The following is a 72,089-nucleotide window of genomic DNA, read 5'->3' as shown; positions in this document are numbered from 1 at the left end:
GACCTCTCGGATAACACCGCCCCTTAGTAGCTTTTGGACCTCCTCTTTTGCGGCTTCTGCCCGCTCTGGGACTGCTTGCGAATCCCCTAGCGTACGAGCCTAACCTTCGGGTATACCTGAAGAGAGTGTTCGATAATGGAGCGGTTGACTCCCAGGACATCCTGCAGGGATCATGCAAAGGTGTCGAGGTTACCCAGTAGGACGGTTAAAAGCTGGGATTTCTGCCTGAAGTTGAGATCCGCCCTTATTTGGAAGGGTCGGTTGGGTTGGTCTGAATGCACGGGGACACACTTTTATGTCCCCCTCTGTTGTGGCCTTGGAAGGCAGCGGTGCCCAGGATTCGCCGATGGGGGGTCCTCGGAGCCCTCCTGGGTCACGACATGGATGTGGTGGCTGGGGAGCGGAGCAGGGTGCTCGTACTTGGCGCCTAGCTAAGTCTTGGTCGCCATGGATGGTTATTAGCCCCTAGGGTCCGGGCATCTTCAAGAAGAGGTAATTGTGATGGGGTACAACTCCGAATCTGTTCAGAGTTCCTCGTCCTAGAATGGCGTTGTAGGTGTAAGGTATGTCCACAACGTCGAAGGTGATTAGGGGCCCCCATCGATCAGTATTCTTCAGACCTCGACTTTGGTGATGTTGGCTGAGATAACTAGGGCATCGTGGTGGGGAAATTATAAGCCTTTGGAATCATCGATGGTGAATGTCACGGGGGCGTTGACCCATTCGGGGGCCTACCGATTGACGCCGGTTGCTGTTGTGCACCCCGCGTGCGTAGTCTCACAGCTGCCGTTTCGAAGTGCAGCCGGAGCTCCCTCCACCAGTTATAGCAAGGTGATCTGTCTGCTTTGCGTCCCTTCGCCGTTGTATCGCTCTGTGGAAGATTGGGGCAGAGAAGGTAGGGCCAGCTGCGTAGGGTTCTGCAAGGCCAGACGATTGACCCACCGGCTGGCCGGTGGACTATGATTCTTAGATCATTCCTTGTTGGCCCCCTCAGTTGAGGCGAAGGCTACCTGTCTCCTGAGGTACTCTTCTCAGAATTTGGTGAGTGTCCGGCAGTCGTTGGTGTTATGTCCTCGTCCTGCACCGTGTACAGTGTACCAGGATTCCTCCTCGAAACACCGATTCAGAGCACGGCTTCGCTCCGGGAGGCCTCTGGGGCGTCCCCGGCCGTGTCCCTGGGGTGGTTTTGGTTTGGAGCCCTGCGGCTTGAGTTGATGTTGTTGATATTTTGGTGTTGTCGCTGCCGCCCCCTTTGGGACCCGTAGGTATGAGCCTCCTCAAAGCCCCTTTTTGCTGGTAGGGAGGGTGCGTATGATGATCCCTTTTGTGAGTGTGACTTCTCGTGATTGACACAGGAAGTCTCAGTAGCTCGCGAGCACCTTAGGTGGAGTTTTTCCTACTTTGCCCATGCATATTCCTCGAACTTACTCATGAGGACTTCCACCTTGCGTATGAGACGCCGGTTCAGCGATCGTATAGGGGGCCTTTGGCCAGGCCCTAGGTTGCGGTGTCGATTACTGAAGAGTCCGATATGCCCCTAAATTGGGCCTTGGTCTGGGAGAACCTTTAGAAGTAATCCCGGAGAGTTTCATCCGGCTCCTACTGATAATGAGCAAGCTTCCGAAGGTTACTAGCTCGACGAAGGTGCCCTGGAATTTGCTGCGGAAGAGATCCCGGAGTTGGGACCAGCCGTGAATGGCACCAGGGTCTAGTGCCCAGAACCAACGTATGGCCACCCCTTCTAAGGCGAGAGGGAAGCATTTAGCCAGGGTGGCCGGTTCACCCCTGCTAGACTCTATGGTGAGGGCGTAGGAATGTATGAACTCATCGGGATCTGAATCGCCCTTGAACTTAGTTAGATTTGGGGTCCGAAAGCCCTCCGGGAAGGGCGTAGCTTGCAGATCAACCAGCAGGGGAGAGTCATAGTCTTGCAGGGGATCCTCGCGATGGCAGCACTGAACGGGCAGGGTCCTGGTGTCGGAGAGTTCAAAATAATGCCGGTCGCCTCAGGGGCGATGGTGGTCATGCGGGTAGCTTGCTGCTCGACCCGTAGGGCCATTTGCAGTTCCTCCATATGGGTAAGAAGCACCACCAAGTGTGAGTGATGCTCAGTTGGAATGGTGTTTATGGTGGTGGTGCTGGCCGAAGCCCCTAGGGGGCAGTGCGGGCCTCGCCTTGCTGCTGGGTCTCTAGGGTAGAGGTCCCGTCAGTGCCGGCCACAGCTATGGTCATGGCTTGGTCGGCGGTGGCCGTAAGGCCCTCGTTTCCCCCCGGTTGGGGGGCCATCATCGGCATGGCTTGTGTTTAGTCGCCGTGACTGTCTCACGGGCGTGGCGGGGGGGGGGGGGGTCAGCCGCCATTGTTGCGGCCTTGGTGGTCTTCTTCTTGGGTGGCATCATACCTCTATTAGCACTTCTATGTTTGAGTCCCCACGGACGGTGCCACTGTTAGAGCAAGAGATCGTCTGGCCCCAGTAGGTATGACGAAAGTTTCTTCTAAAGAGGAGACTCAAGCTTGGAGACAAAGTTTGAGAGGAAGGAACACCACAAATGTATTGATAGTAGAAAAATAGATCAGTCTGGGGGAGTATCACAGTTTTGTTTAGTGCTTGGGCACCTCTGTGTCCTGTGTGTTACCTTGAGCGTTCTCCTTGTGGCCTCCTCTTCCCACATGACCATGACCCGCAATTTATAGGGTAGTACATAGCTTAGTGTACAAATTATCACGAATTACTGGGCCTTATCCTGGATAACTACTTTTTACCCTACATATAGGATAAGTATCTACCATAGTAACTATTGTGGTGCCTGCAACCTGAGGGGTGAGCTAGTCGCCAATTGCGTCCCGATGCCGCACTGTCAGAGGTGTCAGGATAACCTCCATTGTACTGGGGTTTCAGAACAGCGTCCACCAACCTAGGTTTTAATGCTAGTCACTTCCTTCCAGGCAAAGGATGATTGGCGTTCTCCTTCTAGCCGATCTTTCTTGAGGCTTTATGACTCACCCTATAGCCTTTGGGAAGCTTGCCCGAGCCCCAGAGATGGGGGCTTTGGGGGAGGCATGGCTCCGGGAGATGCAGGCTTCACTATGATGGGCGAAAGTTGCAAGGTGCTTTTGGGAAGGCTTAGGGGCTCTTCTATTTAAAGGTTGGGGCATTGGGGTGTTTAGATTCAAGTCGTCTAGGGTTCAACAGTCTAGCAGTAGTACAATGCTTATCTCATTTGAATCGCACATGGAAAAATATTTAATGGGCAAAAGAATTATGAGAGGCAGGTATTCATGAGGACCAGATGCACTCGTTTGAGGGCTTCCAAAGGATCTCCTGGTAAGTGTGGTCAGATTGCATAGGGCGGCCATCTCCGTTTCAGACAAGGAACAACAAGCGGGAGAATCCGACCAGAGGAGGAAGAAGGTGTCGACTGCGTGCTTCACATAGGAGTTGGGCTAGAGTGGCTAGTTTCGGCCCAAGATAGAAAGAGAAAGGGAGAGGGGAAATAAAGGAGATGGCTGGGCTGTCTCGGCTGGGCAGGCCGAAAGGGAAGAAGAGGAAGAGCTGGGCTAGGATTTGGATTTAGGCCCAAGCGATTTCATTCTTTTGCAAAACTTTTCCTTTTCCCTCCTATTTTCCTGCACTCCTAAACATGTACATGGGTACACATATAGTGTATATATTATGTAATATACTTATAACAAACACATATTTATATACAAACATTTTCAAACATAAAAATACTATTAGAGCAAGGGTTTGTATTGCCCTAGCAAGTACGGCGAGAGGTTCTTCTAAGGAGGAGACTCAAGCTTGGAGACGAAGTTCAAGAGAAAGCAACACCACGAAAGTATTGATGGTAGAAAAATGGATCACTCTGGGAGGAGTATCACAGCGTGGCTTAGTGTGTTTTCACCTTTGTATCTTTTCTTGCTGGTTTGCTCGTCCTCTCCCCACATGACCATGGCCTCCTATTTATAGGGCCGTGTGTAACTTGGCGTACAAGTTATCATAATGTACAAATATCTGGGATCTGATCGAATTACTGGGCCTTATCGTGGATAACTATCTTCTACCCTATCGCGGAGATAAATATCCAGCGTGGTAATTATCTTGGTGCCTGCTCCCTGAAGGGAGCGAGCTGGTTGCTGGTTGCGGCCTGACGCCGTGCTGTCTACCGAGACTACGCAATTTCTTCCAGGAAATCTAGACAGTCTTGCCTTCCAGGTGACCTAGGCATGCTACGTTCGCGGCACATGGGCTTGTCACGCCACCCGAAGATGTCCTACGAGGGGCGCCGCAACACAGTTTATCAAGGAAATCCCTTGATACGAGGAAGCTACACTTCCGAGGCCGCACAATGCCTTCCAGGAAACCTAGGCAGACCCACCACCCAGGCGACCTAGGCACGATGCGTCTGCGGGAGTGTAGGGATTTTGCATGGTTATACTAGCTAAGTTTTGCAGTCTACTGTTGGCAATAGGAAGCTAGTTGTAGCATAAAACATAGCTAGGTTATATAACTGTCCGCGACCCCCTCGGCCCTAAGCTGATGCCCGGCTCCAGAGGTACTCCGTCCGGAGCCTGGCGAAGGCGTGTCCACAACTCAGTTCTCGTTGCTAGTTGTGGGACCGTTAGTAGGTTTGGTAGCGACGGTGCAGGGTTGAGGGGCCAAGGATTTGCCCGGGAGTTGGCCCCAGGCCTCCGGACCTTGCATCGTCCTTCGCCCACTCTTTCTGCAGTCATGTATTCTGCTTGCCTTCCGAGGTATTCCTCTCGGAAGGTCATGAGGGTGCGGCAGTCGTTGGTGTTGTGGCCGAGCCTTGGTCCGTGCAGGACGCACCCGTGTTCCTATGGGGGCGCTGGAGCTTGGAGTTGTCGTTGGGGCCCAAATGCGGTGTGTCCCGGAGCCTATGGTTTCCCCCGGGTCACTTCCCCCTTGGGAGACCATCACTGGCTTTTGGGGTCGAAGTGGTTTTGACTATGCCGCCCTTGACGAGGTTGGCTAGGGGTTCCCTGTGCACGGTTGGCATTGCGAGGGCGGCGTCGGAGGCACTGGCGGGGTCCACACACCCTGGAACCCTCCGTCTCCTTGGAACCCTCTTTCGCCTGAGGGGCCCAAGGAGGGCGCTGGGTGGATAGACTTTTCAAAGATGTTGGCTCGCTCGGGGTATCTCAGGTGTGGTCGAAGGGGATACCTGGGGACCAAGTCCAAGTGGGAGCACTCCTGGGTTGGACTGCCTAGAACCATTGGAAGGCGGCCTGCTTGGTCGTGGCTTCAGCTGCATCCTTTCCTAAGGTGGTGAGGTCTTCGTCGTGCAGAGGCTGGAAGACCTTCGTGCCGTCTGAATTCCTGTACCGACCCAGGGTTCTGAGTTGGCCAAGGTCGGAGGAACGCCATCCCACATGGTAGCAGGACTGGAGCATGCATATGATGCATATGACTGAGGCAGCCATGCATATGGTTGCATGCTTGCAATGGTGGGTATGGTGGTTTTAGCTAACCCTTTGGTGGTTTTTCTGGTGGATTCCTACCTCTCTTAGCACTTCTATGTTTGAGTCCCCATGGACAGCGCGTTGTTGGAGCAAGAGTTAATCTTGCCCCAACAAGTACGGTGAGAGTTTCTTCTAAGGAGGAGACTCAAGCTTGATGACAAAGTTTAAGAGGAAGGAACACCACGAATATATTGATAGTAGAAAAATGGATCACTATGGGAGAAGTATCACAGCGTGACTTGGTGTGTTTTCACCTTTGTATCTTTACTTGCTGCTTTGTTTGTCCTCTCCCTAGAGGATCATGGCCTCCTATTTATAGAGCCGTGCATAGTTTGGCGTACAAGTTATCATAATATACAAATAACCGGGATCTGACTGAATTACTGGGCCTTGTCTCGGATAACTACCTTCTACCCTATCGGGGAGATAAATATCCACCGTGGTAATTATCGTGGTGCCTGCCCCCTGAATGGGGCAAGCCGGTCACAGATTGCGGCCCAACGCCGCACTGTCATGGGTGTCAGGATAGCCTCCATCACACCAGGGTGTCAGAGCGGCATCCATTAGCCTAGGCCTTTAATGCCGGTCACTTCCTTGCAGGCAAAGCACGACCGGTGCTCCCCTTCCGGCAGATCTTTCCTTAGGCCTGCTGACTCACCCTACTTCCTTCAGGAAGGCAGCCCGAGCAGCCCAAGGCGGGGGCCTCAGGAGGCATGGAACCGGGAGGTGAAGGCTTTGGGAAGTAGGACCCCGGAAGGCCGGGGCTTCGGGAGGCCGATCGAAGGACCGAGGTTTTGGGAGGTCGGGTTTTTAGGAGGCTTCGGGAGATCGAGCCGGCGGAGCTAAAGGAATGTTTTGCAGGTACGAAGGGGTATTGTGAAGGGATCTGATGACATCGAAGATCGAGCTTTTAACAGAGGGTCTGGAGATCAAGGTTCTGAAGGGAACTGGATGGTAATCTTCAACCATTATCCTCAAGCTGGTTTATTTTCCCCCTAACACATACATACATACATACATACAAACATACATACATACGTACATGTATGTATGGATGGATAGCACACAAATTAAAAAAGAGCTAGACCCTTTGCAATTGTATATGTGAATATATATATATATGTATAAATACATATATACACTTCTTTATGTTTTTATTTAGCTGGTTATTATTTTCTTTGTATAAAAAATAAAATTGTATTTATATTCAGTAATTGGGCTGTTACTGCTAGTCATTTAACAACATCAGCCTTCTCAAGTGATGGCTAATGAGGTAATGGAGGAGAGACCAACTCCGTAGTGTATGAGCATTAGCTGGTGGTTGCCAAGTTGTCATTTAACGCTGGGAACAATGAGCACACCATTGTAAAGACAAAGATGTCTGAGGTGTGTCACAAGCTAGCCGTGCTGGAAAAAACAGAGACAAGGGAGTCGCGATCCGGACAGGGTTACACAATGATTTATGGCGCCCACAATTATTGAAGTCACGCCACTACAAGGTTGCGCATACACTACTAAAAAATATTATCCCGGTCTTACTATAACCCACATATCAGTCGGTTTTTGAACCAACTAAAAGAAAGCGATTGTGAAAATCAGTGCTTTTCTTAGTCAGTTCGTGGCTAGAATTCACCAGGAAAATCATTATCCCACACCTTATAGTTGTGCGTTGCAAGTCACAAGTCACGCGTTTTTTACACCCAGGCCACCCTTTACGATTCGGAAGGTCCTAATTGGGATTAAACCTAACCTATTGTGGTGAGATCACATTTAAGATGCATGCACAATTTAAACCTAAAAATAAAGGTGAAAAAAGTAAGTAACACACGCTTAAGATATACTAGTTAATCCCTTAGTGACCTGAATGGATGACAATCTAACTAGAATGGCGATCATGATACCTTGGTAAGCCAACTCAATATACCTCCCGCTTAGGTCACAAATAGTCAGATACCTATCGAATTAACAAAAATCTGTCAAGGAAAAACCTTGTTGGATGTGAAATATTTCTTTTGTGAGTTACACTTATGGAAGTGGAACACATTATACATGTTGACAAATTCAGTTCAAAAAGGTTCTAGATCGACATGACAAATCACAACATTACAAACTCACTTTTAACAGAGGAAAATGAATTTTAAGTGGCTAAGACTTTCACACACCTGTAAAGTTAAACTCAGCATACCTCCTTTCGTCATGTATCAAGAAATACTAACAAAAAGATACTTTTGCCAAGCACTAGTACAAATTATCTTTTTAGTACATATCCTATACTTACAAGAAAAGGGATAAGGAGATGTCGAAATCGACTAGATACCATGTCATCTCTAGCTTATCTAGCCTATAACAAGAGTTCCAGCAATGGCCAACACATTGTGGAGCTCCATGATCACTCATGTGTATAAATAGAGCCCAAATCAGTCCTTTGTCTATCACTCATAGCATTGACAACGAGTAGCCACGTAGAAAGTGCAATACACCTCCAAAATCTCAAAACCAATGGTAGCCAAGATAATTGTGTTGTTTGCTTTTCTTGCTCTTTCGATAAGTGTCACTTCCGCTGTCACATTTCCGCGATACTTCCCATCGGTGAGTGTTTTGGGAGTCACACACCCATCAGTGCAATACAACATACTACAGAATGCGCTCGCTGTAGGCATCTCTCCCTCATCAGCTGTGATCATCCAACAACAACTGGACTTCCTACGTCAGCAAAGTTTGGCACATCTGACGATATAGGACATCGCAGCGCAGCAGCAGATCTTTAACCCACTGGCCCCGGTGAACCCTGCGGTCAACTGGCGGCAGCAGCACCTCTACAACCTGCTGGACATGGCGAGCACCGCCACCTACTTGCAGCAGCAACAGCAGCAGGAGATCTTCAACCAAGTTGCTGTGGTGAGCCCTGTAGCCAACTTGCAGCAACAACAGTAGCAGCAAATCCTTAGCCAACTTGCAGTGGTGAGCCCCATCGCCTACTGGCAGCAACAACAGAAGCAGCAGCAGTAGCAGCAACTCTTCAACCAACTAGCCATGGCAAGCCTCGTCGCCTACAGCCAGCAGCAGCAGCAACAACTCTTTAACCCACTGGCCCTAGTGAGCCCCATTGCTTTCTGGCAACAAGAGCAGCAACTCTTCAACCCACAAGCCTTGGCGACCCCCGCTGCCTATAGGCAGCAAATCTTTGCTAGTGGTGCCTCCCACTAGATTATATATGAGTTGTAATCCAATAATAAGTTTCACATGTTTGGGCATGTGACTAATTAGAAATAAGAAATAAGAAAAGTATTGGATAAGATATGGCATCCTTTGATCTTTTTTATGCAAGTATATTTCGTAATTGTCTGTGCCATAAAATTAAGAATGAAAAACTATAAATCAGATATATAGACCTAAGACAGATTGGAATAAGCATATATTACACATACAAATCTTGTGAGGTGGGTGTTACTGGGTAGCTCTAAACCATCCAGCTAGGCCACACATGAATTGAGATTTGCAATCTTCTTTTTGAGCCCTTGCTCCCTTGCATGGTTAGTCTTAGAAGATGATATATTATCACAAGAAGAGGAACATGGTATAGCAAGAAGATCATCACAAGAAGTAGATGCATTGACCTTAACAACATCAATAGTGGACAATTCATTCATGCTAGGATCAATGGCATCATAAGCTAACTCAAATTCTTGATATTTGCATTTCAAGTCAATATGCTCATTCTTTAGCTTCTTGTTACCGACCTCAAGAGACTTGCTAGATGCAACTATTTCATCATGTTTCTTAAGCGCATCATTGTAATTAGAAAGCAACTCATCATGATTAGAACTAAGAATAGCATTAGCATTTTCAAGAGACTTTATTTTAACCTTTTGTTTCTTGATGATAGTATGGGCACCGGAGGGGTGGCTCGAAGGAGTCCGTAGCCTCCAGGGATATGGCCTACTGCTGAGAGTCCAGAGGCCGAAGGCTCTGGAGGGACTTCCTGTAGCTTTGAGTCTTCAGAAGGCCATGTACGTGCCGGAGAGGTGGCCTGAAGGGGTCTTCAGCCTCCAGGGATAAGGCCTCTGTTGATAGCAAAAAATGGCACGACTAGATTTTTTGTATACACTAGATAGTCCAGTGATCAATGCCGTGTCATCGCCGGACTATCCGGTGCTTGTAGTTCAATTTCGGCCAGAAGACATGCTTTCTGGAAATAATAGTCTGGTGAGGGGCTCATTGAATGCCAGACTATCTGGTGCTTATAGTTTAAATTTGGCGCTGTAAAACATTCTCTCTATATAAAATAGTCCAGTGAATGATACGGTGAAAATGCCAGACTATTAGGTGTGTAGAAGATCAATTTACGCCGAAAAATTGCTCTCTAAAAGAAATAGTCCGGTGGAGATTCCGGGCTATCACCGGACTATCCACTGTGTAGAAGGTCAATTTGCATCGAAAACTTGCTCTCTAGAAGAAATGGTCTGGTGGAGATTCCGGGGTATCACTGGACTATCCAGGGAGAAGAAGAAGGTTTTTAGACGAAAAAATGTTCTGTGGTGAAAATTGTCCGGTGAGGTCTTTGATGATTGCCGGATCATCTGGTGCGTTCAAAAGGAAAACTTTGCAAAAAATTTGCTCTCTGCAAATATTGGTTCGGTGACATGCTCCGATGAGTATAAACATGATGTCGGAATATCCAGTGAACTCACCGGATGGTCCGGTGTTTTGGAGTTTGTTCTCACTGGACCATCCAGTGTTCAGTCCAAAACTGAATCGAAGTGGATTCTTGGATTTGTTTAGATCTCATTCGCAATTTTGGCCAAGCAGAGCGTGTTTAGGGTTGGAATAGAGTCCTACTTCGATTCCATAGGGTCATTACCATACCCACCTTATAAATAGTCAAGGGGTGGAGGCCGATTCCATATCCATCAGTCAATCGTATCTACATTTCATTTTGCCTTTACTTTCCTGCAATTTAGGGTTATTTCTTCGATGCTTCTTTGAATCCCTATCATTCGGGTGATAGTTCTTTGTCAATTTGCTCGTAAATCATCCGGGAGGCGGTCTCCAAGGTTGTCGGTCGAAACCTTTACTTGTTTTCTTGTATACAAGTTGCGTGTCGCTGCAAAAAGCGACAACTATCCTTGATGGAAATCGTGTTGGTGAGGTGTTACCTAATTCCACGCTAACACAAATTGGCGACTCCGCTTGGGACCGACGGTTCTCCATCAACATCCACACCTAGGGTTTTGACGTTGACACCCCCTGCACCCAGCTGCGCCATGTCTAAGGAGGAGGGAGCTGAAATCAACATGGACAATATCATCTCACCTACGCTTGAAGAGCTTCCCGAGCAGGATCGCCAAGCTATTGAAGCTCAAAAGCATGAGGTTGAGAAGATGATGCTTGCATGCTATCAGAAAACACGTCAAGGTGTCATCAAGAAGGGCGATCCGACGTCAATCATCCACGCCAAGCATGAGGTAAAGACCGATGTAAGTGATTCTACTCATGATTTCAAAGAGCATATTGCGCATATAGTAGATCAGTCTGTTGGTGCTGCTATGTTCAATAATTCTGAAACATTGGTTAGAAATCTAGATCATGTACTGTCTAGTCGTGTTAGGGCTTTGTTTATTGAATTGCAAGATGAAAAAGTTAAAAACAGCCCCAACTACATGATGCTAGCACCTCGAATTCCAACGATGGTAAACAATTTCAGCCAATACCATTAGTTTCATCGGCACAATTTGCAACACCTTTGCCTACACAACAAAATATGTCGATGCAACAAAGTCATAGCTGACCCAATGTTGGTCCGGTTGGTATGATAATGCCTCCGTTTAATACATTGAGTACTAGCAAGCCGGAGGTGTCCTCATTTGTTTTTCTGGTTCTGACTACTTCATGTAGCATAACTAGTCTGGTTTAGTATGTGGCCAATAGCCGGGCTGCTGAAATTTGAGCAAGTATGCCATTAGTTCCTTACAACACCGTGGCATATAGCACACCTCCTTTACCCCCACGAGGTACCAGCATACCCTATGCTCCGTTGTCAGATACTTACTTCAATGTGCCTTCACAAAATAGTCCACATATGCAACACGTGACTTCACACTCTCATGATACACCACAACAACAATCTTTTGGGCCACAAACACATGCTAATGCGTCATCCAATTGGCCTATGGCCAAAACACTTTTTGGGCCTGAAAGCATCAAAGAGCAAATGACTAATATTTTGAGGGAACATTTTGGGGTAGCGCTCAAAGGTAAATCACATGTTTATCAAAAATCATACCCTGATTATCATGACACAATTCCATATCCATGTGTGTTTAAGGTCCCTGATTTTGTTAAATTCAATGGGGAAGATGGTAGAACTACAATGGAGCATATAGGTCAATTTCTTGCACAATGTAGTGAAGCCGGTAGTAGTGATGCTTTAAAATTGCGTTTATTTCCTTTGTCACTTTCCGGCAATGCATTTACTTGGTTTACTTCACTTGTGCCTAACTCTTTTCATACATGGGAACAACTTGAGCAAAAATTTCATGAGTATTTCTATACCGGAGAGACAGAGTTGAGGATAATTCATTTGACATCGGTTACACAAAAGGATAGTGAGTCTATTTCTGAATACATTAGAAGATTTAGAGATACTAAAAACTGATGTTTCAATGTTTCTGTGAGAAACCGTCCAAATAGTATTCTAATTAATCATCCGGAGGATCATTATTCATAATCACAACCTCGACAATTAACCAGAATACCATTCCGGTAGTCCCGGCACGTGTTTTGTGCCCAGGATCGGAACACATGCCTTCCAACTCAAATGTCTCCCATCGCATGGTGGATGTTCATACGCTATCGCTAGCGTATTCACTTCCCGTACGGATCACCGTACGGGACACGCTGGGCCCCTACCTCACATCCGGCTGAGCCCTCGGTGATTAACCGCCACCGAGCGTAGTACCTTACCTTCCGACGATGCAAAGCCGAAGATGCAATGCTCAACATGAATCAATGCAGGGTCGAAAGCGAAACAATGTGGTATAAGACATACAAACGCCACTCATAATACGCATTTTAACTTAGGGGCATAAACGATAGCAGTTTAATACATATTAAACATGAAGAGGCGTAAACATAAATTGTGGGTTGTTTAGGTGGAGTTGTCGACTTACTAAACAACGCACTAATTATGTTTAGGCTACTAAATTAAACCAAGCTCTGATACCAGGCTATGAGGAACCGTCCAAATAGTATTCTAATTAATCATCCGGAGGATCATTATTCATAATCACAACCTCGACGATTAACCAGAATACCATTCCGGTAGTCCCGGCACGTGTTTTGTGCCCAGGATCGGAACACATGCCTTCCAACTCAAATATCACAACACAGTTTAACAAAGAGCAAATAATTAAACTGGATTACAATTATTAAACATGCAACTGCTTCCACAATTTACAACAAAAGAGGAACAACAACAACTATGCAGCGGAAGAAAAACCTATATAACAAAAGAGTATGGAGCTGTATGCCCTTAGGCTCCATACCAAAAAGCGCCGGACTTCGGAGTAGAAGGTGCTACTCCTGCCCGCCACCCTGATCGACAGGCACAAAGTAGCCGAACACTGCCTCTTTCTCGCCAACCTGTGAACCTGAAAGCAACTTAAGGGCAGCACCCCTTAGTACGAAGGTACTAGCAAGTCTTACACAGTATGAGTATATATATTCTCAACTCCAAGGATCATGCATTTAAAGCTGTAGCAAGGATTAAGACATGTTTAAGTTCATTAAGCAGAAAGCAACCTAGACTCTAGGTGTAAGCAACTGACTTAACCAACCACCGACTCAAACTCTACCAACCAACTGACCACAACAGATATGTAAACAACAAGTGTATAAAAGTAAACCATTACCACCAAACCACCGACTACATACCGACCAAACCACCCAAACCAACCATGCCACAACCCACATCAAAACTCTACGACCAAAACATGGTCGCTTGGTGGAGATAAGCGATAGCGATGCTCATGACCGAGAGCGCGGCAGTTCGAACTGATTATACACCCTGCAGGGGGATACTCCTGGACCCACACGACACAGGGACCATACGGCTTGTGCCACCCGCTAAGATGCACACAAGGGGGTACCCGTGACAACCTTTCCCAACCAGGCCCAACCATGTGGATCAACCATAGCTCGGCACGGCGGTATTAGAACTACTCCCCGAGCAAACTAATACCGCTAAAAGCTCGGACTCAAACCGGACTCACACCGTCTATGACGAGGCCCACATGACCACGTCTGTGAAGGTAATCAGCTCGCCTACCATTATATCAGCATGTGGTGAGTAAGGTAAGTGCTAAAGCTGACTACACCGACAGTCGGTGCTTAACCGGTGCAAGCGGTCTACGGTGTTCGGGTTCCCTTCCCGAACTGCCTGAGGACTCCTCGTGAGCAGATGACACCCCTAACACCGCCCACACCTCGTCTCAACTCACCACTCACCAAACTGACTCATCATTAACACAACCACAAGTGTGAACAAGTAATAAGCCCTAGGCTCGCGACAACGGTGGACACCGTCGTCGACTTCTACCGGAAAGCCTAAGTACCACTAAGCATAGCGAACTAAAATTAGACCGCGACGACACCACTAGGCTCCAATGGAATAACACATGACACGTGACCGAAATGGAAGAATGCATAGGCATAGGTTCTACCCAACTCGGTACCCGACACATGCAATGTATACATAAGCGTAGATAACATATTAGATTTTCAAGTAGACACGGTGCAATATGATAGATGCTTGCCTTGCTGCCCTAGCTGCTGCTCACAGCTACCCGAGTCACGATCACCACTGCGGGAACCTCTGGGGACAGACTCGTTCACCTCGTTCGCCGGGTCGAAGTTCCCTAAAAGAATCACGCGTGCAATGTAATGAATATGAATGACATGCAATGAAATATGCTTCACTATAAGACAACAGTGGAGATGCAATGCACTTATGCCATGAGTTAAAAGCCTTAAGGATTTCCTTATTTGAATTATTGTTTAACATTTAACAACTTCCTAGATTGATTAAGCTTAACTCTAAGCTTAAACTTAAAAAAAAACTAACTATACTTAACATGAGGGTAACTCTTTTAAGTGAACAGGGAACCCACTAATAGGATTTACACAATTCGATTTATGGACCAACCAATTATGAAATGTTTAAAGATTGAAACCATTTTGATAACTCATTAATCCTCAGTAAGCATTTCATAAACCCTAGCATTTTTAATGTACATGGCATAATTTAACAAGATTAAAAAAATTGGATTTACCAATTTTGGACTTATCAAAAATTGTTTATGAATTATTGAAGATTAAACACATTTCATTAATTGAATAAATTTAATTATATATTTCATAACACCTAGTATTTTTCATGTGCAGAGTATGATAATACAAGGCCAACAAAATTAGTTTCATAATTTTTGGACATACATTCGATTTTCTATGTATTTTACAAATTCCAGCCGATTTAACATTGAACAAATATTCTAATTCGTATTTTCTGGAGTTTCCCGATTATAAAAAAAATGCCCGCAATACTCTTTGCACACCCAGCCGGCTAGCCACTGAGGCTGACAGTGGGCCTGGCGGGTTTGACCCGGGTCAAAATTGACCGGGGCAGGGCTGCACAGTGCCGGCGGCACGGTCTGGCTTCACCGGCGGCGATCGGCGGCGAACTTCGGCCGGCCGAGGGCATCAACAACACTAGCACGCTTAGGGGGGACTCTTCGGTGGCACAAGTGATCGCCGGAGACGATCGGAGGACAGCGAGCGGCGACGCACGGCGGAACAAGCATGACGGCGGCTCGGTTTCAACGTGCCGACGACGAACAGCGGCGCATCTGATTCGGCCGGGGACTCCTATAGCTTCTATGCAAGCATGCTGTTCTAAGGGTGCAGCTAGTTCGCGATGGGCCCGACGGAAATTAGGCCGACGGCGACCGCCATGGCAAGGCAGCGGCTGGTTCCCGCGGAGAACGACGCCGGCGACGGGCCAAATGGAATCCAGCGCGCGCACAAGACTCAAAAGGGGGACGGAAAGCTCACCGAGCGCTTCAATGGGCCGAAGACGGCATGAGCTCACCAAATCTGACCGAGAGGGGAGGGGATTCGTGCGGGAATTAGTTGGAGAGGCTTCGACGATCCTCCTTAGCGCTTCTCGCGGCTCGAGCTCAAGGGAGCTTGCCGGTGGCGCGTTGGATTTGGCCGGCGGCGTGGCGCAATGCTGCTCTGCTCTGTGGTGTGCTGGGCGACAGGGAGAGCAATGGAGGGAGAGAGAGGAGAGAAACCACGAGAGAGCGTCCAGGGGGGGTAAGGCCGACGATGCTTCCACTCGAAGGCTCGACCGGTGACTCGACGGCGTGTTGGGCTTGCCGGCCGCGGAAGTCAACAAAGCCGGCGCCGCCCTCTGGAAGCAGCGCGGCTGGGTGAGGAGGGAGGATGACGAGTGGGTCCCGCATGAACAGTAACCGGCAAAGAAATATCTTCACCACTTTGGTTATCAAAGTGGAGGTCTTACTGTGGTCTAAAATTCGTGGAACAAATTTTGTTGGCTTCTATAAATCATAAATAATTCATTTTACCTTGTTTGACCCAAAAAGCTTGCACCAATTTCAAATGAAAATTCTCCAAAGAGGCAAGCTTTTCTAACTTGTGTTGATTTTTATGCCTTTAAAATAATCCCCAAAAATTTGGGAAAATTCATTTATATTCTCCTCCTGGAATCTACTAATTTCTAAAATTGTCACCGGCCCTATGTTCCATAGAAGTTTTGGGAGATGCTTTACAACGCATCAGTTAAACCTGGTTTAACCAAATTCGGTTTAATTCACATCGCATGTCTACACTGCTCAAAACAAAACAAATGATGCTAATGATGCCTATTAGCACTTAATTACATGCTTTAGAAACTCTTGGCCATGACAGTTTCGCTCTCCGATAGAGATCTAGCTGAGTTAGCTTTTGCCGGGTTGCATGCACACATCAAAGAGAGGTTAGAGGGGCAAGAATTTTCAGATGTGAATCAAGTTTTGCAGCGGGCTCTGGCTGAAGAAAGCCGTGCCAAAGAACATAGAAAGATCCAAAGGTTTAGTGAAAAATACAAGGTGGATCATCTGGGTGTTACTGTAGTTGAATATGGGGATGATTCGTCATATGATGATAGCATAGACATGTGTGTAGCTGAATGGGCATGGAAATCCAAATCTAATCCATTCATGTGATCCGCATTGAAGCTGACTCCACGAAAGAATTGACAAGAAGAGATGAAATTCACATTCGATGTCACTAAATGTGATAGGATGTTTGGTCTCTTGTTACAAGAAAAGCAAATTAGTTAGTCTCCTAATCATGTGATTCCATCACTTGAGGAGATTAAGAAATGTGCATATTGTAAATGGCATAATTCATGTTTGCTGAAAATTCTAAGATGAAGCTAGATGATGATCCATTCCACGTCAACATGATGAATTTTGAAGGGAAGAAGGTCTTGGTTCGGCCGTCTCAAGCCGAATTGACTAAAGGCAAGAGTGTGATCATTGGTGATAATAATGTAAGGCCAAAGATGATCAAACCTAAAAGTCCGGAAATTGGCCGTTGGAAAGTGAATGAAGATAAGAACAAAGCTATTAAGAAGCATGAGAATCCAAAACTTACATTTGATACACTTTTGGCTAAGTATGAGAGTGGCAAGGCCGGCCAAAAACGTCCAAGATCACCTCTGAAGCGTGAGTTTGAAGGGAGGAGGAGGCAATGGGAGGATAATATTGCAGCAGCTCTATTCCCTCCTTTAGGGTCACCGATGCCTATGATGTGGGGGTCTCCTCTAATGGTTTGTCCTCCATGTCCGCCATGGGGTTGGTGTGCACCTTGGGCACCACCTTCTATGCCATTTGCACCATTTCACCCCGGGTGGACAGCACAATGACCTTCGGCGTTCGACAGACTATCTCATCCTAGAGAAGACCGGTTTTATCCTAAAAATTAGTCAAATGATAGGAGGGATAGGAGGCATGTTAAGAAGATCTATCGTGTCAAGAACACGAGTGTTTCTAATGAGAAATCAGATCTGGAACCAAAAGAAAAACAGCTGGTTGTTGATGAAAGGAAAGTACAAAAAGCAATTGGCTAATGACGGATCAAGTGGCAATAACAAAGGGGAAGTTGTAGGAGTGGTTGGTACTGATCTTGAGCTTAAGGAGGCGCCACCTACAGCAGTACAACAGCCCATAGCGCCAAATGTTCAAGAAGCCACTTCTAGTTCAAAGCAGATCACTAGTTCAGATGATCGGAAGGTTGAAAAGGAGAAGTCCTTGCTTCCCGGGACTAAGCCATAGCCACAGTGGTGTCCTAGGGGTCTCTCACATTCCCAAAAGAGGAGGCTACAAAGGTTACAAAAAGCAAGTGTTGGGAGAAGCACAAGCTAAAAAGGTGAGGGATCAAGTATTATTCAATGAAATCAAGCCGATGGTGCCTATTCAGCAAGAATGGAGAATAAAGAAAGTCATAGAGCCTATTGTGACATCTAGTGATGATGAAGATGATATGCTAGGAGACTCTCCAGTTCTTAGGGATGGCACTCCGCCGCATGATAATATGGATATCAATATGGTTTTTGTTTTACCTTCGAAGTTTTGAGCTGTTGATGAAGAGGTTGCTCAACTAAATTTGATCCGAAGGAAGCTATATTTGAAAAGCCCAAAGGATTGAGACAACATTTGAGACTATTGTATGTCAAGGGGCATATTGATGGAAGGCCGATTTCGAGAATGCTAGTGGATGGTGGAGCCACCGTGAATCTAATGCCATATTCAATTTTCAAGAAGCTAGGAAAAGAAGACAAAGATTCACCAGCAAGCCAACAGAGGCAAAAGGTGTAATTTCCATGGATCTCACCCTTTGGAGCAAGACGGTCCCTACAGCCTTCTTCGTCGCCAACGTGCAAGGTAACTACAACATTTTATTGGGCCGTGATTGGATTCATGCAAATTGTTGTGTACCTTCTGGTTTGCACCAATTCTTGATTCAATGGGTACACGATGAAATAGAAGTTGTACATGCAGATACATCAGCTTTTGTTGCTTTGGCCGATGCTTCGGTAGATTGGCAACATGGGAATGTACATTGTCTCTCTTGTCAAGACCTTTCGGGGTATGATTTTCTTAGTGTTACTATAGATGGTTTTGTACCCGTGTCTATACAGCCGATTTCTTCATCTCAGCTTAGCAATGTAATGTTATAAATGGATAAAAAAAAGTAATTTAGAATAGTTGCAACAGCATGTGGAGTAGTGTTAGTCTAAAAAGAACGATATTTGTGAGACTATTGATGATTTTGATGAGATAGAAAAGCTAGGACAAGGTTTTTCGTTGGTTGATCCATTAGAAGAGGTAGATATAGGAGATGGTACTGTTCCTAGGCTGACATTTGTGAATAAAAACTTGCATGATGTTCAAAGAGGCGAAATGATTGCATTACTCAAAGAATATATCGATTGTTTTGCTTGGGAGTATCATGAGATGCCGGGACTTAGCCGTGAGCTTGTAGAGCATCGACTTCCTATAAAGCTAGGTTTTAGACCTCACAAACAACCGGCTAGAAAGTTTAATCCTAACATGTATGGGTGAATCAAAGAAGAAATAAGCTGGTTGCTCGCTGCAGGGTTTATTCGTCCTTGTAGATATGCTGAATTGATATATAGTTTTGTCACGGTTGAGAAGAAAAATAGTGATAAGTTAAGAGTATGCATTGATTTTAGAGATTTAAGTAAAGTACTCCTAAAGATGAATGTCCTATGCCCATCGCCGATATGTTGATTAATGATGCTTCGGGTCATAGGGTTATTAGTTTTTTGGATGGTAATGTGGGCTATAATCAAATTTTCATGACTGAAGAAGATATTTCTAAAACGACTTTCCATTGCCCGGATTTTCTTGATTTATTTGAATGGGTTGTTTGACATTTGGTTTAAAGAATGTCAGTGCTACGTATCAAAGAGCTATGAATTTGATCTTTCATGATTTGCTTGGTGTCATCTTGGAGATTTATATCGATGATCTTGTTATCAAATCGGATGCTATAGGATAGTCATTTAGCCGATTTGCATTTATCTTTTGAAAGAATGTGTCGGTACGGTCTAAAGATGAACCCACTTAAGTGTGCTTTTGGTGTATCGGAGGGTAAATTCTTAGGTTTCATAATACATGAAAGAAGTATAGAGATAGATCCTAACAAAGTAGTAGCTACAAATAAGTTGGGAGTGCTACAATCAAAGATAGATGTCCAAAAAATTGCTGGGAAAGGTCAATTATTAGAGGCATTTCATATCTAACTTATCCAGCAAGATTAGTGCTTTTACTCCCATACTTCGGTTAAAGAAAGAAGCTGATTTTACTTGGGGGGGGGGGCAAAATAGCAACGAGCTTTTTGATGACATCAAAAAATATTTATCATCACCTCCCATGTTAATGGCGCCGACGGCCGGGATTCCATTTCGGCTATATGTTGCTGCAAAAGAGACGGTAATAGGTGTTGTTCTTACAGGATTCCATTTCGGCTATATGTTGCTGCAAAAGAGACGGTAATAGGTGTTGTTCTTACACAAGAAAGTGAAGGGAAAGAATATGCAATCACTTATTTGAGCTGGTGTGTCTTGGATGCAGGAACAAGGTATGCGTTTATTGAAAAATTATGTTTATCTTTATACTATGGTTGCACCAAGTTGAGACATTATTTGCTTTCTAGTACTTGTGTGGTTGCATGCCAAACTGATGTTATTAAGTACATGTTGCAAGAGCCGATTTTGTGTGGTAGAATTGGAAAGTGGGCCTATGCTTTGATTGAATATGATTTGGCTTATGAACCATTAAGATCTTTGAAAGGCCAAATTGTTGCTGATTTTATTGTTGATCATCGTATTGATAGTGATGCATTGGATAGTTTTATTTGTGTGTGTCCATCAAAATTATTCTTTGATGGATCGGCTTGTAGAGAAGGCCAAGGTCCAACAATCAAGCCGAGTACGAAGCTCTTTTGTTAGGTTTGCAAATTTTAAAGTCCGTGGGCATGACGCATGTAGATGTGTTTGGTGATTCATTATTAATGGTGCAGCAAATTTCTAGAGTTTATCAATGCTTTGATGGATCACTAAATAGATATTTGGATAGATGCTTAGATATCATAGCAAGTTTTGATGATTTCACCATCTTTAACATATCTAGAGAAGAGAATATGAGGGCAAATGATTTAGCACATCAAGCATCTGGATATCGAGTGAATAGAGGGGTGTTCTTTGTGTTAGAAAAACTGTTGTTGGCTAGTGCTAGTGTTCTTTTGGCCAAACATTAGGAAGAAGGTTTGGTTTTGCTCAAAAAATCAGATCTGCATATGTCTAGTGATTGGAGAGAGCCAATGATCGAATATTTAGAAAATCCTAGTTCATCGGTAGATAGAAAGACTAGACGACAATCTTTAAAATATATGATGTTGGATGGTGAATTATATCTCCGAATCATAGATGGGTTGCTTCTAAAATGTCTAGGTTCAGAGCAATGTAAAATTACTATGGGTGAAGTACATGAAGATATTTGTGGAACACATCAGTCGTCTCACAAAATAGTATTGTTGTTAAGGAGAGCTGGATTTTATTGGCTGACTATATTTGATGATTGTTCTAGATATTACAAAGGATGTGAAGGATGTCAAAAGTTTGGTGATATACAGTTAGCTCCTGCTTCTATGTTGAATCCTATCATCAAACCATGACCGTTCCGAGGATGGGCTTTGGATTTCATCGGCCAAATTCATCCTTCATCTTCCAAAGGTCATCGCTTTGTTTTTGTTGCTATGGATTACTTCACAAAGTGGACTGAGGCCATTCCCTTGAAGAACATGACACACAAAGAGGTAATCAAGTTTATTTTGGTACATATTATTCATAGATTCGGTATTCCACAAACTTTAACTACAGATCAAAGTTCTTCTTTTATTTCTCATCAAGTGCCTGAGTTTGCCGAATCACTTAGAATTAAGCTTCTCAATTCCTCACCATATTATGCTCAGGCTAATGGACAAGCTGAGTCTAGCAATAAAACTTTGATTAAGCTTATAAAGAAGAAGATAGAAGAACATCCAAAAAGGTGGCATGATGTTTTGAGTGAAGCATTGTGAGCTCATCATATATCTAGGCATAATGCTACTAAGGTTACTCCTTATGAGTTAGTGTATGGACAAGAGGCCGTTTTGCCCGTTGAGGTAAATCTTGGCGCATTGATAGATAACCTCAATGATGAAAGGCTTAAAGCTTTGAAAGAAATTGAAAAGGATAAGTTGAGAGTATCTAAAGCCTATAACAAGAAAGTAAGGGAAAAATCATTTCAAATAGGGGATTTAGTTTGGAAGACAATTTTACCTATTGGGTCTAAAGATAATAAATTCGGGAAGTGGTCCCCTAGTAGGGAAGGTCCTTCTAAAGTTGTAGGAATTGTGCCTGGGAATTCATACATGCTGTAATATATACAAGGAGATAAAATGCCTCGCACTATCAATTTGAAATACTTGAAGAAATACTATCCAAGTGTTTGGCAAGATGCTTGAGAAGGTAACTATACATGGCCAATCCAATGCTCTTTGGAAGAAATAGTCCGGTGGAGATTCTAGGGTATCATCGGACTATCCGGTGTGTAGAAGGTTAATTTACAGCGAAAACTTGCTCTCTGGAAGAAGTGGTTCGGTGGAGATTTTGGGGTATCACTAGACTATCTGGTGAGAAGAAGAAGGTTTTTCACCCGAAAAAATGTTCTCTGGTGAAAATTGTCCGGTGAGGTCTTTGATGATCGCCGGATCATCCGGTGTGCCAAAACGAAAACTTTGCAAAAAATTTGCTCTCTGCAAATATTGGTCTGGTGACATGCTCCGGTGAGTATAAACATGACATCAGAAGTCCATCTGGTTCGGCGTTGCGAGGGCCTTCTTCCAAATTTGTTCCAGATTTCCGACCCAACGAAGTCCATCTGGAACCTTTGGGTACCAGCTGGGTGGTGGTCTGCGACCCTTCGGGTTCTTAGCTGCTTGTCACACCTGGTTTTAATGGCCAAAACCAGATGCGGCTTATGTGTACCCAGGAAGTTCAACACACATAAGGACGTCACTAGTGAAGTAAAGAAAGCAATAATTTTATAGAATAAACGTTAAACTCTTACAGTAATTGACATATATTGTCTTTTATGAAGATATCTGCAGCGGAACAGAAGCACTGGTGCCCAACAACACCGCAGGCAACTGACCGGGAGACACGCGCCTAGAACGTCACCAACCTCATCTTGATAGTCTTCAACATCTTCACTCACTAAGCAGCAGCACACATGTCGCATGGTATAGGGAAAATAGCAAGTGTGAGCACATGACGCGCTCAGCAAGTGCAGGAAAGATAATGATATGCAGGCTTATATTAAGAATAGGCTAACACATGGTATATTTGCGTAAATGCGAGTAATGAAAACATATTTGGACTCAAAAAGCATTAAGCAATTATTAAGTGAATCTAACCCATACAGTCCAACACGCAGCATACAAAGCACCCCACCTTGCATACCATAACCGTCTAGTACTCCCTGTACTATAACCAAAACCACAACTATCTAGTACTCCCTGTACCAGAACCATAACCACAACCATCTAGTACTCCTTGTACCAGAACCATCTAGTACACCCTGTACCAGAACCATAACCACAACCATCTAGTTCTCCCTGTACTAGAACCATAACCACAACCAAACCCATAACCACAACTATCTAATCATGTGAGGATCCAAGTCTCCCACAACCATTAGCACGGCTGTTATAACAGTTTTACACTCTGCAGAGGTTGTCCAGCTTTCCCCACAAGTCAATAAATTTCATGTTGCCGTGTTCGCGAAACACTTAACACACGCCAGTGGTGTGCCACCAAGAATCACTGAATGATATTTCCCACTAACTAGAGACTAATCCAATATGTGCCTGCCCACTAGGTTTCACCTCCAGGCTTTACGCAAGCTAAACTCCTACCCAGAAGCCCCCTTTTGTGCTGACACGACACACGCTGGATAGACTCTAATTAGTATGTCATGCCTTACCCATATCAGTCTCGTGGTTGGTACGTTACTTCTTGGGTTGTCGCTCCACAAACCGGTCCATACTTAGGTTACTTGAGCAAACACTAAACCAACATCATAACCATGACAACCATCAAAACCACTTTGCTCAAGGCCTAAGGTTCCATGTTGCTAGACCATAAACACATTAACGACCATTGTTGCATATGTTCATTAGCCAAGATTATGACACTTCTCAACATCCCAAAAGCATGGCTAAGCAATCTACCCATAAAAGACACCTAACCATAAACCATCTAGGTTCCAAGGGATGATAAGGGAAAATCTAGGGAAAAACTGTAACATAGGTGACTACCCATCATATTGACATGCATTCAAATTTGTAAAACAAAATAGTTTAAATCATAGGTTCAAGATGATTAAGGATACTTGCCTTTTACCCAATGCTGCTCAGTGTTGTCAAAATCTGGGTCTTGAAGTCCATCGAACTTCTTCGAAACGTTATCGACTAATCCTGAGAACTATCGACAAACAACACAAAGCAAACACTAAGAACAACATACCAAACATCATCAAAACACTTTAAAAAATACTATGGTTGGATAGGGATGATTTTAGAAATGTTTAGACACAAGAATCACCTAAGTCGGAGTTAAGATGAAAAGAGAATAGCTTTCGGGAGATGGATTAGGCTGAAAAGGAAAAACTAGTTTACTAGAGTTATCTTCCTATAGGAAAAGAGTTTATTGCACAATCACTGTGTCAAGCTTGATAACATCATTGCGCAAGATTTAAGATGTGTAGGGCATACCAGACTTCACTGACTAGGCTAAGGAGAATAATGTGGCGCTGACTTGGCATGCTATGCAAGTAACATCTTGGATTAAAGAAGGGATACGCTGAGATATAGTATCGACCACCTATGATGGATCAAAAAGGCTGAAGGTTGTGCTTCTAGGTTAAGGATACTACTGGTGACTTTATGTAGCGGTGGTGGTTCGGGTTTCGTCGGAGATGGTGATCGGGCATGTGGCCACAAACATCGATGTCGGCTTCAGTGGTGTTTCAGTGAAATGAGGGAAGCATGGCGTAGAATGCGGAAAGACTAACTCAGCGGTATGGTTGGTTTTGGAAGGGGTCATCCGAGGTAGTGGCAAAATAGCGATGACTGCTGCTAGGTTTGGTGGTGATCGTGAACAGATGCAGGAACGAAGATGCTCGCGTTCCCAGAGATTGGCTATGAATTTTGAGGAACCGTTGAAACAGAGATGTTCATATATCCTGGGAACACAATGGTATGGCATAATGAGAGGAAGAACGATCAACGGAGATGAGACGGGTGATGGCTGTGACATGCTGTGGTTGGCAATAGCTGTCCCGCGGCTGTCCACGACGGCGACGACCATGGCGGTGTAGATCGGGCTTTGGCCGGGGCTAGGGCTTGGCTAGGGACTTAGTATGATGATAAAACAGTAGTAAGGGAGGAGAAGAAGGGGTCCTCACCTTGCTTTGGTCTGTACTACTCGAAAAGATCTACAACTTTGGTAGTCATTGGGACTTCTGAAAACGCCATCTTGATTTCCAAAAATGCACCACAAGATAAATTGTTTGAACTCGGACTTATCTGCGCAGCACTGATTTTGGGGGCTATAACTCCTACTCTATTATCCGAAAGAGGACTTCCATAGGTTCAAATCGAAGCTCCCGATGAGACCTACAACTTTGGTATTGTCAAGATTTGCACTTGAGGCCGTTTTGAACTGCGAATCTTCATGGGAATATGAGACTGTCCAGACCTCCGCGAAAATTTAAAGATTTCGTGGATCCTTTGTTGGGCCATCTAGAAGACTTGGCTAAGGGTTTGGACTTGAGTAAGATTGAGGCTAAAGACACTTTAAGTATATCTAGGCTTTAGAAAAAAACCTTTGCAGAGAAATTTGAATAGGGTTTGAATTTGAATTGAGCTTGGAGTGAATTTAAAAGAAATGAAAAAGATGAGGTTGAACAAGAATATGAGTAGATAAGGAATTTGATTTTGGATTTGGGTAGAATTTTGAGAAAGAGGAGAGACATTGTCTTTAAACAAGGATTTGGATAAGATTTGAATTGAACTGGAGAAGGATCAAGTATGATCAAGGATTGAATAGGTGATGAATTCAAGGATTTTGAATTCCAAGCATTAAGATCCTTAACTTATTCACTACTGAGTTTTGTAAAAACCTTTACAAAATCTTTTTCACTCAAAACTCCAAAGAGAAAAAAAAAGAACTCTAATGTATTTACCTGACTCCTAACAAAACTCAGCATGCAATGCACACAAAATAATAACCTATATTAATTGATTGATTCAGAAAATAGGTTTTAAACCTATACTACTGGTGAAGCTATTCAATAATCTTAGAAAATTTCAGACATTTGAGAAATCTGAAAATCAGGGTGTTATATTGCTGCCCAGCTTCGGAGGCAATCTGTCTAAAGCCTGATGATAGTGTGTTAGATGCAAAGCCGAAGGCTTGACAGGAGAGGTGGTCCTCGACCCCTCGGTCCTTAGCCGCTGCCCAGCTCTAGAGGTAATCCGTCTAGAGCCTGGCGATGGTGTGTCGGAGGTAAAGCCAAAGGCTAGATGGGAGAGGTGGTCCTTAACCCCCTTGGCCCTTAGCTGTTACTTGACTCTGGAGGTAATCTGTCCAATGCCTGGTGATGGTGCGTCGGTGGTGAAGCCGAAGACTAGACGGGAGAGGTAGTCCCGAACCCCCTCGACCCTTAGCCACCGGCCGGCTCCGGAGGTAATCCGTTCAAAGCCTAGCGACGACGCATCAAAGGCAAAGCCAAAGACAACATGGGAGATGCGGTCCTTGACCCCCTCGGCCCTTAGCTGCTGCCCGGCTCCAAAGGTAATCTGCCCGGAGCCAGGCGATGGCGTGTCGGAGGTGAAGTCGAAAGCTAGACAGGAGAGGTGATCCTCGAGCCCCTCAGCCCTTAGCCACTGCCCGGCTCTAGAGGTAATCCATCTAGATCCTGGCGACAGCATGTTAGGGGCGAAGTTGAAGACTTGACAGGAGAGGTGGTCCTCGACCCCTTCAGCCCTTAGCCGCTGCCCAGCTCGGGAGGTAATCCATCCGGAGCCTGGTGATGGTGCGTCGGAGGTGAAGCTGAAGAGTAGACTAGAGAGGTGGTCCTCAACCCCCTCGGCCCTTAGCCACTGCCCGGCTCCGGAGGTAATCCACCTGGAGCCTGCGATGGCGTGTCAGAAGCTGTTGCTCCTGCAATGAATAGATGGGGATTTCATATTATTTCCTATGCCACGCGGAGTAGGTTCTACTTAATATTAGCATTATCTTCATAAACGACGTATGAATCATGTCTTAGATGAGACTGTAGGGTAATGACTTTACCTTTTACCATACGTGTTTGAGTTACCTTGGCCATACCTTTTCCTGCAGGGAGGGGGATTTATACCCCTTTAATCTGTTGGATGTGCCTCTTGGAGGCTAGTGGGTTTCACACTTCTCCGACACGGAGGCGTTTGCCTTCAATATGCTGGGGGGTTTTGTTTGATAGGTCTTTTAGAACCTCTCCGTCTGGCAGAGGTTTTTTGGAAGACATCCCCATTTGCAGGGTTTTTTTGAAGACTCTCCGTCTTGTGGAGGTTTTTGCAAGGCTCTCTGTACGGCAGAGGTAACTATTGTGGTGCCTGCCCCCTGAGGGGTGACCGGTTGCCAATTGCGGCCCGACACCGCTCTGTCGGGGGTGTCAGGACGACTTTCATCGCATTGGAGTGTCAGGATAAGCACCACTTGCACTGGCATTAATCGTCCGTCACCTCGCGTTAGGTCGGCTACAGGGGGGTGTCCTTTCTTCCCTGATATTATCTCCGGAGGCCGACTGCATCTTTAGGCTTTGCAAGGCCGCATGGGCACTGGAGGGGTGTCCTGAAGGGTTCCACAGCCTTTGGGGATAAGGCATCTTGCTGAGAGTCCGGAAGCTGAAGGCTCTGGAGGGACTTGCTGTAGCTTCGAGTCTTTGGAAGGCCATGTACATGTCGGAGAGTTGGCTCGAAGGGGTCAGCAGCCTCCTGGGATAAGGCCTCCTACTGAGAGTCCGGATGCCGAAGGTTCTAGAGGGACTTGCTGTAGCTTCGAGTCTTTAGAAGGCCACGTACGTGCCGGAGAGGTGGCCCGAAGGGGTCCGTAGCCTCCGAGGGCTAGGCCTCCCGCTGAGGGTCCGGAGACCGAAGGCTGGTCTATTTTCCCCTAACATAGGCCTTGCATCCTCCACCCTTCTTGTTGAAGAGCTTCTTCTTCCTCTTTTCTTGATCCTTCTTCTTGTGTGATGGGATTGTTGGCCTAATCTTCTGCTAGGTAGCGATAAGTCGGTAGGTGGAGAGCTCGACGTTGATGATCCAAAGGTTTCGACCCGAACAGATCGTCTCCCTTGCAATCACTACACCACAGCTCTGTTGGTTATCAACCGTGTCGCACGGTTGACCTCGCCAAGAAGGCTCAATCCCTGCAAGCGTACCGAGAACACAAGCAAGAACGTAGAAGATGCAATCTGAAATATTGCGAATAGAATTCAAGCACTCAAAGTTGGGGTTCCACAAACACTTGCGGCGGCCTAGTCGGTCCGGAACAAGAGCGAAAATCTCACAATCTGTGTGTAGATCAATATCTAAGCAAAACCCCCCCTAATTGGGGTGGCGGTTACTGTATAGAAGAAACTAGGGTCAGCCAAGGACCCCTGGACGCGTCCCTAATGGACTCCAAGATGTTACACAGCCCAACGGGCCAAAAGATGGTGGCGCAGCACCCTGACAGATTCTGGACGTCCACTTGTTTCGACGATTCCTGTTGACTCAGAAAGAATTTGGACATGTGACTAGTCCCGTTGGAAAGATTATCTCCTTAGCTTTCCAACCATATGGAGAACGTCAAAAACGGAGTCCGTATGCGTCCTGGGAGACGATTTTAGTGCAGTCTGGTCCTGGACTCCAAATCGGACTCCCGTGTTTATGGAGAACTTGATTGGACCTCCACCTTGGCTTGGGCGCCCTTGCTGGTCTTCTCCCGTGTTCCTAAGTAACAATACATCACAATTATTCACTAGCATCCCATCCTTATCAAAATATAAAGGAACACTAAGGAACGAGCTCACCTCATGATTTAGTTGACGTGCACGAGCTCGTGTCAATGGACCTATTGTTGGAGGAATACTCGGTGTGTGTGTATCCGAAAGAGTGATATCCTCATCATTGTGCTTGTCCTCATTCTCAATTACATCAATCTTCTTAGACTTGTTCTTGTTTCTCTTGTCGGGATGAGAGTAATCATATGATATATGACCAAGGTTACCACAATTATAGCACTTCTTCTTGTCTCCGCTACCGTACTTACCAAATTTCTTTTGGAGAAATTTGTTCTTCTTTAGATCATAGTGATGGGAGTTCAGGTTGTGCACCATTTTGGGCAAAATTTGTTCTTCTTGGGATTAAATTTCTATGTCACCATTTTGGATCTTGTCGGCTCTTGTAATCATGTTGGGGTCGGACTCCAGGTTGTGCACACCTCTTTCTACAGCTGCACAACCCTAAGTTGACCTTCTCACTTCCCTCTATATATATACACAGTAGCCGTCATAGTTTAGGCTCGGATTTGGCTTATATTATTTTGTTTTAGATAGTTTCACCATTTATCAGTTTGTTGAACCCACCGATAGGCACCTTCCTCGAGACTCTACACCAACCGACCACCAGTGCTCTTGACGAAACGGCCACCGCCATCCTCCGCATCGAAGCCATGGACTGGAGGGCTCCCCTCCTATCCTTCCTAAAAGGAATAGAAGAACCGAACGACTCGATTGTGCTCCACCGCATCCAGCATCGCGCCAGGGGCTACCGTCTCATAAATGGCGCCCTTTACAAAACAGGTATCTGCGCTCCCCTACTTCACTGCATTACTAAACAAGAAGGAGCCAACCTCCTTCGGAAGATACACGAAGGCCTTTGTGGCAATCATCTGGCGCCTCATGCCCTAGCTAGTAAGGCACTTCGCCAGGGGCTCCATTGGCCTACGATCATGTCCGATGCAGAAGACCTCATTCGCACATGCCAAGAATGCCAATGGATGGCACGCCAAAGCCATCGACCCCCAACTCCCTTGCAACCAATCGCCCCAGTCTGGCCACTGGCTCATTGCGGTATGCACCTCATCGGTCCATTCCCCCGTGCCAAAGGCAACTTTCAGTACGCAGTGGTGGCATTGGAGTACTTCTCCAAATGGGTCGAGGCCGAATCCCTCATGGCAATCACATCAAAGAATGTCCAAAAAATCTTCTGGAAGAACATAATCTACCACATCGGTGTCCCACGACAGCTCATGGTAGACAACAGCACACAATTTGACTACGAGCCTTTCAGACAATTCTGCGATGACCTCGGCATCGAATTATGCTTCATAGCAGTTCAACACCCTCAGTCCAATGGTTCCGTCGAAAGGGCCAATGGCAACATCCTCTCTTGTCTAAATTTCTGCCTCGTCGGCTTAGCTCAAGGCCTATGGGTCGAGGAACTTTCCAAGGTTTTGGGGTCTCTACGCACCACTGTCACGTGGGCCACCGGGTTCACACCCTTCTGCCTCCTGTATGGAGACAAGGACATGACCCCCACAAAGGTCAAGGGGTGCTCACTCAGGGTACAACTTCCACAAACTAACGGAGAAAGGGAGCTCTCCATCGACCTCACCGAAGGCACGTGGCTCCATGCCATTTAGAATCTCGATCACTACATCTAGAAAACTAAGGCCTGGTACGATACGAGGGTTGCGCCACAAAACTTCAAACCCGATGAACTAGTACTTCGACATGCCCTAGCTCCGGGAAAGTTGTGCAACAAATGGGAAGGCCCATACCTGGTCCTCAAGTCTAACAGGCTCGGCTCCTACGGCCTGGCCGATACAGAAGGGACCCCCTCGAACACAGTTGGAATGAGGAGACCCTCCACAAGTACTATGTGTAGGGGGCCCTAGGCTCAGTCCTCTCCGAAGATACAAAAAAAAAACTCCACACAGAACCCATGAAGACCCTCCGGCACCTTGAAGGTGTAAGTCTCTGTGCTGGACAGGCATTCCATCTGCAATCTTTAAGGTCTCGCTAACCATCATGGTGGATAGGCAAAGACCGCTCCAGCAGCTTGAAGGCATAAGCCTCCATACTGGACAGGCATTCCGTCCACCATCTTAAAGGTCTCGCTAACCGACATGGCGGATAGGCAAAGATCGCTCTAGCATCTTGAAGCTGTAAGTCTCCAAGCTAGACAACATTCCGTCCGCCATCTTTAAGGTCTCACTAACCTATGTGGCGGATAGGCAAAGACCGCTCCAACAGCTTGAAGGCATAAGTCTCTGCGCTGGATAGGCATTCCTTTTGCCATCTTTAAGGTCTAGCTAACCTACGTAGCAGATAGGCAAAGACTGCTCTAGCATCTTGAAGACCTAAGTCTCCATGCTAGACAGGCATTCCACCATCATCTTTTGGGCCTAGCAAACCTAAAATGGCGGATAGGCAAAGACCGCTTCAGCATCTTGATGGTAGTGCCTTCATACCGGACATGCATAACACCCTCCGTCATTTCTAAGGCTTGGCTGATCTAACATGGCGGAGCGATAACCCCCCGGCACTGGCAAGACTAAAAGTCACCATGCCAAAATCATCTGACCCTTCTGATATCTTGAAAATAAAAAATTCCAAGCTCCTCACTCACACCTACTGCAACGCAATGCCCCTCAAATCTCGCACCCTGTGGCCGCTAAGCAGCTATAGGATGTGAAGGTGCTGGGATAAGGGGCACTTGCGAAGCGTCGATACGATCAATCATAAAAAAAAGAGAGAGAAAGAAGGAAAACAACAAGCTAACGCAATGCAAGTTAGACATACATAACATACAAACAGTTTTTGCATATAGCTAGCCGCTGTACATCAAATCTATTCCCAACAAACTTGCTAGCCTGTTGTGCCTCCCTGTAACACTACGGGAAGATGATGGTGCCCGACTACCACGCTTCCTGGGAACACCGCGGGACCTGGAGAGTCGTCCCCGGCAACTGTGCACAGGAGGCCGACATGAGCCCCCTCTACGAAAAGAGCTACTGCCCGAAACAGAGACTCGGCCCCTCGGGAAGACGAAGGATCTGCCGAAAAAGGATACGAGTCAAAGGCCGAGAAATCTAGCTCTTCCTCCTCCTGCCCCTCCGGCGAGGCCTTCGCGGCCCGTACCTCCTCCATCTTCATCTCATCTAGAACTGGCTCAAGAATTTTCGAAGGCACTCTTCTGTCTGAACCCTAGGGAAGGACAAAGCGTTGTAGGGAATGTGAGCCGACAACCTCCTGGGCTATTCGAGCTGCACACCAGTCATCCTTTGCAACAATATACATCCAGAGCAAACACAAGGTCACCTGTGGATCAATACACCCCTTAGAATCGCGGGGCATAACGAAGCGACTCCATTGTCGAACGGACGGAATAACCCCCAACGCTCTCCTCCAGCTCTCGCTGCACATTACCCACCGCCACCCAAAGGGTGTTGACATCACCTTCAGTGGACACACGGGTTGCATTGGCCGCATCGGCAAACTCCCTCACCTCCCGGAGGTCTTCGGCAGCTTTCCGTGCCTCAACCTTTGCACCCTCACGTAGCGCCATCTCCTCTTGAAGACGACCCTCCGCAGACTCCGCCCACTTTCGGGCCTCTTCCAAGTCCTGGCGAAGGCCCTCAACCTCGTCACAGGCCACGACAAAGGCCTGGCGCCCCCACCTCCCTGTGTTGCCATCAAAATTACTTGCTACGAGGCACAACAGAAGAAGGAAAAGGACAAAATGAGCTACTTAGAACCAAACACCGGACCCGGCAAATTGTAACCAATACTACTGAGCTAAAGGGCCACCGCTACCAACCGCGCCTCTAGTTCATCCAAAAGACGTTGGGCCAATGATCGCTCGACCTCTCCACTCTGGAGAAAAGAGGAGGCCGCAGCGAAAGCTCTTAACGCCTTCGAGCGCAGCACGAAGTCGTCCGGGGTCAAGACCCCGAGGCCAGGGCCCCCGTCAACCGCTCCAAAGCGAGCCTCAGTAGAGGGCACGGTGTCTCCAGCACTAGCCACCAAGGACAGGTCACCAACTGGCTCGGGGCTTCACAGAATGAAGCCACGTCCCCCAGGACGGCCTTTAGAGACCCCTCCGAATGAGTCCCCAATCCCTGCTGGGCCTCTGGGGCCTTGGGGGGTGGAGTCAAGGATGCATCCACCTCGAGGGTCTCTACAAAAAAAAATGAAGGAAAGACAAATCAAGATCCTGATGCACAACTTAAATAGGATATGGCTAACGAAGCAAATAACACCCCACCTAGTTCCTCCGAACCTCTTACAGGAGGGCCTGTAACATCCTTGACGTCTGAACCGATGACACCAAAATCATAGTCCACGGAGGCCATGCCTCTCCATCTGCTCTGGCCATGACCCACAATATCCGAGGAGACTCGGCCCTTCCTCCAGTCATCAGCGCCAAACTGACCCTCGCCTCCGGACTGGTCGCTCACGCTCCGAACCCTCCTCACACGATTCTTGCGAACCAGGGGTACCTACAACGACTCGGCTGTTGAACCGGTATGCGAGCCTTCGAAGACAGATGGCCGCCGGGCATGGATTGTCCTCACACGGATTGGGGGGCTGCACGCACTCATTTTCCAGCGACCTTAGGCTCTGGAGGATCCCATCATGCTGGAGCCCCCACTCCGAGATGAAAGTAGACACAGTTGTATTGCTCCTAGCTCTGTGCTAGGGCCACCCGTCGCTCGCGCTCCATCTAAGTAGGGGGGCCCAGGATCACCTCCGCGATCTTCGCTGCGCACTCCTGTGGGAGGCAGCTCTCTGAAAGAAAAAGAATGCTCACATCTACAGATCAAAAACCAAACTACAAGGAGAACTCACCAGCACTGACGGGTGGGCTGGAGTACACCTTTGGCCACTCTACCGCACCTTGCTCGAAGACGCAGTTCCAGCCCATCTGAAGGGGCTGATTGCGCAACATGGTGAACTCCTCCACGAGGTCATGCATGCTCATCTTTTCAGCCACCCTCCGGAGAAGGGCCAGCTATAAGGCAAACTGATTGTCCGTAATCCCCATATCTGGCTCCAGAACATATGCAATATCCTGGTTTTTGGAGTGAAGGGGCGATGCAAGGCTGGAATTGTAATAGAACCACTACTGCAACCAGCTGGTATACCACCGACCATTGATAGCCGTTGCTGGGAAGGCATCATGATACTGCAGCTGTATCTGGAAGTTGACACTCCTGAAGCTGAGGGGCCTCTTCGTCCCCTCAACCTTGATCAGCTTTGGCTGGCAGCTGGCAAAGTGGGTGGCCACGAAGAAATTCGCCCTCCCTTCACACCCCTCTGCTTTCATGGCCCACTTGAAGGTGGCCAGGCGGGCAATGGCGTTGGCTTGGAGCTGAGGAAGCTCCACATAGAAGTGGCGGAGCACCTCCTCGAGCAGTGACACAGAGGGAAAACCCAGGCCCACCTTGAAGAAGGCCTCAAACACCACGACCTCATGGGCCAGAGGGTCGGGACCTCCTCGTCCAACGGAGGTCGAGCGACAGCTCTGGAGGGAATCTTCCCCTCCCTAACCATCCGATCAAGCTCCTCGTCACCGATGACAGACGCCCCCAGCATGGTGGTTTGCTGTGGGTGACTTATGCTAGCACGCCGGAGCTCCACCCTTGGCAGTGGCCCCATCAACGATGGGAAAACCAGCGACACCTGAGGGTCCCCCGCCGCGGCTACTCCAGCGATCTCACTCACCGCCCGAGTTTTGGCCCCACCTGGGGTACTCGAGCCAGCCATATGAACCACAGGAGGATGGCAAAAGGCGCTGGATTACAAGAGAGGGGAAGAGCAGGGATCAAAGGACGACTCGCGGAAAACAAAAGATGTTGGATGTTGAAGACAAAAGGTAGATGGGAACGAGGAGCTAGCAAAAGGGTCACTCTGGGTAATCCCTCTCCTTCTAAAAATAAGGAGCAACTTCCCCAGGGCGCATCCCACATCCCCCTGACAGGGTGAGATCGTGCCTTTCCCCAGGGCGCATTCAATGCCCCTGTCACCCACGACATCAAGCGTATCATTCCAATCACTCAGGTCAAACCTTCCAAGATAAGCCAAGCAATACTTGGGACCACAACCGTCAACCACAAGCCAGGGACCATCGGAGGCCCTGCTCTGAAGGAACCGTGGGCCCGACTGCTCTGCTAGTCGTCCTCGCAATGGGCTACTATTGGGGGTCATTGTTAACAACCCCCGATGGCCCCTTGGATTAACCAGCCCTGATGAGGACATCACTCTTTCGGATACACACACACCGAGTATTCCTCCAACAATAGGTCCATTGACACGAGCTCGTGCACGTCAACTAAATCATGAGGTGAGCTCGTTCCTTAGTGTTCCTTTATATTTTGATAAGGATGGGATGCTACTGAATAATTGTGACGTATTATTACTTAGGAACACGGGAGAAGAACAGCAAGGGCGCCCAAGCCAAGGTGGAGGTCCAATCAAGTTCGAGTCCGTTTAGGAGTCCAGGATCAGTCTGCACTAAAATCGTCGCCCAGGACGCATACAGACTCCGTTTCGACGTTCTACACATGGTTGGAAAGCTAAGGAGATAAGCTTTCCAACGGAACTGGTCCCATGTCCAAATTATTTCTGAGTCAACAGGAATCGTCAAAACAAGGCGACGTCCAGAATCTTTCAGGGTGCTACGCCACCATCTTTTGGGCCGTTGGGCCGTGTAACGTGTTGGAGTCCATTAGGGACATGTCCAGGGGTCCTTGGCCGACCCTAGTCTTTTATATACAGTAGCCGCCACCCTAATTAGGGTTGGGTTTTGCTTAGATATTGATCTACACACAGTTGTGAGATTTTCGCTCTTGTTCCGGACCGACTAGGCCGCCGCAAGTGTTTGTGGAACCCCGACTTCGAGTGCTTGAATTCAATTCGCAATATTTCAGATTGCATCTTCTACGTTCTTGCTTGTGTTCTCGGTACGCTTGCAGGGATTGAGCCTTCTTGGCGAGGTCAACCGCGCGACACGGTTGATAACCATCGGAGCTGTGGTGTAGTGATTGCAAGGGAGACAATCTGTTCGGGTCGAAGCCTTTGGATCATCAACGTCGAGTTCTCCACCCACCGACTTATCGCTACCTATCGGAAGATCAGGCCAACATTGCTCATCAAGCCCGACCTCCCGAAGCCCAGCCCCGCAAAACCTCGGTCTCCCGAAGCCTCTGTCTCATGAAGCCTTGGCCTCCCAAAGCCCCGATCTCCCGAAGCCTCGGCCTCCCGAAGCCCCGGCCTTCCGGAGTCCTGCCTCCCGGAGACTTCACCCTCCAGAGCCATGCCTCTTGAGGCCCCTGTCTCTAGCTGCTCAGGCCAGCTTCCCAGAGGCTACAGGGTGAGTCATCAGGCCACTGGAAAGATCTGCTAGAAGGGGAGCACCGGTCATACCTTGCCTGCAAGAAGGTGACGACATTAAATGCTTGGGCTGGTGGACGCCGCTCTGACACCCCGGCGTAATGGAGGCTATCCTGACACCCATGACAGTGCGGCGCCAGGCCACAATTGGTGACCGACTCGCCCCCTTCAGAGGATAGGCACCATGATGGTTACGATGATGGATATTTATCTCCCAGGTAGGGTAAAAAGTAGTTATCCCAAATAAGGCATAGTAATTCGGTCGGATCCCTGATATTTGTACATTGTGGTAACTTGTACGCCAAGCTACGCATGGCCCTATAGATAGGAGACCTAGAGGCGAGAGGGCAGGAGGACACAGAGGTGAAAAAGCACCAAGTCACGCTGTGATACTCCCCCAGATCAACCCATTTTTTCTACCATCAATACATTCGTGGTGTTCCTTCCTCTTAAACTTCATCTCCAAGCTTGAGTCTCCTCCTTAGAAGAAACTCTCACCATACTTGCTGGGGCAAGATGAACTCTAGCTCCAACACCATCTTTTATCATAGTTGCATAGGACCATTGTCATATTCAGTTGAGCCATTATCATGATCATCATCCCAAAGCAAGGCTAAGCATCATCTACCCTTGCATAACAAAAACCATAACCATGGCGACAAGGATGACAAAGGAAAACTAGGGTAAAGCCTAACTCTTGGGATTCCTAGTAATATTATTAGCATGCATGTGTGTAAATCAAAATATTTAAAAAAGGGGATCAATATGGTCAAGAACACAACTTGCCTTCACAAAACTTAGTTCTGTCTTCAAAGTCATTGTCCTTCTAGCTCCTTCGAAAAATTGGTGTCTACTAGCAAACATAAGTGAAAAGGCAACACATAAACAACAAGATCCAAAAAGAACCAAATAGAACACAACAATCATAATCACACACAAGGTTACATTTTCTAAAAAATTTGGAGAAAGAATAGGTCAAATCGGACCTACAGTTGATAAGTTATGGCTTCTGAAAGATTAAAATATGACAAAAAGATTAACTACAGGTGAAACTATGTGATTAGGAAATTTTCTAGAATTTTTCGGAGCAATCTTTGATTTTCTGGGACTTTCTGGGATTTTTTTGGAATATATTAGTATTTATTTGAATTCTAAAACTATATAAAAACATTAATTATAATTAAATAACATTATTAAAACTAGTTTCCAAATTACTCCTATTTTTTAGAACTATTTTTGTACTAAAAAACAAATTATTGCATAATATATATGGTTTATGATGTCCGCACAGAAAATAAAACAAATAAAAGAAAACAGGTGCTGACTAAGATTGCTGACTCTACACACTAATCTGACGTGGATAGAAACGTCGGTGACTTAACCTACGTGTTGGCTGAGGTGGCTGGGTGATGTGGCCAACTAATTGTGTTAGGGCTCAATGACGGCGATGTTAAGGCTCATTAAATCTGTTCAAAATGTATGTTCTCATCTAATCTCAACCATTCTCTATTGATTCAACGGCTAAGACTTTATTGCACCCAACTCCGGTATGGTTTGCAGCAGCGGCAGCTTTGGGACAGCGGCGGATGGCCGGAAAACTCTCCGGAGTGAGTTCTCGTGGTTAGATCACAAAGATGTGCGGCAAAACAAGATCAGGAGGTCAAGGCGAACTCACCTAGGCAACAAGTCATCGTCGGTGAGGCTCTCTGCAGCTTGGTGTTGGTGGGCGGCAGGTTTGACCATTGGGACTCAGTGTAGAAGGCGTTTCGGCGGCGGATTAGCTTCGGTATGATGGGCAAAAGTTGCATGGTGCTTCGGGAAGGCTTAGGGGCTGTCGTCTAGGGTTTAATTGTCTAGCAGTAACACGATGCTTATCTCATTTGAATCGCACTTGGAAAAAGGTTTAATGGGAAATAGAATTATGAGAGGCAGGTGTATCTACCTGAGCACCTTCCAGATGTGCGCGCAAATGGACTTAGTCCAAATTAACTTGAGTTCATCTCGGCCGGTGGGTTGAGCTCGGATTCGATCCCGTAATTGAGTTGAGCTCTACAAGACTAGCCGGGCTATGTATTCATGAGGACCAGATGCACTCGTTGGAGGGCTTCAAAAAGATCTCCTGGTCAAGTGTGGTCGGATTGCGCATGGCGGCCATCTCCGTTTCAGACAAGGAACAGCGAGTGGGAGAATCCGACCAGAGGAGGAAGAAGGCATCGACCGCGTGCTTCACATAGGAGTTGGGCCAGAGCGGCTAGTTACAGCCCAAGATAGAAAGAGAAAGGGAGAGGGGAAAGAAAGGAGATGGCTAGGCTATCTCAGCTGTATGTATGTATGTACGTGTGTGTATGTATGTATGTATGTATGTATGCATGTATGTATGTCACACAAATTAAAAAAGAGCTAAACCCTTTGCAATTGTATATGTGAATATATACATATATGTATACATACATATATACACTTCTTTATGTTTTTATTTAGCTGGTTATTATTTTCTTTGTATAAAAAATAAAATTCTATTTATGTTATGTAATTGGGCTGTTACTGCTAGTCATGCAACAACATCAGCCTTCTCAAGTGTTGGCTTGTGAGGTAGTGGAGGAGAGACCAACTCCGTGGTGTATGAGCATTAGCTGGTGGTTGCCAAGTTGTCATTTAACGCTGGGAACAATGAGCACACCATTGTAAAGACAAAGATGTTTGAGGTGTGTCACAAGCTAGCCGTGCTGGAAAAAATAGAGACAAGGGAGTCGCGATCCGGACAGGGTTATACAACGATTTATGGCACTCACAATTATTGAAGTCACACCACAAGGTTGCGCATACACTACTAAAAAAATATTATCCCGGTCTTATTGTAACCCACATACCAGTCGATTTTCGAACCAACTAAAAGAAAGCAATTGTGAAAATCATTGCTTTTCTTAGTCAGTTCATGGCTAGAATTGACCGGGAAAATCATTATCCCACACCTTATAGTTGTGCGTTGTAAGTCACAAGTCACGCGTTTTTTACACCCGGGCCACCCTTCACGATTCGGAAGATCCTAGTTGGGATTAAACCTAACCTATTGTGGTGGGATCACATTTAAGATGCATGCACAATTTAATCCCTTAGTGACCTGAATGGATGACAATCTAACAAGAATGGCGATCATGAGACCTTGGTAAGCCAACTCAATCTACCTCCCGCTTAGGTAAAAATAGTTAGATACCTATCGAATTAACACAAATCTCTCAAGGAAAAAACTTGTTGGATGTGAAATATTTCTTTTGTGAGTTACACTTATGGAAGTGGAACACATTATACATGTTGACAAATTCAGTTCAAAAAGGTTCTAGATCGACATGACAAATCACAAAATTACAAACTCACTTTTAACAGAAGAAAACGAATTTTAAGTGGCTAAGACTTTCACACACGTGTAAAGTTAAACTCAGCATACCTCCTTTCCTCATGTATCAAGAAATACTAACAAAAAGATACTTTTGCCAAGCACTAGTACAAATTATCTTGTCAGTACATATCCTATACTTACAAGAAAAGGGATCAGGAGATGTCGAAATCGACTAGATACCATGTCATCTCTAGCTTATCTAGCCTATAACATGAGTTCCAGCAATGGCCAACACCTTGTGGAGCTACATGATCACTCGTGTGTATAAATAGGGCCCAAATCAGTCCTTTGTCTATCACTCATACCATTGACAACGAGTAGCAAGGTAGAAAGTGAAATACACCTCCAAAATCTCGAAACCAATGGCAGCCAAGATAATTGTGTTGTTTGCTTTCCTTGCTCTTTCGGTAAGTGTCACTTCCGCTGTTACATTTCCGCGATACTTCCCATCGGTGAGTGTTTTGGGAGCGACACACCCATCCGTGCAATACAACATACTACAGAATGAGCTCGCTGTAGGCATCTCTCCCTCATTAGCTGTGATCATCCAACAACAACTGGACTTCCTACGTCAGCAAAGTTTGGCGCATCTGACAATACAGGACAATGCAGCGCAGCAGCAGCTCTTCAACCCACAGGCCCCAGTGAACCCTGCGGCCAACTGGCGGCGGCAGCAGCTCTACAACCTGCTGGCCATGGCAAGCACCACCACCTACTTGCAGCAGCAACAGCAGGAGGAGATCTTCAACCAAGTTGCTGTGGTGAGCCCCATAGCCAACTTGCAGCAACAGCAGCAGCAGCAAATCCTTAGCCAACTTGCATTGGTGAGCCCCATCGCCTACTGGCAGCAACAACAGAAGCAGCAGCAGCAACAACAACTCTTTAACCAACTAGCCACGGCGAGCCTCGTCGCCTACAGCCAGCAGCAGCAGCAACAACAACTCTTTAACCCACTGGCCCTAGTGAGGCCCATTGCTTACTGGCAACAAGAGCAGCAACTCTTCAACCCACAAGCCTTGGCGACCCCCGCTGCCTATAGGCAGCAAATCTTTGCTAGTGGTGCCTCCCTCTAGATTATATATGAGTTGTAATCTAATAATAAGTTTCACATGTTTGGGCATGTGACTAATTAGAAATAAGAAATAAGAAAAGTATTGGATAAGATATGGCATCCTTTGATCTTTTTTATGGAAGTATGTTTCGTAATTGTCTGTGCCATAAAATTAAGAATGAAAAACTATAAATCAGATATATAGACCTAAGATAGATTGGAATAAGTATATATTACACATACAAATCTTGTGAGGTGGGTGTTACTGGGTAGCTCTAAACCATCCAGCCTTCAGTATGTCCAAATTTTCACATGGTTATATATATGGTTGCCTTAGGAAGCTCTTCGACCCATAGGCCTCGAGCTAGGCCGATGAGTCCATAATTTATGCTGGAGAGGATGTTGTTGTTGGCTCATTCTACAGCCCTGTTGGACTGAGGATGTCGAACTGCGGTGAAGCATAATTCGATGCCAAGGTCATCTTATAATTATCTGAAAGGCCCTGAGTCGAATTACATGCCGTTGTTGACTTTGAGCTGTCGTGGAATACCGAAGTGGCAAATTATGTTTTTCCAGAAGAATTTCTGGACATTCTTCGATGTGATCGTCGTGAGGCGCTCAGCCTCAACCCATTTGGAGAAGTATTCCAATGCTACCACTGCATACTGAAGGTTGCCTTTGGCACGGGGGAATGGTCCGATGAGGTCCATGACCCAACGAGCTAGTGGCTAGACGGGAGCGATTGGTTGTAAGGAAGCCGGGGGTCGGAGGCTTCGGCGTCCCATCCACTGGCATCATTGGCAGGTGTGGATGAGGTCTTCTGCATTGGACATGATTGTACGCCAATGGAGCCCCTGGCGAATTGCCTTGCCGGCTAGGGCGCGAGGCGCTAAATGGTTGCTGCAAAGGCCTTCATGTATCTCCCGGAGGAGGTTGGCCGCTTCTTGTCTGTTAATGCAGCGAAGGAGGGGAGCGTAGACACCAGTCTTGTAAAGGGCGCCTTCTATGAGACGGTGGCCCCTTGAGTAATGCTGAATGTGGTGGAGCACGATCAGGTCTTCCGGCTCTTTAGTTCCAGTGAGGATGGATAAGAGGGAAGCTCTCCAGTGAGTGGTTTGGATGGGGAGGATGGTGGCGGCCATCTTGTTAAGGATTTTAGCAGCTGACTGTTGTAGAGTTTCGAGGAATGCACCTAATTGTGGGTCTTTGCCTGTGGTGCCAGCTTTTCCTAGGGCATCTGCCTAGCTGTTGTCCATTTGCGGTATGCTCCGTATTGATATGCAGCGGAAGTGTGCTTCGGCCTTGCAAATGGATTTGAGGTACCTTGTCATGTCTGGATGTCAAACTTGGAAGCTCTTATCGACGTGGCTGGCGATGATCTGGGAGTCAGTCCGGATGATGACTCTGGCTGCCCCCAAGGCTCGGGCCTTCCGGAGGCCTAAGAGGACGGCATCGTATTCGGCTATGTTGTTGGTCATCTTGAAATCCAGGCGAGCAGCGAATTGGACTTGTTGTCCTGTGGGGGAGATGAGGACTGCACCAGCTCCGGCTCACCATGGAGTCGCATGCTCCGTCAGTGTAGAAAGTCCAAATGTCTCAAGTAAGGGTAGCGGCGGGTTCGGCCGGTGCCGGAGTCCATTCGGCGATGAAATTTGCCAAGATTTGGGATTTGATGGCGGTGCAGGCCCGAAACCTTACCATTAAGGGGGCTAGTTCTACTACCCATTTGCCGATGCGTCCTGTCACCTCCCGGTTGTGAAACATATCACCATGTGGGTAAGAGGTTGGGACAGTGACGTCATAGGAGAGGAAGTAGTGCCAGAGCTTGCATGAGGCCATCAGCAGGGTGTATGCTATCTTTTGAGCTCGGTGTAGCATGTCTTTTCTTTGGCTAAGGCCTCCGAGACATAGTATATAGCCCTTTGGGTAGAGCGACAATCACTTTTCTCCTCCCTTACCAGGGCAATGCTGACAACAGAGGCAGAGAGGGACAAGTATGGGAGCAGCGCTTCGCCTGGGAGGGGCATCGCGAGTGTTTCGAGGTGGGAAAGGTGGGCCTTGAGGGTCTCGAATGCCACCTGGCATGCCGGAGTCTAGTTGAATGGTTCAGAACCCCTCAACATTTTGAAGAAGGGGAGGCTGTGCTCGGCAGATTTGGTGAGGAAGCAGCTGAGGGCTACAAGGCGGCCGGCCAAGCGTTGTACTTCCTTTGGATTGGTGGGAGGTGAGATTTCTGTGATGGCATGAATCTTTCCCGGATTGGCCTCGATGCCTCTTTGGGAGATGAGATATCCCAGCATCTTTCCAGCCTTAGTGCCGAATACACACATCTCTGGGTTCAGCCGCACGCCTGCAGCCCAGAGGTTATCAAATGTTTCTTGTAGGTCGGAAATGTGGTTCACTTCGAGCTAGCTTTTTCATGATATCATCTACGTAGGCTTCGACGTTGTGGCCTAGTTGCTACCGTAGTTCCTTGTGCACTAGGCGAGAGAAGGTGGCTCCAGCATTCCAAGACCGAAGGGCATCCGGATGTAGCAGTATACCCTGAAGGGGGTAATGAAGCTGGTCTTGCTCTCATCCTCCATTGCCATTTGCACCTGGTGATACCCAGAGTAGGCGTCTAGGAAACTTAGCAACTCGCAGCCGCGGTGGAATCCACTAGCTGGTCAATGCAAGGAAGGGGGTATGGATCCCGAGGGGATACTTTGTTCAACGATGTGAAATCGATACACATACGCCACTTTTCGCTGTGTTTCTTGACCAGGATGGTGTTGGAGAGCCAATCGGAGTGGATAACCTCTCGGATAACACTGGCCCTTAGTAGCTTCTGGACCTCCTCTTTTGCGGCTTGTGCCCGCTCTGGGTACTGCTTGCGAATCCCCTGGCGTATGGGCCTAACCTTCAGGTATACCTGAAGAGAGTGTTAGATAATGGAGCGGTTGACTCCCGGGACATCCTGCAAGGATCATGCGAAGGTGTCGAAGTTACCCAGTAGGACAGTTAAAAGCTGGGCTTTCTGCCCGAAGGTGAGATCCGCCCTTATTTGGAAGGTTCGATCGGGTTGGTCTGGATGCACGGGGACACACTTTTCTGTCCCCCTCTGTTGTGGCCTTGGAGGGCAGCGGTGCCCAGGATGCGCCGATGGGGAGTCCTTGGAGCCCTCCTGGGTCACGGCATGGATGTGGCGGCCAGGGAGCGGAGCAGGGTGCCCGTACTTGGCGCCTAGCTAGGTCTTGGTCGCCATGGATGGTTATTAGCCCCTAGGGTCCGGGCATCTTCAAGTAGAGGTAATTATGATAGGGTACAGCTCCGAATCTGTTTAGAGTTCCTTGTCCCAGAATGGCGTTGTAGGTGTAAGGTATGTCCACAATGTCGAAGGTGATTAGGGACCCCTATCAATCAGTATTCTTCGGACCTCGACTTTGGCGATGTTGGCTGAGATAACTAGGGCATCATAGTGGGGAAATTATAAGCCTTTGGAATCATCGATGGTGAATGTCACGGGGGCGTTGACCCATTCGGGGGCCTGTCGATTGATGCCGGTTGCTGTTGTGCACCCCGCGTGCGTAGTATCGTCGCTGCCGTTTCGAAGTGCTGCTGGAGCTCCCTCCACCGGTTATAGAAAGGTGATCTATCTGCTTTGCGTCCCTTCATCGTTGTATCGCTCTGTGGAAGATTGGGGCAGAGAAGGTAGGGCCAGCTGCGTAGGGTTCTGCAAGGCCAGACAATCGACCCACCGGCTGGCCGGTGGCCTACGATTCTTAGATCGTTCCTTGGTGGCCCCCTTAGCCAAGGCGAAGGCTGCCTGTCTCCTAAGGTACTCTTCTCAGAAGGTGGTGAGGGTCCAGCAGTCGTTGGTGTTATGTCCTTGTCCTGCACCGTGTAGAGTGCACCAAGATTCCTCCTCAAAACACCAATTCGGAGCACGGCTTCGCTCCAGGAGGCCTCTGGGGTGTCCCCGGTCATGTCCCTGGGGTGGTTTTGGTTTGGAGCCCTGCGGCTTGGGCTGATGTTGTTGGTATTTTGGCGTTGTCGCTGCTGCCCCCTTTGGGACCCGGAGGTATGAGCCTCCTCAAAGTCCCTTTTCACTGGTAGGGAGGGGGTGTGTGATGATCCTGCCTGTGAGTGTGACTTCTCGTGGTTGACACAGGAAGTCTTAGTAGCACGCGAGCACCTTAGGTGGAGTTTTTCCTCCTCTGCCCATGCATATTCCTCGAACTTACTCATGAGGACTTCCACCGTGCGTATGAGACGTCGGTTCAGTGATCGTATAGGGGGCCTTCGGCCAGGCCCTAGGTTGTGGCATCGATGACTGAAGAGTACGATATGCCCCTAATCTGGGCCTTAGTCTGGGAGAACCTTCAGAAGTAATCCCAGAGGGTTTCATCCGGCTCCTACCTGATAGTGAGCAAGCTTTCGAAGGTTACTAGCTCGACGAAGGTGCCCTGGAATTTGCTGCGAAAGAGTTCTCGGAGTTGGGACCAGGCGTGAATGGCACCAGGGTCCAATACCCAGAACCAACGTATGGCCACCCCTTCTAAGACGAGAGGGAAGCATTTAGCCAGGGTGGTCGGTCCGCCCCCGCTGGACTCTATGGTGAGGGCATAGGAATGTATGAACTCATCGGGGTCTGAATTGTCCTTGAACTTAGTTAGCTTTGGGGTCTGAAAGCCCTCCGGGAAGGGCATAGCCTGTAGATCTACCAGCAGGGGAGAGTCATAGTCTTGCAGGGGATGCTCATGATGGCGGCACGGAGTCTCCGGAGGCTGAACGGGCAGGGTCCTGGTGTCGAAGAGTTTGGAATAACATCGGTCGTCTCGGGGGCGATGGTGGTCATGCGGGTAGCTTGCTGCTCGACCCGTAGGGCCATTTGCAGTTCCTCCATATGGGTAAGGAGCACCACTAAGTGTGAGTGATGCTTGGTTGGAATGGTGTTTATGGTGGTGGCGCTGGCCGTAGCCCCTAGGGGGGAAGCATGGGCCTCGCCTTGCTACTGGGTCTCTAGGGTAGAGGGCCCGTTAGTGCCAGCCATAGCTATGGTCATGGCTTGGTCGGCGGTGGCCGTAAGACCCTCGTTTCCCCCGATTGGGGGGCCATCGTCGGCACAACCAATGTTTAGTGGCCCGAACTGCCTTACGGGCGTGGCCGAGGGGTCGGCCGCCATTGTTGCAGCCTTGGTGGTCTTCTTCTTGGGTGGCATCCTACCTTTCTTAGCACTTCTATGTTTGAGTCCCCACGGACGGCGCCACTATTAGAGCAAGAGATCGTGTTGCCCCAGCAGGTACAACGAGAGTTTCTTCTAAAGAGGAGACTCAAGCTTGGAGACAAAGTTTGAGAGGAAGGAACACCACAAATGTATTGATAGTAAAAAAATAGATCAGTCTGGGGGGAGTATCACTGTTTTGTTTAGTGCTTGGGCACCTCTATGCCTGTGTGTTGCCTTGAGCGTTCTCCTTGTGACCTCCTCTTCCCAGATGACCAGGACCCGCTATTTATAGGGTGGCACGTAGCTTAGTATACAAGTTATCATGAATTACTGGGCCTTATCCTGGATAACTACTTTTTACCCTGCGTATAGGATAAGTATCTACCATAGTAACTATTGTGGTGCCTGCGACCTGAGGGGTGAGCTAGTCACCAATTACGTCCCGACGCCGCACTGTCAGGGGTGTCAGGATAACCTCCATTGTACTGGGGTTTCAGGACAGTGTCCACTAACCTAGGTTTTTAATGCTAGTCACTTCCTTCCAGGCAAAGGATGATCAGCATTCTCCTTCTAGCCGATCTTTCTTGAGGCTTTATGACTCACCCTATAGCCTTTGGGAAGCTTGCCCGAGCCCAAGAGATGGGGGCTTTGGGGAAGGCATGGCTCCGGGAGATGCAGGCTTCGATATGATGGGCGAAAGTTGCAAGGTGCTTTGGGAAGGCTTAGGGGCTCTTCTATTTAAAGGTTGGGGCATCGGTGTGTTCAGATTCAAGTCGTCTAGGGTTTAATAGTCTAGCAGTAGCATAATGCTTATCTCATTTGAGAGGCAGGTATTCATGAGGACCAGATGCACTCGTTTGAGGGCTTCCAAAGGATCTCCTGGTCAAGTGTGGTTAGATTGCGTAGGGCAGCCATCTCCATTTCAGACAAGGAACAGCGAGCGGGAGAATCCGACCAGAGGAGGAAGAAGGTGTCGACTGCGTGCTGCATAGGAGTTGGTCTAGAGCGGCTAGTTTTGGCCCAAGATAGAAAGAGAAAGGGAGAGGGGAAAGAAAGGAGATGGCTGGGCTGTCTCGGCTGAGTAGGCCGAAAGGGAAGAAGAGGAAGAGCTGGGCTAGGATTTGGATTTTGGCCCAAGCGATTTTATTCTTTTGCAAAACTTTTCCTTTTCCCTCCTATTTTCCTGCACTCCTATACATGTACATGGGTACACATATAGAGTATATATTATGTAATATACTTATAACAAACACATATTTATATACAAACATTTTCAAACATAAAAATATTGTTGGAGCAAGAGTTCGTATTGCCCCAGCAAGTACGGCGAGAGTTTCTTCTAAGGAGGAGACTCAAGCTTGGAGACGAAGTTCAAGAGAAAGCAACACCACGAAAGTATTGATGGTAGAAAAATGGATCACTCTGGGAGGAGTATCACAGCGTGACTTGGTGTGTTTTCACCTTTGTATTTTTTCTTGCTGCTTTGCTCATCCTCTCCCCAGAGGACCATGGCCTCCTATTTATAGGGTCGTGTGTAACTTGGCGTACAAGTTATCATAATGTACAAATATCTGGGATCTGATCGAATTACTGGGCCTTATCGTGGATAACTACCTTCTACCCTATCGGGGAGATAAATATCCAGCGTGGTAATTATCTTGGTGCCTGCCCCCTGAAGGGAGCGACCTGGTCGCTGGTTGCGGCCTGACGCCGCGCTGTCTACCGAGACTATACAATTTCTTCCAGGAAATCTAGACAGCCTTACCTTCCAGGTGACCTAGGCATGCTACGTTCGCGGCACATGGGCTTGTCACGCCACCCGAAGATGTCCTACGAGGGGCGCCGCAACATAGTCTATCAAGGAAATCCCTTGATACGTGGAAACTACACTTCCGAGGCCGCACAATGCCTTCCAGGAAACCTGGGCAGACCCGCCACCCAGGCGACCTAGGCACGATGAGTCTGCAGGAGTGTAGGGATTTTGCATGGTTATACTAGGTAAGTTTTGTAGTCTACTGCTGGCAATAGGAAGCTAGTTGTAGCATAAAATATAGCTAGGTTATATAACTATTCATGCAAAGTGATAATGTAACTTAAGTTCTACTGCTTCTACCTAGTAGCTATCTATTGAAAAAAGACTTATAGCAGTAAGGTTGGAAGCCTCCAACATACTCTAGCCGTATGAAAGACGGATCACTAGGTAAACTACTGGGTGGTTAACACTGGGCGTACCTTTGTAGGAATAAGGCCTCTATTGCGAGGTTTGGTGCCTCGAATCCTGTGGCTAGGCTGGGAGAGGCGGTGCTTGACCCCTCAGCCTTTAGCCGTTGCCTGGCCCCGAAGGTAATCAATCCGGGGCCTAGCAACAGCATGTTGGAGGCGTAGTCGAAGGTTAGTCGGGAGAGGTGGTCCGCAACCCCCTCGGCCCTAAGCTGATGCCCGGCTCCAGAGGTACTCTGTCCGGAGCCTGGCAAAGGCGTGTCCGCAACTCAGTTCTTGTTGCTGATTGTGGGACCGTTAGTAGGTTTGGTAGCGACGGTGCAGGGTTAAGGGGCCGGGGATTTGCCCGGGAGTTGGCCCCAGGCCTCCGGACCTTGCGTCGTCCTTCGCCCGCTCTTTCTGCTGTCATGTATTCTGCTTTCCCTCAAAGGTATTCCTCTCAGAAGGTCATGAGGGTGCGCCAGTTGTTGGTGTTGTGGCTGAGCCCTGGTTCGTGCAGGACGCACCCGTGTTCCTCTGGGGGCACTGGAGCTTGGAGTTGTCGTTGGGGTCGTTGCCAAATGCGGTTTGTCCCGGAGCCTATTGTTTCCCCTGGGTCTGCTTCGCCCTTGGGAGACCATCGAGGCTGCCCGGTGCACCGGTTTTTGGGGCCGAAGTGGTTCTGACTATGCCTCCCTGAACGAGATGGGATAGGGGTTCCCTGTGCACGGTTGGCGTTGCGAGGGCAGCATCGGAGGCACTAGCGGGGTTCGCACACCTCGGAGCCCTCCGTCTCCTTGGAACCCTCTTTCGCCTGAGGGGCCCAAGGAGGGCGCTGGGTGGATAGACTTTTCGAAGAGCTAAACCCTTTGCAATTGTATATGTGAATATATACATATATGTATACATACATATATACACTTCTTTATGTTTTTATTTAGCTGGTTATTATTTTCTTTGTATAAAAAATAAAATTGTATTTATGTTAAGTAATTGGGCTGTTACTGCTAGTCATTTAACAACATCAGCCTTCTCAAGTGATGGCTAATTAGTGGAGGAGAGACCAACTCCGTAGTGTATGAGCATTAGCTAGTGGTTGCCAAGTTGTCATTTAACGCTGGGAACAATGAGCACATCATTGTAAAGACAAAGATGTTTGAGGTGTGTCACAAGCTAGCCGTGCTGGAAAAAACAGAGACAAGGGAGTCACGATCCGGACAGGGTTACACAATGATTTATGGCGCCCACAATTATTGAAGTCACGCCACTACAAGGTTGCGCATACAGTACTGTCAAGGAAAAACCTTGTTGGATGTGAAATATTTCTTTTGTGAGTTACACTTATGGAAGTGGAACACATTATACATGTTGACAAATTCAGTTCAAAAAGGTTCTAGATCGACATGACAAATCACAACATTACAAACTCACTTTTAACAGAAGAAAACGAATTTTAAGTGGCTCAGACTTTCACACACCTGTAAAGTTAAACTCAGCGTACCACCTTTCCTCATGTATCAAGAAATACTAACAAAAAGATACTTTTGCCAAGCACTAGTACAAATTATCTTTTCAGTACATATCCTATACCTACAAGAAAAGGGATGAGGAGATGTCGAAAATGACTAGATACCATGTCATCTCTAGCTTATCTAGCCTATAACAAGAGTTCCAGCAATGGCCAACACATTGTGGAGCTACATGATCACTCGTGTGTATAAATAGAGCCCAAATCAGTCCTTTGTCTATCACTCATAGCATTGACAACGTGTAGCCACGTAGAAAGTGCAATACACCTCCAAAATCTCAAAACCAATGGCAGCCAAGATAATTGTGTTGTTTGCTTTTCTTTCTCTTTCGATAAGTGTCACTTCCGCTATCACATTTCCGCGATACTTCCCTTCGGTGAGTGTTTTGGGAGCCACACACCCATCAGTGCAATACAACATACTACAGAATGCGCTCGCTGTAGGCATCTCTCCCTCATCAACTGTGATCATCCAACAACAACTGGACTTCTTACGTCAGCAAAGTTTGGCACATCTGACGATACAGGACATCGCAGTGCAGCAGCAGATCTTTAACCCACTGGCCCCGGTGAACCCTGCGGTCAACTGGCGGCGGCAGCACCTCTACAACCTGCTGGACATGGCGAGCACCGCCACCTACTTGCAGCAGCAACAGCAGCAGGAGATCTTCAACCAAGTTGCTGTGGTGAGCCCCGTAGCCAACTTGCAGCAACAATAGCAGCAGCAAATCCTTAGCCAACTTGCAGTGGTGAGCCCCATCGCCTCTGGAAGCAACAACAGAAGCAGCAGCAGCAGCAACAACTCTTCAACCAACTAGCCATGGCAAGCCTCGTCGCCTACAGCCAGCAGCAGCAACAACAACAACTCTTTAACCAACTAGCCATGGCGAGCTTCGTCGCCTACAGCCAGCAGCAGCAGCAACAACAACTCTTTAACCCACTGGCCCTAGTGAGCCCCATTACTTACTGGCAACAAGAGCAGCAACTCTTCAACCCACAAGCCTTGGCGACCCCCGCTGCCTATAGGCAACAAATCTTTGCTAGTGGTGCCTCCCTCTAGATTAGATATGAGTTGTAATCCAATAATAAGTTTCACATGTTTGGGCATGTGACTAATTAGAAATAAGAAATAAGAAAAGTATTGGATAAGATATGGCATCCTTTGATCTTTTTTATGCAAGTATATTTCGTAATTGTCCGTGCCATAAAATTAAGAATGAAAAACTATAAATAAGATATATAGACCTAAGACAGATTGGAATAAGCATATATTACACATACAAATCTTGTGAGGTGGGTGTTACTGGGTAGCTCTAAACCATCCAGCCATCAGTATGTCTAAATTTTCACATGGTTATATATATGGTTGCCAAGCGTCCAAGCCTAGTAGTTGTAGAGAGACATGACCATTGGCAACAAGATTTACATAATCTGTCTCGCTTATATGAAAACCTTTAAAATAAGCATATATAGCTACCTTTAAAATAGAGAGATCATTGGAGATTGCCATCTTACCGAAACCTACCATATTTGCCTTAGAGTTATCACCAAAGGTGACTTTGTCATGATCTCCCACATCATCTTCTAGTGAGGTGAACATCTTTACATTGTCGATCATATGTTGTGTGCATCCAATATCAACACCCAGTGCTTGCCACCGGCTTTGTAGTTCACCTACACACATGGATCAAGCTTTTTGTTTAGGTACCCAACCAAGTTTGGTACCTTTGAAATGACTCACAAGAGCTTTAGGCACCCAAATTTGCCTAGGAAGCTGTCCCTTAGCTTGAGTTCCAATGAATATAGCCATGGATTTCCCACTTTTAAGTTTATGCAATAGGAAATGGTGATCATTGAAAGTAGACTTGTACTTGGAAGGCAAAGTAGGAAGGGATTTAGTAGGAATGGGACACTCCCTTGTGTGGTGACCGGTCACTTCACAATATTTGCAATATGAACCAACTTCCTTAATGAAGCAATTCTTGATCTTCGGTGACTTGATGATCTTATCCACTGGGTTGGGGAAGCATCCAAGGCCTCTCTTTTTGTAGTACAATGCATTCTTCATGAGAATTTTCTTGTGCTTGTACCCCCCCTAGTCAACCGGGTCACACATGAATTGAGATTTGCAATGTTCTTTTTGAGCTCTTGCTCCCTTGCATGGTTAGTCTTAGAAGATGATATACTATCACAAGAAGAGGAACATGGTATAGCAAGAAGATCATCACAAGAAGTAGATACATTGACCTTAACAACATCAATAGTGGGCAATTCATTCATGCTAGGATCAATGGCATCATAAGCTAACTCAAGTTCTTGATATTTGCATTTCAAGTCAATATGCTCATGCTTTAGCCTCTTGTTACTGACCTCAAGAGACTTGCTAGATGCAACTACTTCATCATGTTTCTTAAGCGTATCATTGTAATTAGCAAGCAACTCATCATGATTAGAACTAAGCATAGCATTAGCATTTTCAAGAGACTTATTTTAGCTTTTTGTTTCTTGATGATAGTATGGGCACCGGAGGGGTGGCTCGAAGGGGTCCACAGCCTTCGGGGATATGGCCTACTGCTGAGAGTCCAAAGGCTGAAGGCTCTGGAGGGACTTGCTGTAGCTTTGAGTCTTCAGAAGGCCATGTACGTGCCGGAGAGGTGGCCCGAAGGGGTCCGCAGCCTCCGGGGATAAGTCCTCTGTTGATAGCAAAAAATGGCACAACTAGATTTTTTGTATACACCAGATAGTCGAGTGATGAATATCGTCTCATCGCCGGACTATCCGGTGCTTGTAGTTCGATTTCGGCCAGAAGACATGCTTTCTGGAAATAATAGTCTGGTGCGGGGCTCATTGAATGCCAGACTATCTGGTGCTTATAGTTCGAATTTGGTGCTGTAAAACATTCTCTCTATATAAAATAGTCTAATGAATGATACGGTGAAAATGCCAAACTATCAGGTATGTAGAAGATCAATTTACGCCGAAATTGCTCTCTAAAAGAAATAGTCTGGTGGAGATTCTAGGCTATCACCGGACTATCCAGTGTGTAGAAGGTCAATTTGCATCGAAAACTTGCTCTCTAGAAGAAATGGTCCGGTGGAGATTCTGGGGTATCACTGGACTATCCAGTGAGAAGAAGAAGGTTTTTAGATGAAAAAATGTTCTCTGGTGAAAATTGTCCGGTGAGGTCTTTGATGATTGCCGGATCAACCGGTGCGTTCAAAAGGAAAACTTTGTAAAAATTTGCTCTCTGCAAATATTGGTCCGGTGACATGCTCCGGTGAGTATAAACATGACGTCGGAATATCCAGTGTGTGTAAGACCGAGTCTTAGTGCTTCGGTCGAGTGAACTCACCGGATGGTCCGGTGTTTTGGAGTTTGTTCTCACTGGACCATCCAGTGTTTAGTCCGAAATTGAATCGAAGTGGATTCTTCGATTTGTTTAGATCTCATTCGCAATTTTGGCCGAACAGAGCGTGTTTAGGGTTGGAATAGAGTCCTACTTCTATTACATAGGGTCATTACCATACCCCCCTTATAAATAGTCAAGGGGTGGAGGCCGATTCCATATCCATCAGTCCATCGTATCTACATTTCATTTTGCCTTTACTTTCCTGCAATTTAGGGTTAGTTCTGCACTGCTACTTCGAATCCATGTCATTCGGGTGAAAGTTCTTTGTAAATTTGCTCGTAAATCATCCGAGAGGCGATCTCCAAGGTTGTCGGTCAAAACCTTTACTTGTTTTCTTGTATACAAGTTGCGTGTCGCTGCGAAAAGCGACAACTATCCTTGATGGAAATCGTGTTGGTGAGGTGTTACCTAATTCCACGCTAACACAAATTGGCGACTCCGCTTGGGACCGACGGTTCTCCATCAACATTCACACCTAGGGTTTCGACGTTGACACCCCCTGCACCCTGCTGCGCCATGTCTAAGGAGGAGGGAGCTGAAATCAACATGGACAATATCATCTCGCCTACGCTTGAAGAGCTTCCCGAGCAGGATCGCCAAGCTATTGAAGCTCAAAAGCATGAGGTTGAGAAGATGATGCTTGCATGCTATCAGAAAACACGTCAAGGTGTCATCAAGAAGGGCAATCCAATGTCAATCGTCCACGCCAAGCATGAGGTAAAGACCGATGTAAGTGATTCTACTCATGATTTCAAAGAGCATATTGCGCATATAGTAGATCAGTCTGTTGGTGCTGCTATGTTCAATAATTCTAAAACATTGGTTAAAAATCTAGATCATGTACTGTCTAGTCGTGTTAGGGCTTTGTTTATTGAATTGCAAGATGAAAAAGTTAAAAACAGCCCCAACTACATGATGCTAGCACCTCGAATTCCAACGATGGTAAACAATTTCAGCCAATACCATTAGTTTCATCGGCACAATTTGCAACACGTTTGCCTACACAACAAAGTATGTCGATGCAACAAAATCATCGCTGACCCAATGTTGGTCCGGTTGGTATGATAATGCCTCCGTTTAATACATTGATTACTAGCAAGCCGGAGGTGTCCTCATTTGTTTTTCTGATTCCGACTACTTCATGTAGCATAACTAGTCTGGTTTCGTATGTGGCCAATAGCCGGGATGCTGAAATTTGAGCAAGTATGCCATTAGTTCCTTACAACACCGTGGCATATAGCACACCTCCTATACCCCCACAAGGTACCAGCATACCCTATGCTCCGTTGTCGGATACTTACTTCAATGTGCCTTCACAAAATAGTCCACATATGCAACACGTGACTTCACACTCTCATGATACACCACAACAACAATCTTTTGGGCCACAAACACATGCTAATGCGTCATCCAATTGGCCTATGGCCGAAACACTTTTTGGGCCTAAAAGCATCAAAGAGCAAATGACTAATATTTTGAGGGAACATTTTGGGGTAGCGCTCAAAGGTAAATCACGTGTTTATCAAAAACCATACCCTGATTATTATGACACAATTCCATATCCACGTGTGTTTAAGGTCCCTGATTTTGTTAAATTCAATGGGGAAGATGGTAGAACTACAATGGAGCATATAGGTTAATTTCTTGCACAATGTGGTGAAGCCGGTAGTAGTGATGCTTTAAAATTGCGTTTATTTCCTTTGTCACTTTCCGGCAATGCATTTACTTGGTTTACTTCACTTGTGCCTAACTCTTTTCATACATGGGAACAACTTGAGCAAAAATTTCATGAGTATTTCTATACCGGAGATACAGAGTTGAGGATAATTCATTTGACATCGGTTACACTAAAGGATAGTGAGTCTGTTTCTGAATACATTAGAAGATTTAGAGATACTAAAAACTGATGTTTCAATGTTTCGCTCTCCGATAAAGATCTAGCTGAGTTAGCTTTTGCCGGGTTTCATGCACACATCAAAGAGAGGTTAGAGGGGCAAGAATTTTCAGATGTGAATCAAGTTTTGCAGAGGGCTCTGGCTGAAGAAAACCGTGCCAAAGAACATAGAAAGATCCAAAGGTTTAGTGAAAAATACAAGGTGGATCGTCTGGGTGTTAATGTAGTTGAATATGAGGATGATTCATCAGATGATGATAGCGTAGACATGTGTGTAGCTGAATGGGCATGGAAATCCAAATCTAATCCATTCATGTGCTCCGCATTGAAGCTGACTCCACGAAAGAATTGACAAGAAGAGATGAAATTCACATTCGATGTCACTAAATGTGATAGGATGTTTGGTCTCTTGTTACAAGAAAAGCAAATTAGTTAGTCTCCTAATCATGTGATTCCATCACTTGAGGAGATTAAGAAATGTGCATATTATAAATGGCATAATTCATGTTTGCTGAAAAATCTAAGATGAAGCTAGATGATGATCCATTCCACGTCAACATGATGAATTTTGAAGGGAAGAATGTCTTGGTTCGGCCGTCTCAAGCCGAATCGACTAAAGGAAAGAGTGTGATCATTGGTGATAATAATGTAAGGCCCAAGATGATCAAACCTAAAAGTCCGGAAATTGGCCGTTGGAAAGTGAATGAAGATAAGAACAAAGCTATTAAGAAGCATGAGCATCCAAAACTTACATTTGATACACTTTTGGCTAAGTATGAGAGTGGCAAGGCCAGCCAAAAAAGGGGCAGCTGGCCCGATGCTCTTAAACGTCCAAGATCACCTCTGAAGCGTGAGGTTGATGGGAGGAGGAGGCAATGGGAGGATAATATTGCAGCACCTCTGTTCCCTCCTTTAGGGTCGCCGATGCCTATGATGTGGGGGTCTCCTCCGATGGTTTGTCCTTCATGTCCACCATAGGGTTGGTGTGCACCTTGGGCACCACCTTCTATGCCATTTGCACCATTTCACCCCAGGTGGACAACACCACGACCTTCGGCGTTCGACAGACTATCTCATCCTAGACAAGACCGGTTTTATCCTAAAAATCAGTCAAATGATAGGAGGGATAGGAGGCATGTTAAGAAGGTCTATCGTGTCAAGACCACGAGTGTTTCTAATGAGAAATCAGATCTGGAACCAAAAGAAAAACAGCCGGTTGTTGATGAAAGAAAAGTGCAAAAGCAACCGGCTAATGACGGATCAAGTGGGAACAACAAAGGGGAAGTTGTAGGAGTGGTTGGTACTGATTTTGAGCTTAAGGAGGCGCCAGCTACAGCAGTACAACAGCCTATAGCGCCAAATGTTCAAGAAGCCACTTCTAGTTCAAAGCAGATCGCTAGTTCAGACGATCGGAAGGTTGAAAAGGAGAAGTCCTTGCTTCCCGGGACTAAGCCATAGCCACAGTGGTGTCCTAGGGGTCTCTCATATTCCCAAAAGAGGAGGCTACAAAGGTTACGAAAAGCAAGTGTTGGGAGAAGCACAAGCTGAAAAGGTGAGGGATCAAGTATTCAATGAAATCAAACCGATGGTGCCTATTCGGCAAGAATGGAAAATAAAGCAAGTCATAGAGCCTATTGTGACATCTAGTGATAATGAAGATGATATGCAAGGAGACTCTCCAGTTCTATCACACCCTGTTTTAACAGCCAAAACCAGATGCGGCTTATGTGTGCCCAGGATGTTCAACACACATAAGGACGTCACAGGTGAAGTAACAAAAACAATACTTTTATTAAATAAACGTTAAACTCTTACACCAATTGACATATATTGTCTTCTATGAAGATATCTGCAGCGGAACAGAAGCACTGGTGCCCAACAACACCGCATGCAACCGACCGGGAGACACGCGCCTAGAACGTCACAACCTCGTCTTGATAGTCTTCAACATCTTCACTCACTGAGCAGCAGCATACATGTTACATAGTATAGGGAAAATAGCAAGTGTGAGCACACGACGCGCTCAGCAAGTGTGGAAAAGATAATGATATGCAGGCTTATATCAAGAATAGGCTAACACATGGTATATTTGCGTAAATGCAAGTAATGAAAAGATATTTGGACTCAAAAAGCATTAAGCAATTATTAAGTGAATGTAACTCATACAGTCTAACACCCAGCATACAAGGCTCTCCACCTTGCATACCATAACCGTCTAGTACTCCCTGTACCAGAACTAAAACCATAACCATAACCAAACTCATAACCACAACCATCTAGTACTCCTTGTACTAGAACCATAACCACAACCATCTAGCACTCCATGTACCAGAACCATAACCACAACTAAACTCATAACCACAACCCATAATCACAACCCACTAATCATGTGAGGTTCCAAATCTCTCATATCCGTGAGCACGGCTGTTATAACAGTTTTACACTCTGCAGAGGTTGTCCAGCTTTCCCCACGAGTCATGATTTCCATGTTGCCGTGTTAGCTATACACTTAACACACGCCAGTGGTGTGTCGCCCAAAAAGTCACTACAAAATCGTTACAAAGTTTCATCCAGCATGTGCATGCCCGCTAGGTTTCACCGCCGTCAAAGTGGCATCACACCACCCAGAAGCCCCCTTTTGCGCCTTGTAGCTCCAGAAAGTTTTCACCCTTCCCTTCCACTACACATCTCATACCACTAACCAAATGGTTCTGGCCTTTGCCGTCCCCACTCAACCACCCTTCCGTTTGGCATGCACAAAACTGGTATCCACTAATTAATAGGCTAGGCCTGTCCCATACCAGGTCTCGTGGTTGGTACGATATTTCTTGGGTTGTCGCTCCACGAAACGGTCCTTACTTAGGTTACTTGAGCAAATACTAAACCAACATCATAACTTCATCATCACTGACCGAACTTTGCTCAAGGCCAAAGATTCCATGTTGCTATTGCCATCATTAATGTTCCCAACTCATAAATACATTGATTAGTTAATCATGTTTAACCCTTAACCCTTCAATCCCTTTTGTGCGAAGCTAAGCATGACTACCCATCATATCCTCTACTATCCACATGGCGACAAGGAATTATATGGAACAGGGTACTACACAAACATAGGATTCAGGATTAACAGCATGCATGTTTGAAAAGAACGCATTTTAAACAAACTGGGATCAAAATGTTCAGGGGCACTTGCCTTTTACCCAATGCTACTCAGTGTTGACGAAACCTTGGTCTTGAAGTCCCTCGAACTGCTTCGGAACGTTATCGACTAATCCCGAGAACTATCGACAAACAACACAAAGCAAACACTAAGAACAACATACCAAACATCATTAAAATACTTTAAAAACACTATGGTTGGATAGGGATGATTTTAGAAACATTTAGATACAAGAATCGTCCAAATCTGAGTTAAGATGAAAAGAGAACGGGCTTTCGGAAGATGGATTAGGCTGAAAAGGAAAAACTAGTTTACTGGAGTTATCTCCCTATGAGAAAGGTTTTATCGCACAATCACTGTGTCAGGCTTGACAACATCATTGCGCAAGATTCAAGAAGTGTAGGGCAGACTAGACTTCACTGGCTAGGCTAAGGAGAATGATGTGGCACTGACTTGGCATACTATGCAAGTACCATCTTGGATTAAAGGAGGGATACTCTGTGATCTAGTATCGAGCACCTATGATGGATCAAAAAGGCTGAAGGTTGCACTTCTAGGTTTAGGATACTATTGGTCAGTCTATGTAGCGGTGGTGGTTCGGGTTTCATCGGAGATGGCAATCGAGCATGTGGCCACAAACATCAATGTCGGCTTTAGTGGTGTTTTAGTGAAACGAGGGGAGCATGGTGTAGAACGCGGAAAGACTAACTTAGCAGTATGGTTGGTTTTGGTAGGGGTCATCCGAGGTAGCGGTAAAACAGCGATGACTGCTTCTAGGTTTGGTGGTGACCGCGAACAAATGCAGGAACTAAGACGCTCGCGTTCCCAGAGATTGGCTATGAATTTTGAGGAACCGTTTGAACAAGGATGTTCATATAACCCGGGAACACAATGCTATGGCATGGGTTTTGGTAGATCATCCACTGAGAGGAAGAACAATCAGCATAGATGAAACGGGTGATGGCTGTGACATTCTATGGTTGGCAATGGCGTCTTGGTCGTGTCGCTGCACAAACGGGGATAGGCTCCTAAGGTAACGTAGAAGACTCCATAGGACACGCTGTGACGTGGTTGGTGCATCCATACAGCTTTCGGATTGATGGGGAACTCGAATGCAAATCCGGTGCGCGTGCAGAACACGTCCAGAAACCGGACAGCAGGTATGTCGACATTGATTGCGGTAGTTTGGCTGCTCTAATGGATGAACCGGTTGGTGAGGGCGTGGGGAACATCATGGGACATATCCTGGTAAAAGGGCATGGCAAACGGTGCACTAGTTGGCCGGGAACATCGGTGCCAATCAGCTACAGCGCTGCTGTCTCGAGGCTGTCCGCGACGACAAGGACCGTGGTGGCGTAGATTGGGCTTTGGCCGGGGCTAGGACTTGTCTAGGGACTTAGTATGATGCTAAAACAGTAGTAAGGGAGGAGAAGAAGGGATCCTCACATTGCTTTGCTGGTCGAGGAAGGAGGATTCGTGGAGAAGATGATGTAGCGCATCACGTGCGGCGGCGGCGGCGGCTCCGGCGAACGGCGGCGCTCCAGCGACGTACGGACGGGGCAGCAGCGACTTCTAGGGCTTAGAGGCATGAAATAGGGGTAGGAGAGGGCTTGCAACTCATATTTATAGGGCTAGGGCCGGCTGGTTGAGGTGGAGTCCAAACCAAACACGAAACGGATTCGAGTTCGAGTCGTTTACGATTTCCTTTTTCGCAGCTCTCTATTCCGAGGATAATATCTTTATCGTCTGGACTCCAAATTGGACGTTTCTTGATTCTAAATTGTAGTACCTGAAAAGATCTACAACTTTGGTAGTCATTGGAACTTCTAAAAACGTCATCTTGATTTCCAAAAATGGCCATAATATAAACTGTTTGAACTCGGACTTATCTGCGCAGCACTGATTTTGGGGGCCATAACTCCTAGTTCTATTATCGAAAAGAGGACTTCCATAGGTTCAAATCGAAGCTCTCGACGAGACCTATAAATTCGGTATTGTCAAGATTTGTATTTGAGGCCGTTTTAAAATCCGAAACGTCCTGAGAAGATGAGGCTGTCCAGGACTCTGCGAAAATTTACAGATTTCGTGGATCCTTTGTTGGGCCATCTAGAAGACTTGGCTAAGGGTTTGGACTTGAGCAAGATTGAGCCCAAAGACACTTTAGGTATATTTAGGGTTTAGAAAAGAAACCTTTGCAGAGAAATTTGAATAGGGTTTGAATTTGAATTGAGTTTGGAGTGAATTTAAGAGAAACGAAAAAAGATGAGGTTGAACAAGAATAGGAGTAGATAAGGAATTTGAATTTGGATTTGGATAGAATTTGAGAAAGAGGAGAGATTGGCTTTAAACAAGGATTTGGAGAAGATTTGAATTAACATGAAGAAGGATCAGGTATAATCAATGATTGAACAGATGATGAATTCAAAGATTTTGAATTTCAACCATTAAGATCCTTAACTTATTCACTACTGAGTTTTGTAAAAACCTTTTCAAAATCTTTTTCACTCAAAACACCAAAGAGAAAAAAGAAGAAAAGAACTCTAATGCATTTACCTGGCTCCTAGGAAAACTCAACATGCAATGCACACAAAATAATAACCTATATTGATTGATTGATTAAGAAAATAGGTTTTGAACCTATTCTACCGGTGAATCTATTCAATAATCTTGGAAAATTTTAAAAAGTTGTAAATTCTAAAAATCAGGGTGTTACAAATCTACCCCCTTAAAGGAATCTCGCCCTCGAGATTCGGGCAGATCGAAAAACGAGATAAGGGATCTTGATCTTCAAGTTTTCTTCTCGCTTTCCAAATTGCGTTTTCTTCTCAGTGTTAACCTTATTGTCCTGACATACTCTGCTCACTTTGCTTTTGACGGCTTTCCCAACTGTCTCGACAAATCTTGATTAATTACCCTAAGTATGTTGTATTTTCTTGGATATTCCATTCCTGTTATCTTCAACGGTTGTAGTTGTCTCTGATGTACTATTCTAGCTTTTTTTTTCTTTTTTTTGACATGTGTCACATAAGACCATATACTTTGCTACACCACTCTTGTTTCCATATTACCGATAAGAATCCTTGAGATCATGATACATCTTAGTGCTTTTTGATTCCTGAGAATTCCATAGCTTCGACCCTCCTGATAGGTTTCCTTTATTTTTTTTAAGGATCTTCTCATCTATTGATTGATCTTGACGGACCTTTTTATCCTTGAAGATTTAGTAAGCCATATCCAAACTCCGAGGAAAGAGTACTTGTTCTTAGCAGTCGCTTCTATGGTCAGAGTGCATTTTCTGGGTACTGTCCTTCCTTTGGCAACCTCATTACCTTTGCTGGCTAGCCGTTTCCAATATCTGTCTTGAGGTTCCAGAACCAAGAGATTAGCTAGGAAGACTACCCCCCTTAAAAAGGAGCGGACTTCTCTGACTTACATTTCCAGTTCTTGAGAAGTTGATAGACATGTAGCCTTTGACATGGAATATATCATTTTTTGTGTGCCTACTGAGCTTCTATGAGCTTGATGGGATCTCGTCGATCTTGGATATCTTGAGTTACAACTTGAAAGTCATGACAGTCTGAATGTTGGACTGAGATCTTCATAGGGATTTGGGGTTGATCTAGTTCCGTGTGGGGTGCTTCGTGGGACATCTTTTGACCCAGCGCGTAGGTTCTCCAGAGTGGACATACACCTTCTTATCATCAGGTACAAGGATCCTTAGGGGACATCCATTGGCATAGTCTTTCTTCTTCACAGCAAAAGCACACCTTCCTTGTAGGGGTACTCTACAAATTTTCTCTTGACCTATGAAACTTCCTAGTTGACGGTACTGCTGCAAATTTTCTCTTGACCTATGAAACTTCCTAGTTGACAGAACAATGTGCTTGTTCAGGAGTGGAACGTAATAGAGAACTGTTGCTTGCCTGATGTTTCTTCCTCTTCTTGATGTTGCCTTGCTTTCTACGCTCGTCTTTTGCACCTAGAGCTTCGACGATCTATAACAGACTTTCTATATTCTGAGTCATGCCTTGAAGGATCTGAGTATGCATCTCCAAAAATTGTGCCTTGTTGAATTGAGGTGGCATTTACTGGATGTTGTTGTTATTGTTGTTGGTACCTTGACCGGGCTAACCTTCGTTCGAGTTCACCATCTGATCAGGATTGAGGCAGGAGGTTGGGGCAAGAAAAGAAGAGACTAGAAGGAGAAAACCCAGCTATACTATTAACTATAGAGATATATAAGGAATGTCGTTGTTACCAGATGCTAAAGCATCACACAATGCATTCTAGCACTCAAATAGAAAAAACCAAATCACACAAGGCACACAACACAAACACACACTACTAACAGTGCTCTAACGATTCCGAAGATTGGGAAAAATCCTCATATAACTCAAAGAATTAAAATTGGGAGCAGCGCGAAGGTAGATCTTCATGTCTTCAGTGTTGTGGTAGACGATTCTTCTTTGTCGTGATGGATCTTCATCTTTATCATATAAATCTTCACGCAAGGTAAGAGCACCAAGAGAGATCTTCAAGTGCATCCTCCTCGAACAAAGTAATTGAGATGGTTCAACACTAGTAGCTTGAAAATGGGAGGGTTAAAAAAATTCATTTTTCTCAATAGATTGAAATAGGTAAGTAGAGAGAGAATCTGAGAGATCAGAAAAGCACGGGGATGGGTTTTTCAAAATAGGCTTTTAAAATATGACCTTATGGCACGACCAGTCTATCTAGGCTTGCGTCCTACGGTCAGTATGGCTCTGATACCACCTCTGTCACACTCGGTTTTAACGGCCAAAACCAGATGCGGCTTATGTGTGCTCAGGATGTTCAACACACATAAGGACGTCACAGGTGAAGTAACAAAAATAATACTTTTATTAAATAAATGTTAAACTCTTACAGCAATTGACATATATTGTCTTCTATGAAGATATCTGCAGCGGAACAGAAGCACTGGTGCCCAACAACACCGCAGGCAACCGATCGGGAGACACGCGCATAGAACGTCACAACCTCGTCTTGATAGTCTTCAATATCTTCACTCACTGAGCAGCAGTATACATGTTGCACAGTATAGGGAAAATAGCAAGTGTGAGCACACGACGCGCTTAGCAAGTGTGGAAAAGATAATGATATGCAGGCTTATATCAAGAATAGGCTAACACATGGTATATTTGCGTAAATGCAAGTAATGAAAAGATATTTGGACTCAAAAAGCATTAAGCAATTATTAAGTGAATGTAACACATACAGTCTAACACCCAGCATACAAGGCTCTCCACCTTGCATACCATAACCGTCTAGTACTCCCTGTACCAGAACTAAAACCATAACCATAACCAAACTCATAACCACAACCATCTAGTACTCCTTGTACCAGAACCATAACCACAACCATCTAGCACACCATGTACCAGAACCATAACCACAACTAAACTCATAACCACAACCCATAATCATAACACACTAATCATGTGAGGATCCAAGTCTCTCATATCCGTGAGCACGGCTGTTATAACAGTTTTACACTCTGCAGAGGTTGTCCAGCTTTCCCCACGAGTCGTGATTTCCATGTTGCCGTGTTAGCTAGACACTTAACACACGCCAGTGGTGTGTCGCCCGGAAAGTCACTACAAAGCCGTTACAAAGTTTCATTCAGCATGTGCATGCCCGATAGGTTTCACCGCCGTCAAAGTGGCATCACACCACCTAGAAGCCCCCTTTTGCGCCTTGTAGCTCCAGGAAGTTTTCACCCTTCCCATCCACTACACATCTCATACCACTAACCAAATGGTTCTGGCCTTTGCCGTCCCCACTCAACCACCCTTCCGTTTGGCATGCACAAAACTGGTATCCACTAATTAATAGGCTAGGCCTGTCCCATACCAGGTCTCGTGGTTGGTACGATATTTCTTGGGTTGTCGCTCCACGAAACGGTCCTTACTTAGGTTACTTGAGCAAATACTAAACCAACATCATAACTTCATCATCACTGACCCAACTTTGCTCAAGGCCAAAGATTCCATGTTGCTATTGCCATCATTAATGTTCCCAACTCATAAATGCATTGATTAGTTAATCATGTTTAACCCTTAACCCTTCAATCCCTTTTGTGCGAAGCTAAGCATGACTACCCATCATATCCTCTACTATCAACATGGCGACAAGGAATTATATGGAACAGGGTACTACACATACATAGGATTCAGGATTAACAGCATGCATGTTTGAAAAGAACGCATTTTAAACAAACTGGGATCAAAATGTTCAAGGGCACTTGCCTTTTACCCAATGCTACTCAGTGTTGACGAAACCTTGGTCTTAAAGTCCCTCGAACTGCTCCAGAATGTTATCGACTAATCCCGAGAACTACCGACAAACAACACAAAGAAAACACTAAGAACAACATACCAAACATCATTAAAACACTTTAAAAACACTATGGTTGGATAGGGATGATTTTAGAAACATTTAGACGCAAGAATCGTCCAAATCTGAGTTAAGATGAAAAGAGAACGGGCTTTCGGAAGATGGATTAGGCTGAAAAGGAAAAACTAGTTTACTGGAGTTATCTCCCTATGAGAAAGGTTTTATCGCACAATCACTGTGTCAGGCTTGACAACATCAGTGCACAAGATTCAAGAAGTGTAGGGCAGAATAGACTTCACTAGCTAGGCTAAGGAGAATGATGTGGCGCTGACTTGGCATACTATGCAAGTACCATCTTGGATTAAAGGAGGGATACGTTGTGACCTAGTATCGACCACCTATGATGAATCAAAAAGGCTGAAGGTTGCACTTCCAGGTTTAGGATACTATTGGTCACCCTATATAGCGGTGGTGGTTCGGGTTTTGTTGGAGATGGCAATCGAGCATGTGGCCACAAACATCAATGTCGGCTTCAGTGGTGGTTTAGTTAAACGAGGGGAGCATGGTGTAGAACGCGGAAAGACTAACTTAGCGGTATGGTTGGTTTTGGAAGGGGTCATCCGAGGTAGCGGCAAAACAGCGATGACTGCTTCTAGGTTTGGTGGTGACCGCGAACAAATGCAGGAACAAAGACGCTCGCGTTCCTAGAGATTGGCTTTGAATTTTGAGGAACCATTTGAACAAGGATGTTCATATAACCCGGTAACACAATGCTATGGCATGGATTTTGGTAGATCATCCACTGAGAGGAAGAACAATCAGCATAGATGAAACGGGTGATGGCTGTGACATGCTGTGGTTGGCAATGGCGTCTTGGTCGTGTCGCTGCACAAAATTGGATGGGCTCCTAGGGTAACGTAGAAGACTCCATGGGACACGCTGTGATGTGGTTGGTGCATCCATACAGCTTTCGGATTGACGGGGAACGCGAATGCAAATCCGGTGCGCGTGCAGAACGCGTCCAGAAATCGGACAGCAGGTATGTCGATATTGATTGCGGTAGTTTGGCTGCTCTAATGGCCGAACCGGTTGGTGAGGGCGTGGCGAGCATCATGGTACATGTGCTGGTAAAAGGGCATGGCAAATGGTGCACTAGTTGGCCGGGAACATCGATGCCAATCCGCTACAGCGCTGCCGTCTCGAGGCTGTCCGCGACGGCAACGACCGTGGTGGCGTAGATCGGGCTTTGGCCGGGGCTAGGACTTGTCTAGGGACTTAGTATGATGCTAAAACAGTAGTAAAGGAGGAGAAAAAGGGGTCCTCACATTGCTTTGCTGGTCGAGGAAGGAGGATTCGTGGAGAAGACGACGTAGCGCATCACGGGCGGCGGCAGCTCCGGCGAACGGCGGCGCTACAACGACGTACGGACGGGGCAGCAGTGACTTCTAGGGCTTAGGGGCATGAAATAGGGGTAGGAGAGGGCGTGCAACTCATATTTATAGGGCTAGGGCTGGCTTGTTGAGGTGGAGTCCAAACCGAACACGAATCGGATTCGAATTCGAGTCGGTTACGATTTCCTTTTCGCAGCTCTCTATTCCGAGGATGATATCTCCATCGTCCGGACTCGAAATTGGACTTTTCTTGATTCTATATTGTAGTACTTGAAAATATCTACAACTTTGGTAGTCATTGGAACTTCTAAAAACGTCATCTTGATTACCAAAAATGCGTCACAAGATAAACTGTTTGAACTCGGACTTATCTGCGCAGCACTGATTTCGGGAGCCATAACTCCTAGTTCCATTATCGAAAAGAGGACTTCCATAGGTTCAAATCGAAGCTCTCGACGAGACCTATAACTTCGGTATTGTCAAGATTTGTATTTGAGGCCGTTTTAAAATCCGAAACGTCCTGAGAAGATGAGGCTGTCCAGAACTCCGCGAAAATTTACAGATTTCGTGGATCCTTTGTTGGGCCATCTAGAAGACTTGGCTAAGGGTTTGGACTTGAGCAAGATTGAGCCTAAAGACACTTTAGGTATATTTAGGGTTTAGAAAAAACTTTTGCAGAGAAATTTAAATAGGGTTTGAATTTGAATTGAGTTTGGAGTGAATTTAAGAGAAACGAAAAAGATGAGGTTGAACAAGAATAGGAGTAGATAAGGAATTTGAATTTGGATTTGGATAGAATTTGAAAAAGAGGAGAGATTGGCTTTAAACAAGGATTTGGAGAAGATTTGAATTGACATGAAGAAGGATCAGGTATAATCAATGATTGAATAGATGATGAATTCAAAGATTTTGAATTCCAACCATTAAGATCCTTAACTTATTCACTACTGAGTTTTGTAAAACCCTTTTCAAAATCTTTTTCACTCAAAACACCAAAGAGAAAAAAAATAAAAGAACTCTAATGCATTTACCTGGCTCCTAGGAAAACTCAACATGCAATGCACACAAAATAATAACCTATATTGATTGATTGATTAAGGAAATAGGTTTTGAACCTATTCTACCTGTGAAGCTATTCAATAATCTTGAAATTTTTTAAAAAGTTGTAAATTCTGAAAATCTGGGTGTTACAAGTTCTTAGGGATGGCACTCCGCTGCATGATAATATGGATATCAATATGGTTTTTGTTTTACCTTCGAAGTTTCGAGCTGTTGATGAAGAGGTTGCTCAACTAAATTTGGTCCGAAGGAAGCTATATTTTAAAAGCCCAAAGAATCAAGCCAACATTTGTGACTATTGTATGTCAAGGGGCATATTGATGGAAGGCCGATTTCGAGAATGCTAGTGGATGGTGGAGCCACCGTGAATCTAATGCCATATTCAGTTTTTCAAGAAGCTAGGAAAAGAAGACAAAGAGCTCGTAAAGACAAACTTGATGCTTAATGGCTTCACCAGCAAGCCTACAGAGGCAAAAGGCGTAATTTCCATGGATCTCACCATTGGGAGCAAGACGGTCCCTACGGCCTTCTTCATCGCCAACGTGCAAGGTAACTACAACGTTTTATTAGGCTGTGATTGGATTCATGCAAATCGTTGTGTACCTTCTGGTTTGCACCAATTCTTGATTCAATGGGTACATGATGAAATAGAAGTTGTACATGCAGATACATCAGCTTTTGTTGCTTTGGCCGATGCTTCGGTAGATTGGCAACATGGGAATGTACATTGTCTCTCTTGTCAAGACCTTTCGGGGTATGATTTTCTTAGTGTTACTATAGATGGTTTTGTACTCGTGTCTGTACAGCTGATTTCTTCGTCTCAGCTAGGCAATGTAATGTTATAAATGGATAAACAAAGTAATTTAGAATGGTTGCAACATCGTGTGGAGTGTTAGTCTAAAAAGAACAATATTTGTGAGACTATTGATGATTTTGATGAGATAGAAAAGCTAGGACAAGACTTTTCGTCGGTTGATCCGTTAGAAGAGGTAGATATAGGAGATGGTACTTTTCCTAGGCTGACATTTGTGAATAAAAACTTGCATGATGTTCAAAAAGGCGAAATGATTGCATTACTCAAAGAATATATAGATTGTTTTGCTTGGGAGTATCATGAGATGCCGGGACTTAGTCGTGAGCTTGTAGAGCATCGACTTCCCATAAAGTCAGGTTTTAGACCTCACAAACAACCGGCTAGAAAGCTTAATCCTAACATGTATGGGTGAATCAAAGAAGAAATAAGCCGGTTGCTCGCTGCAGGGTTTATTCATCCTTGTAGATATGCTGAATGGATATGTAGTATTGTCACGGTTGAGAAGAAAAATAGTGATAAGTTAAGAGTATGCATTGATTTTAGAGATTTAAATAAAGCTACTCCTAAAGATGAATGTCCTATGCCCATCGCCGATATGTTGACTAATGATGCTTTGGGTCATAGGGTTATTAGTTTTTTGGATGGTAATGTGGGCTATAATCAAATTTTCATGACTAAAGAAGATATGTCTAAAACGACTTTCCATTGCCCGGGTTTTCTTGGTTTATTTGAATGGGTTGTTATGACATTTGGTTTAAAGAATGTCGGTGCTACTTATCAAAGAGCGATGAATTTGATCTTTCATGATTTGCTTGGTGTCATCTTGGAGATTTATATCGATGATCTTGTTATCAAATTGGATGTTATAGGATAGTCTTTTAGCCAATTTGCATTTAGCTTTTGAAAGATTGTGTCGGTATGGTTTAAAGATGAACCCACTTAAGTGTGCTTTTGGTGTATCAGAGGGAAAATTCTTAGGTTTCATAATACATGAAAGAGGTATAGAGATAGATCCTAACAAAATAGCAGCTATAAATAAGTTGGGAGCACTACAATCAAAGATAGACGTCCAAAAAATTGCTGGGAAAGGTCAATTATTAGAGGTGTTTCATATCTAATTTATCCGGCAAGATTAGTGCTTTTACTCCCATACTTCGGTTAAAGAAAGAAGCCAATTTTACTTGGGGGGGGGGGGGAGAAAAATAGCAACGAGCTTTTTGATGACATCAAAAAATATTTATCATCACCTCCCGTGTTAATGGCGCCGAAGGCCGGGATTCCGTTTCGGCTATATGTTGCTGCAAAAGAGACAGTAATAGGTGTTGTTCTTACAAAAGAAAGCGAAGGGAAAGAATATGCAATCACTTATTTGAGCTGGTGTCTCTTGGATGCAGGAACAAGGTATGCGTTTATTGAAAAATTATGTTTATCTTTATACTATGGATGCACCAAGTTGAGACATTATTTGCTTTCTAGTACTTGTGTGGTTGCATGCCAAACCAATGTTATTAAGTACATGTTGCAAAAGCCGATTTTGTGTGGTAGAATTGGAAAGTGGGCCTATGCTTTGATTGAATATGATTTGGCTTATGAACCATTAAGATCTTTGAAAGACCAAATTGTTGCTGATTTTATTGTTGATCATCGTATTGATAGTGATTCATTGGTTAGTTTGATTTGTGTGTGTCCATCGAAATTATTCTTTGATGGATCGGCTTGTAGAGAAGGCCAAGGTCCAACAATCAATCCGAGTAGGAAGCTCTTTTGTTAGGTTTGCAAATTTTAAAGTCCTTGGGCATGACACATGTAGAAGTGTTTGGTGATTCATTATTAGTGGTGCAGCAAATTTCTAGAGTTTATCAATACTTTGATGGATCACTAAATAGCTATTTGGATATATGCTTAGATATCATAGCAAGTTTTGATGATTTCACCATCTTTAACATATCTAGAGAAGAGAATATGAGGGCAAATGATTTAGGACATCAAGCATCTGGTTATCGAGTGAATAGAGGGGTGTTCTTTGTGTTAGAAAAACCGTTGTTAGCTTGTGCTAGTGTTCTTTTGGCCGAACAACAGGAAGAAGGTTTGGTTTTTCTCAAAAAATCAGATCTGCATATGTCTAGTGATTGGAGAGAGCCAATGATCGAATATTTAGAAAATTCTAGTTCATCGGTAGATAGAAAGAATAGGTGACAAGCTTTAAAATATATGATGTTGGATGGTGAATTATAACGCCAAACCATAGATGGGTTGCTTCTAAAATGTCTAGGTTCAGAGCAATGTAAAATTACTATGGGTGAAGTACATGAAGGTATTTGTGGAATACATCAGTCGTCTCACAAAATGGTATTGTTGTTAAGGAGAGCTGGATTTTATTGGCCGACTATATTTGATGATTGTTCTAGATATTACAAAGGATGTGAAGGATGTCAAAAGTTTGGTGATATACAGTTAGCTCCTACTTCTATGTTGAATCCTATCATCAAACCATGACCGTTTCGAGGATGGGCTTTGGATTTCATCGGCCAAATTCATCCTTCATCTTCCAAAGGTCATCACTTTGTTTTCGTTGCTATGGATTACTTCACAAAGTGGATTGAGGCCATTCCCTTGAAGAACATGACACACAAAGAGGTAATCAAGTTCATTTTGGAACATATTATTCATAGATTTGGTATTCCACAAACTTTAACTACAGATCAAGGTTCTTCTTTTATTTCTCATCAAGTGCTTGAGTTTGCCGAATCACTTAGAATTAAGCTTCTCAATTACTCACCATATTATGCTCAGGCTAATGGACAAGCTGAGTCTAGCAATAAAACTTTGATTAAGCTTATAAAGAAGAAGATAGAAGAACATCCAAAAAGGTGGCATGAGGTTTTGAGTGAAGCATTGTGAGCTCATCATATATCTAGGCATAGTGCTACTAAGGTTACTCCTTTTGAGTTAGTGTATGGACAAGAGGCCGTTTTGCTCGTTGAGGTAAATCTTGGCGCATTGAGAGTGGTATGACAAAATGACTTGCCAGCCGTTGATTATTATAATTCAATGATAGATAGAGTAGATAACCTCAATGATGAAAGGCTTAAAATCTTTGAACGAAATTGAAAAGGATAAGTTGAGAGTATCTAAAGCCTACAACAAGGGGATTTAGTTTAGAAGACAATTTTACATATTGGGTCTAAAGATAATAAATTCGGGAAGTGGTTCCCTAGTAGGGAAGGTCCTTCTAAAGTTGTAGGAATTGTGCCTGGGAATTCATACATGTTGTAATATATACAAGGAGATAAGATGCCTCGCACTATCAATTTGAAATACTTGAAGAAATACTATCCAAGCGTTTGGCAAGATGCTTGAGAAGGTAACTATACATGGCCAATCCAATGCTCTTTGGAAGAAATAGTCCAGTGGAGATTCCGGGGTATCACCGGACTATCCGGTTTGTAGAAGGTTAAATTACAGCGAAAACTTGCTCTCTGGAAGAAGTGGTTCGGTGGAGATTTCGGGGTATCACTAGACTATCCGGTGAGAAGAAGAAGGTTTTTCACCCGAAAAAATGTTCTCTGGTGAAAATTGTCCGGTGAGGTCTTTGATGATCGCCGAATCATCCGGTGTGTCCAAAATGAAAACTTTGCAAAAAATTTGCTCTATGCAAATATTGGTCCGGTGACATGCTCTGGTGAGTATAAACATGACGTCAGAAGTCCATCTGGTTCGGCGTTGCTAGGGCCTTCTTCCAAATTTGTTCCAGATTTCCGACCCAACGAAGTCCATCTGGAACCTTTGGGGACCAGCTCGGGTGGTGGTCCGCGACCCTTCGGGTTCATAGCTGCTTGTCACACTTGGTTTTAATGGCCAAAACCAGATGCAGCTTATGTGTGCCTAGGAAGTTCAACACACATAAGGACGTCACAAGTGAAGTAAAAAAAGTAATACTTTTATAGAATAAATGTTAAACTCTTATAGCAATTGACATATATTGTATTCTATAAAGATATCTGCAGCAGAACAGAAGCACTGGTGCCCAACAACACCACAAGCAACTGACCGAGAGACACAAGCCTAGAACGTCGCCAACCTCATCTTGATAGTCTTCAACATCTTCAGTCACTGAGCAGCAGCACACATGTCGCATGGTATAGGAAAAATAGCAAGTGTGAGCACATGACGTGCTCAGCAAGTGCCGGGAAGATAATGATATGCAAGCTTATATCAAGAATAGGCTAACACATGGTATATTTGCATAAATGTGAGTAATGAAAACATATTTGGACTCAAAAAGCATTAAGCAATTATTAAGTGAATGTAACCCATACAGTCCAACACGCAGCATACAAGGCTCCCCACCTTGCATACCATAACTGTCTAGTACTCCCTGTACTATAACCAAAACCACAACCATCTAGTACTCCCTGTACCAGAACCATAACCACAACCATCTA

The 72,089-nt window shown here is 45.6% G+C and overlaps 1 protein-coding gene across 1 annotated transcript; it reads left to right on the top strand.

Moving 5' to 3' along the window:
- The first annotated feature begins 39,917 nt into the window (after positions 1-39,917).
- On the top strand, positions 39,918-40,628 carry LOC133928037 (22 kDa alpha-zein 14-like). The gene is made up of 2 exons (XM_062374329.1): positions 39,918-39,962; positions 40,158-40,628. The coding sequence occupies exons 1-2, from the start codon at positions 39,918-39,920 to the stop codon at positions 40,626-40,628; spliced, it is 516 nt and encodes a 171-aa protein (XP_062230313.1).
- Positions 40,629-72,089: the final 31,461 nt, after the last annotated feature.

This window comes from Phragmites australis, chromosome 9 (genome assembly GCF_958298935.1).
Source record: "Phragmites australis chromosome 9, lpPhrAust1.1, whole genome shotgun sequence".
Taxonomy (NCBI): Eukaryota; Viridiplantae; Streptophyta; class Magnoliopsida; order Poales; family Poaceae; genus Phragmites; species Phragmites australis.
The sequence above is the reverse complement of the archived record's forward strand: the minus strand, read 5'-3'. Positions and strand labels throughout refer to the sequence as shown.

Bases quoted from the DNA above. Each gene is read 5' to 3' on its own strand.
- LOC133928037 (XM_062374329.1), top strand. From the start codon at position 39,918: ATGGCAGCCAAGATAATTGTGTTGTTTGCTTTCCTTGCTCTTTCG. The intron at 39,963-40,157 runs GTAAGTGTCACT...CTGACAATACAG, and splicing joins TTGCTTTCCTTGCTCTTTCG to GACAATGCAGCGCAGCAGCA.